We start from the raw sequence: 63,583 nt of genomic DNA, 5'->3' as shown, positions 1-63,583 counted from the left end.
AAATGCCAGTCTGGATGGTTCTGGATAACATTAAAAGGGTGGTTCACCTTTACATTTACTTCTAGCGTTTTATAAAATGGTCAGTTCTAAGAAACTTTTCAATTGGTCTTCATTATTTAATTCTTATAGTTTTTTAATTATTTGCCTTTTTCTGTGGACTCTTTCCAGCTTTCAAATGGGGGCTAAAACAGCAATTCGCCAGGTTTTAGATGGCAAATCGGAAGGAAGTCGAATTTTTAAAGAGACAGTACATGATAAATTTCGATATTCAAATTTTTGAATTATTTTCAAATTCAAATCAAATTTGGACTATACCCTAGTCGAAGTACACAAAAAATAGCTCGAAATTCAAATTTTCACTTAGACCCGTGATAAATCTGCCCCGTACTGTCTCTTGTAAAATTCCACTTCGACCATTCGCCATCTAAAACCTGCCGAATTGCTGTTTTAGCCTATGGGGGACCTCCTAGAACCCATTTGGAGTCAATTGGTGAAATTTGAAAAATCTAAGGTTTTTTTGAATTCGAATTCGATCGAATGCGCTATTACTTCGATTCGTATGATTCAAATTCGGCTGAATACGGACCTATTCGATCGAAAACGGACCTATTCAGCCAAAAAACTTCGACGTAATTTTGGTTGGTCTTTTTGAATTCGAATTTCGAAGTTTTTCAAATCTGACCCTTGATAAATATGCCCCCTGGTGACAGTGGTAACCAGCAGTGCTGCAGATGGATTCCCAGTATTAAAGATGGAACAACAAAACACCGGCGTCTAACAAATGTTAAAGGATCTGTTTTACTGGACTGAGAATGGGCTGGAGGCAGGACAATCATTGCCCATCAACCTTCAAGTTATTCCGTCCTCTCTCGATTGTCCCACGGGGAGTCAAGTCATTTGATGACATTATTGTGCAATGGCGGAACAACAAAATCATCCTATTACATGAGCCCAAGGGACATCCGGTAGTGTGTGATCAAAGAAAGGGCAAACTGCCGCCTGACCTCTGCTGGCAGTTGTAATTCAACATGAATATGAGAGGTGAGACAGACAGGGCGGCAAATACTCCCTGGCTATTCGAAACATCTAAAATCCCCATGACATACAGCTGATACATACATTATTAGTTCCCCTCCGTTGCATGCAGCATGGCTTCTTAAAATCCGGTGCAGCGATTAAAGGGGTTGTTCACCTTTAACTTAGTATGTTATAGAGTGACCGATTATTAGCAAATTTTCAAATGGTCTTCATTATTTATAGTTTTCTGAAATTTCCAGCTTTAAAACGGAGGTCACTTTTTTATTACTCATCTTTTTATTCAGGCCTCACTATACAAATTCCAGTCTCTTATTCATATCAATACATGGGTCCGGTCACTAGGGTAATTTGGACCCTAGCAACCAGATTGCTGAAATAGCAAACTGGAGAGCTTCTGAATAAAAAGCTAAATAACTCAAAAAATAAAATAAAATACATGAATATATATGAAAATACGCCTTTTTCCAAATTTTTCCATGAAGCAAAATGGGACAGATTTGCCCATCACCAGGTGGGTAACTACAGAGGGGGGCCCAGGAGGTATAGGGGTCCCTAATACATATACAATTTCAATAACTATTGGTAAAACAGGTCGACCTCTAGACATTTTGGTGGCCAACAGATTTTTGCCCCAAAATTGTCTGAAATTGAGTAAAGTCACCGGAAAATGCAAGAATGGGACGGGAGACTCGGGTACAGAGGCCAAAATCGGATAACTCCCGACTTCTACACAAGTCAGTCCCATTGCATGCTGGGTATTGTAGTGAGGGGCCCTGTACAACAAAATTCTCGGAGCCCCCTGGGCCTCGCCCATGTCGGTCCCCAATCCTGCCCCAGACCCCACTGTAAGGCCCAAAGGCCTCAGAGGTAGTGAGGACCAAGGGAGGAGATAACAAATGTCCAAGTTCGCGGTACAGATAAGGATGAGACGAAAGAATGGTCAAACAGGCAACAAGATCAGTCCAGGCAGAAGAGGTTCAAGGTCGAGGAATTCAGGCAAAGGTCGGTACACGGATAACAAGGATTTCACAAGATCACACCCAGGAGTAGCAAGCTAAAACCTATAATTGGGCACAGGTGAATTCCCAGAGCTCCTTAATATAGTCCCAGGTTTGGCGCCAATTTGGACGCATCGGCGTCATAACGTGTGCGCGGACGCGCTGGCGTCAGCTACCGACGCGCTGACGTGTGCGACTGACGCCGGCGCCAATTATTGACGCCGACGTCCATTCCGTCGCCGGCGACCAATCAGAGTGCGGGAAGAGGTCGTCATCATCCGGCTGCGTCCGTGAGGAACCAGGAAGCCGCCATCTTGGCCACCATTTTGAAAACCGATTTCGGACTCCATTACAGTACCCCCCTCCCTAGGGGGGGCCTCAGGACCACCTGGGTTAGAAGGAAACTGCCGATGGAATTTTCGGACCAGGAGAGGAGCATGGACATCCGAACTTCTTACCCAGGAGCACTCCTCAGGGCCGAACCCCTTCCACTCAATGAGGTATTGTAGGGTACCCCTCGAAACCCGGGAGTCCAGGATTCTTTTCACCTCAAATTCCTGATGACCGTCCACCATGACAGGAGCTGAGGAGGAAGAAGAAGAAGAAGTACCTGCAGGTTTGAGCAAGGAGACATGGAAGGCGTTCGGAATCCGCATTTCCGGGGGGAGTTGTAAACGGACCGCCACCGGATTGATGATCTCAGAGATGGAGAAGGGACCAATAAACTTGGGACCAAGTTTAGGAGAGGGGACTTTGAGACGAATGTTCCGTGTAGACAGCCAAACCTTGTCACCGGGTGCATACGGAGGGGAAGGAATTCTTCTCTGATCGGCGAATTTCTTCTGGACCAAGGAACTTTTCTCCAGATTGACGACAGTGGCGTGCCAGATGGCCGACATGTGGGCAGCTTGGTCATTGGCGGCAGGGACATTGGTGAGTAATAAGTCCTGAGGAAAAGCCAAAGGATTAAGACCATACATACAGAAAAACGGAGATTTTCCAGAAGAAACATGTAAGGCATTTTTATGTGCGAATTCAGCCCACGGAAGCAGATCAGCCCAATCGTCCTGGCACAAAGATACATGGCATCGGAGGAATTGTTCAAGGGCCTGATTAACCCTCTCTGCCGCTCCATTAGACTGTGGGTGGTAAGAAGAGGAAAACTGAAGGGAAACACCAAGGGCTTTACACAGGGACCTCCAAAACTTGGAAGCGAATTGCGATCCACGGTCAGAGACAATTTCGGCAGGGAAACCGTGGAGGCGAAAAATGTGTTTAATAAACAGTGAGGAAAGTTCAGGAGCAGAGGGGAGTTTCCGAAGAGGAGTAAAATGTGCCACTTTGCTGAATCTATCAATTACCACCCAAATAACTGTGTAACCAGAGGAATTAGGGAGATCCACAATGAAGTCCATAGATAGATGAGTCCATGGGGCGGGAAGGAATAGGTAGTGGTAGGAGTAACCCCTTAGGAGGGGAATGTCCAGACTTGGATACAGCACACACAGAGCAAGAAGAAACAAAGTCTTTGACATCTTTTCTTAGAGAAGGCCACCATACAAGACGAGACAGGAGTTCAGTGGTCTTTCTGATTCCCGGATGACCGGCCTGCTTGGAGCTGTGGGACTGAACCAAAATGGAAGTTCCGGAGGGACAAAGGCAACACCAACAGGAGTTCCAACAGGAGCAGAAGATTGAACAGACAATAATTGAGAGGCCAAAGAGGGAAATAGAGCAGCGATGATCTTTGTAGGAGGCACAACGGATTCCGGTTCTGCAGAATTGAGATCTTCGAGAAGAAAGCTTCTGGAAAGAGCGTCCGCCTTCTTGTTCCTAGCACCAGGCCGAAAGGTTAAAATGAAATTAAAGCGAGAGAAGAATAGTGCCCACCTAGCTTGACGAGGATTGAGGCGTTTGAGTGTCTGAATATACTCTAGATTTTTATGGTCTGTATAGATGGTCACAGGAACAGAAGAACCTTCCAGCAAATGTCTCCATTCTTCTAAAGCAAGCTTGACGGCCAGTAACTCACGATTTCCCACATCATAATTTTGTTCAGAAGAGGTGAATTTTTTCGAAAAGAAGGCACAGGGATGTAGTTTTCCATCAGAAGACGCTCTTTGAGACAAAATTGCTCCAGCACCGACGTCTGAAGCATCCACTTCAATGAAGAATGGTTGGAGAGGTTCTGGGTGTCTGAGAATGGGAGCGGAAGAAAAAGAAGTTTTAAGAGTCTTGAATGCCTCCAAAGCTAAAGGTGGCCAATGCTGAGGCTTACCCCCTTTTCGGATGAGGGAAAGAATGGGCGCAACCTTGGATGAAAACCCCTTAATGAATTGTCTATAATAGTTGGCGAAGCCAATGAATCTTTGGATAGCTTTAACACTGGTGGGGAAAGGCCAGTCCTGGATAGCGGAAATTTTAGCAGGATCCATTCTGAAGCCTTGTTGAGAAATGATGTAACCAAGGAAGGAGATGGACGAAACCTCAAAGGAACACTTCTCCAACTTGGCGAATAAATTATTTCTCCGTAGACGGGAAAGGACTTCTTGGACTTGAAGACGGTGCTCAGCAAGGTTCTTGGAAAAAATAAGAATATCGTCCAAGTACACCACCACGTATTGGCCCAATTATAATGTAAGGCCCAAAGGCCTCAGAGGTAGTGAGGACCAAGGGAGGAGATAACAAATGTCCAAGTTCGCGGTACAGATAAGGATGAGACGAAAGAATGGTCAAACAGGCAACAAGATCAGTCCAGGCAGAAGAGGTTCAAGGTCGAGGAATTCAGGCAAAGGTCGGTACACGGATAACAAAGATTTCACAAGATCACACCCAGGAGTAGCAAGCTAAAACCTATAATTGGGCACAGGTGAATTCCCAGAGCTCCTTAATATAGTCCCAGGTTTGGCCCCAATTTGGACGCATCGGCGTCATAACATGTGCGCGGACGCGCTGGCGTCAGCGACCGACGCGCTGACGTCAGCGACCGACGCGCTGACGTGTGCGACTGACGCCGGCGCCAATTATTGACGCCGAAGTCCATTCCGTCGCAGGCCACCAATCAGAGTGCGCGAAGAGGTCGTCATCATCCGGCTGCGTCCGTGAGGAACCAGGAAGCCGCCATCTTGGACGCCATCTTGGCCACCATTTTGAAAACCGATTTCAGACTCCATTACACCCACCCACTCCACAGCACAGTTAAAAGACCACACAGACATCAGCGCTAAAAAAGGTAACCCCCCCCACACACAAGTTATAAAAAGCTATTGGGGACCAGGGCCCCCTTATAAGTTAAAAAAAAAATTGGCGCCAGGGCCCCCCATACAAGTTTTTTTAAAAAAGCAAAAAACAAGTTAAAAAAAATCGGGGCCCCAAAGAATATTTTTTTAAAAATAGGGATGCACCGAATCCAGGATTCGGTCTTTTTCAGAAGGATTCGGATTTGGCCGAATCCTTCTGCCTGGCTGAACCGAATCCGAATTTGCATATGCAAATTAGGGGTGGGGAGGGAAATCACGTGACTTTTTGTCACAATACAAGGAAGTTTAAAATGTGTTCCCCTTCCCACCCCTAATTTGCATATGCAAATTAGGATTCGGTTTGGTATTCAGCCGAATCCTTCGCGAAGGATTCGGGGGTTCAGCCGAATCCAAAAATAGTGGATTTGGTGCATCCCTGTTAAAAAAAACATTGGTGGCAGGGGCCTATAGAATATTAAAATAATACATTGGTGGCCAGGGGATTAAAAAAAATATTCAATTTCGGTTGTTTTTGGGTCTTTTCGCCGCTTCGGGACTTCGTCTGTTCGACTTTTTAAGCACTTCCGTATTTCGGCTTTTTCGGGACCTCGGAAGGAGGCGGCACAGCTTCGGCGCTGTCAATTTTTCGAAAATTTTAGCACTGACGGGCCCCCCTTCAGGCCCGGGACACTTGTACCCTCCTGACGGCGGCCCTGATTGTAGTCTTACATTAAACGTGGCAGTTGGCAAATTGTTAAACAAAAACTACATTACCCAAAATGCATTGTGAGACGCAGGCTTGGCACATTAGGGCAAGAAAAAACTTTGGCTGGTTAAGTAAAAACCCGCCAAAGGTCCAAAATGTATCCCACATCCGTCCCTTGGCTAGTTTGTAGTTACAAAACCTGGGCTTTAAAATAGTAGCCCAATTCGGCTGGAAAACCAACAACCTGGCAACCCTGCTTTAATACATTTTAGGCCTAACCTGTAATGAATACAGCCAATTTGGGATTGACGCATTGAGCTGAGGTTGGAGCCTCAACCCTTTTAAAACCGTCCACATTCTAAATGACAAGCCGGCAATTGATTTAGCTGCATGTGAAACGGCTGCTCAGAAGTTTGTGCCCTCTGCTAAATAGATCTAAATGAACTGTTCATTAGCCATTCACAATGTGGATTTATTAAGTGTCCGGGTCTAAAGGGGGTGACTATACATCAAGGTGTCAGGCTCTGCTCTAGAAATGGATTATACAGAAAACAGAGTTCTATGGAGTTCTTAAAACCCCCTTGGAGCTTGCAATCTAATTGATATCCACTGATCATTTTCAAGTCTTCTATAATACACATCAGGGATGGGAAATGTAGAATCTCCCAGAGCTGGTTTCAGTTTCGCTAAGGATGCTGGGAGTTGATGCTCACATCATAGGGATCTGACTCCCCGTGAATAAATGACTTTCATACATGATAACTCAATATGCCTCAAACCATATTACTGTGATTTAACAGGTTAATCCCTCCCGAAGCATAAATGATCCTGAGCTGCTATTTATCTCTATTACCAATACTCGGGACTGCGTCTGCTTCTGGGTAGTGTAATTGACCCCTGGGGCATTCTCATATAGATGAGTTTTGGGAATGACTTGTAAAATGTGATTTAAATCACATTATCGTCAATGAGAAACAATGGCACTCGGGATGAATGTCTGGGCTGGGAGAAAAGACTAAAGACTGAGTACAAAGGGGACAGGAATGGGTGGAGAAAAAGGTTTTGCCTAAATCTCCTTTAACCAATTAGAAAGTGGTCCCCGGGGGGGTAGTATTGCCTCATGCTTGTTCTGTTAAAGGGGTTGTTCCCCTTTAAATTAACTCTTAGTATGATGTAGAGAATGATAATCTGAGACAATTTGCAATTGGTTTTCATTTTTTATAGGGATGCACTGAATCCACTATTTGGGATTCGGCCGAATCCTTTGTGAAAGATTTGGCCGAATACCGAACCAAATCCGACTTTGCATATGCAAATGAGGAGCAGGAAAAGGACCAATTGTGAACATTTTTTTCACTTCCTTGTTTTGTGATTAAAAGTCATGTGATTTCCCTCCCCGCCACTAATTTACATATGCAAATTAGGATTCCTGCTGGAAAAAGGGCGAATCCTGGCCGAACCGAATCCTCGATTTGGTGCATCCGTTTTTATTATTTGTGGTTTCTGACTTATTTATGCAGCAGCTCTGCAATTTAGCAATCTTGTTGCTAGGATCAAAATTACCCCAGCAACCATGCCCTCATTAAAATAAGAGACTGAAATATAAATAAGAGAGGCCTGAACAGAAAGATGAATAATACAAAGTAGTAATAACAATAAATGTGTAGTCTTACAGAGCATTTGTTTTTTAGATGGGGTCAGTGACCCCCGTTGGAAAGCTGGAACAAATAATGAAGACCAACGGAAAAGCTGCTTAGGATTGGGCATTCTATAACATACTCAAAGTTAACTTAAAGGTGAACCACCCCTTTAACTTATTTTGTTTAGCAGCTCTCCAGTTTGGGATTTCAGCAATTTGGTTGCTAGGGTGCAATTTAGCATAGCAACCAGCAAACAGCTTGTATTTCTTTTAAAAGTACATTGTGATAGAAAATAACAATACACAATAAAACTGTAGGCTCACAGGACAATACTTTTTTGGTCGATGATAAAGTGGCGGCAGAACTGGGAGACATAAAATTGTGGGTTTTTTTTTGCTGTAACAAACACAATTTTCCTTTAAAATAGTGATGAATTTGTCAGATGATTTTCTGGTGTAATTAAACAGTAACATTCTACACCAATTTAAGGAGGACCCACTTTTGTGACTCTCTCTCTCCCTTTCTATCCCACTGTCAAGTAAAGCTGGCCATACACCTTAAAGTGATACTGACACTTAAAAAACTACTCTTCAAACTACTAAAGAGCATTAAAAGTTACTTATAGATAGGGATGCACCGAATCCAGTTTTTGGTTTGGGATTCGGCTTTTTTCAGCAGGATTCGGCCGAATCCTTCTGCCTGGCCGAATCCTAATTTGCATATGTAAATTAGGAGTGGCGAGAGAACTCACGTGACTTTTTGTCTCAAAACAAGGAAGTAAAAAAGGTTTTCCCCGTCCCACCCATAACTTGCATATGCAAATTAGGGTTTGGATTCGGTTCGGTATTCGGCTGAATCTTTCGCAAAGGGTTTCGGGGGTTTGGCCAAATCCAAAAAAGTGGATTTGGTGCATCCCTACTTATAGGTCATGTTGATTGCTTTTCACAGAGAGGGCTGGTTTGTAAGTAATTCTTTTTGGAATTCCATTTGAAGGAACAGAAACAGCAAAAATAAAAAGTATCAGACCTTATACATCATTTCTATCTTATAGACAGGGTCGGACTGGCCTGCAGGGCACTGGAAAAAAACCCAGTGGGCCCCGGTCTAGTTGGGCCCCAGCACAGTTCAGTGGAGCACAGTAATACAGTGATAATTGTTAGTGGCAGTAATCAGAGGTGCTAGTGGCAGAGGGAATCATGGGGGCGGCAGAGTTCTGGGCTCTTATCTGCGAGTACGAGGTGGTGAGCCTTTATTTGGGGCCATGGGGTGGTGGACCCTTAACTGAGGGGACAGTGTGGTGGACCCTTAGTTGGAGGGATGGGGTGGTGGGCCCTTAGTGGGGGGGGGCAGTATGCCCTTAGCTGGGTGAATGGGGAAGTGGGCCCTTAGCTGGGTGGGGAGGTGGGCCCTTAGTGGGAGGGCAGTGGGCCCTTAGCTGGGTGGGGAGGTGGGCCCTTAGTGGGAGGGCAGTGGGCCCTTAGCTGGGTGGATGGGGTGGTGGCCCTTAGCTGGGTGAATGGGGAAGTGGGCCCTTAGTTGGAGGGCAGTGGGTCCTTAGCTGGATGGATGGGGAGGTGGGCCCTTAGCTGGGTGGATAAGGAAGTGGGCCATTAGCTGGGTGGGGAAGTGGGCCCTTACTTGGAGGGCAGTGGGCCCTTAGCTGGATGGGTGGGCCCTTAGCTGGGTGGATAAGGAAGTGGGCCATTAGCTGGGTGGGTGGGGAAGTGGACCCTTAGTTGGATGGATGGGGAGGTGGGCCCTTAGCTGGGTGGATAAGGAAGTGGGCCCTTAGCTGGATGGCTGGGGTGGTGGGCCCTTAGCTGGATGGCTGGGGTGGTGGGCCCTTAGCTGGGTGGGTGGGGTGGTGGGCCCTTAGCTGGGGGCATATGGTGGTGGCATTTAGCTGAGGGGACGGGCAGTTGGCCTTTAGCTCAGGTTTTCCAGTGGGCCCAGTCTCTCCCAGTCACACACACTGACCAGGCCTGGACTGACAATCTGTGGGTTGTGGCAAATGCCATTGGGGCTACTGTAAAATGCCATAGACTGTCAGTATTTAATGGGCTGGTGGGGCCAGTTCAGGCCTATTTTAATTCTCAGTCCAGGCCTGACACACACACTGGTGACAGAACTTACATACCAATATTTTTAACATAAACTAAAGGCAACAGATGAGAATCACCAGCAACTGTGTCAGACGTTTCTCTGTTTTCATTCTTATTAGTCACAAGTGACCGGTTCCCCGCTCATATTGTTAGGTGAGAAGTCACATGACCGCCGCGAGCATGCGCACACCGCCTTCTGGCTTATTGTTTGCGGGCGGTGACGTCACGGAGGGTTCGCGTACTTCCCAGCAGTAGGCAGAGAGTCGGGCCGTATCTGTGAGGTAAGTTCTGGGAAGGCGTCGTTGCGGCTTCTATCTCTCGTCAACCCCAGAGCCAAAACAGCGAGCGAGGCTTTGGCGCAAAGGTCTATAAATGAGAGCCTAGCATTAAAAAAAAACAGAGAAACTAAAGTAATGGGCATGCGCGCGGTTTAAGGCTGCCAGTTCCATACTGCGCATGCGTCGGGCTGAGGCGATTTCCACATGCGCTCGCCTTTCTTTCTGACGCATGCGCCTTAGCGCTCTGCAGGGCTCCTCTTCTGCCAGATAGTGAGCACTCCTTACCCCTCTCATGGTGCCACATAGTGAGCTGCCCTTCCATGGCGGCATCTGAGGGCTATTAGAGGGGACGCACAAAACTCAGGTACCGCGCGTCTGGGGGAGCCAGGGGGTGAGAGGGGCCCTTGGGATCCTGAGGGGGAGGAGTTCTAACCAGGAAACTGACAGCTGGAATGTCTACTTCCTGTTACTGCAGGGGGCGGAGGTGTTTAGAACTGATACATTAGACTCACAATAATAATAATAATAATAATAATAATGTGTATCTGTGACAGGATAATGTGTAATAATGTGTATCTTGTACTCGCTGACAGGAACCATATTTGTCACTTGCCTTTAGCTTCTACATCTCTCTCTCTATATATATATTTATATCTGACTGATCTCACTGACACTGAGACATTATTATTATTATTATTATTATTATTAGTTACTATTGTATCTTCTCCTGCCCATGAGACACAATGTATAACACTGCTAATATGTCACTGTTCTTTAGCTTCTATCTCTCTCTCTCTCTATATAGATCTACCTGATCTCTGACACATCATCATTATTATTATTATTATGAATTCTCAGTTACTATTGTATCTTCTCCTGCCCATGAGATACAATGTATAACACTATTACTATACATATTTCTCTCTCTCTCGCGCTCTCTCTCTCTCTCTCTCTCTCTCTCTCTCTATTCTTGGGACACAGTTCTTTATTATTATTATTATTATTATTATTATTATTGTTATTACGCTTAGTTACTATTGTATCTTCTCCTGATCATGAGATACAATGTATAACACTGCTAATATGTCACTGTTCTTTAGCTTCTTTACATCTCTCTCTCTCTCTCTCTCTCTCTCTCTCTCTCTATATATATATAGATCTACCTGATCTCACTGACACATCATTATGATAATATTATTATTAACTCTCCGTTACTATTGTATCTTCTCCTGCCCATGAGATACATGAGATACAATGTATAACACTATTACTATACATATTTCTCTCTCTCTCTCTCTCTCTCTCTCTCTCTCTCTCTCTCTCTCTCTCTCTCTCTCTCTCTCTCTCTCTCTATTCTTGGGACACAGTTCTTTATTATTATTATTATTATTATTATGCTTAGTTACTATTGTATCTTCTGATCATGAGATACAATGTATAACACTGCTAATATGTCACTGTTCTTTAGCTTCTTTACATCTCTCTCTCTCTCTCTCTCTCTCTCTCTCTCTCTCTCGCTCTCTCTTTCTATATATATATATATATATATATATATATATAGATCTACCTGATCTCTGACACATCATTATTATAATATTATTATTAACTCTCTGTTACTATTGTATCTTCTCCTGCCCATGAGATACAATGTATAACACTGTTTCTATACATATTTCTCTCTCTCTCTCTCTCTCTCTCTCTCTCTCTCTCTCTCTCTCTCTCTCTCTCTCTCTCTCTCTCTCTCTCTCTCTCTCTCTCTCTCTCTCTCTCTCTCTCCCTACCTGATCTCACTGACACATCATCATCATTATTATTATTATGAACTCTCAGTTACTATTGTATCTTCTCCTGCCGATGAGACACAATGTATAATGCTGCTGCTATACATAAATATACATATATATATATATAATTTCACACACACAATCTGTCACTGATATTCCCCATTCTTGGGACACAGTTATTTATTTTTATTATTATCAGGGTTATTTACTCAGAACAGTCTCAGGCTTCAGATAACGTTATGGGTTAGTGCTGGGGGGCTGCCGGGAGGTTTATGCATTTAAACATTATTTTTCTATAGTTGAATAGATGGAGGGAATCGGTGGTGTAACTAGATATTACTGGGCCCCACAGCAAATCATTTTTTCAGGCCCCCAAAATATTTAGTAGTTGACTTATTTTAATTAATATTTATTGAAATGCATTAGGGACATAAACATGGTGTGCTCCTTAAAGGTTACCACCTAAGTTATTAAGTGTACTTTAAACCTATATTTATATTTTCTATGCAGGCACGGATACTACCGGACTTCTGATTGGGGATTGCAGTATGTCTTAACTCATCTCCGTCCTGTGAGGCTGAAGAAAAAAAAAAAAGTTCAGACGCAGGTGTCATTCTCTAACTGCTTCCATCATCGCTGCTCGGATACCCTAGTGACAGGTGAGACAGAAGTGACACAATATGACTTGTGGTTCCGTATTTTTTTGGGCTTTATTTGTAATGAACATAAATGAGCGCGTGATATTCTATCAGGGCTGGAAATAGGGTGGGCAGAAGCAGCAGGTGCATAGTAGTAATGTACGAGTCAGGAAAAACTCAACCCAACTGTAGGACCCACACTTAACTGGTATCTGCATCTTCTCGCTCTGCATGTTACTTCTATGCATGCCTTTGCTTCCATGACAGGGAATCTTCAGATGCAAAGGAGGCGTGTACTTTCCCACTCTGACCCGCTCCCAACCCTAACATGCTATGGACACCCAAATTTCAACCCGCACATCATTAGAGCATAGGGCACAACAGAGGTGAGGTGGGGTGATGCTAACATTTTCTGCCTAAGCCTAGTCTATCTGAGTTGAAGCTGCCTGACTGTTGATGTGCAATAGTAATGAGCATGAAGCACCATTCCACAGTGTAAAACTCCCACCTGCACATCCCTGCACCAGTCCCCGCTCATCAGTTCACTCTTGGGCGCCACTTATAGAAAATCATGATCCCCTGTTGTACTATAGAATAATATTGGATGTCACCAAGGGCATTAGTCAACATATAAAAGCTTGAGGCTGCAGAGTTGGTCATATAAATGACTTCTAATATCTTCGTATATAGTAGGAGGTGCATTATTTGTTATAATATACAAGTTTCCTAGAGTCACATGACACATACACAGCTCTTGTGTATTGCCGATAACTTAGCATAAGGTTTATTTGAGTTGTAATGTGAACGTTGATGACAGTAGTGATTGTAGTCTTCGTAGAACAGCATTACAGTGTTTTTGCACAGATTACACTTATAAACCGAAGGTATATGACAGCAGACCCTGCCGTGTTATAACAGAGAAACTATTGCTATTGCTCATTTTGTTCACAGAGCTTTATTGGTCCTTTAAATGTCAGTTTTTGCTCGGAAATGCTTCCCGGTGATTTGTTTCCATAGCAACAAATCTCCATGTGCGATATGAGCTTTAGTTGCCCTTTAAGATGTGCTGACATATTTATTGGTGACAGTTTTCCCAAGATGCAGACTTGCTTGTTAAAGGAGATTACTCCAATACAATAGGCTTTCTATAAAGTTTAGAAACCTTTTCCAGGCATTTTGTTACTGATCAGTTTCCTACGATAAGAACATGTGACATTCCCACATGTCTCTCTGTTTTTCTGGCTGTCTCTCTGTACCAGACTATTCCATTGGCTCCCTTGGGTGCCATCTATGTTTTGTAGTGTGTATGTGTTGTGTTGCCTCCTGAAGCAAGCACAAGGATTCATTTAATTACCTCTATGTAGAAAAAACACAATGGAAGCAGGATTGGAATAATGACATTTGCCTTATGTATCAAAAGCAAAGGCCCCATACAGTATTTCCTCATGATGAAAATGCACCAATACGTTTGCCCAATTTAATTCATTTAATTTATATTCTGCTCCGTTTGTTTTTGAGCCACCGATTTTAATAATGATTTTTTTTTCCAGGAGAAGGTCCCTTGGGTTCCTTTCTCCATTCCTTAGGAGTTATCAAGCTGGCGATGTCGCGAGTACCCAGTCCCCCTCCCCCGGCTGAGATGTCCAGTGGCCCCGTGGCAGAAAGCTGGTGCTATACTCAGGTGAGTGACTTGATGGCTGGTCTCTTGGGAGACCTAACTACTAATCAGTGTGTTATGTGGAAGCTCAGCCCTTTAAAGAAGGAGGAAAGCTACCAAAGCAGTTATTGCCAATAGATAAGCCACAATAGTGCAAGCTATAAAACTATATTTATTCTGCAGAATGCTTTACCATACCTGAGTAAAAAGCTCTAGAAGCTTTATCTGTTTGTTTAGCATAGCAGCTGCCATATTAGCTTGTTGTGACATCACTTCCTGGCTGAGTCTTTCTGCTCACTCATAGCTCTGGGCTCAGATTACAGCAGGGAGGGGGGGAGCAAACTGAGCATGCTCAAGCCCTAGCCGTGGAGGTTTAAGCTGAAAACAGGAAGTCTGATACAGAAGCCCATGAGTACACAATAGAAGGAAAGAAATGTGCTGTTTCTTTTGACAGAGGACTCAGAGCAGCATTACTTTGAGGGTTTACTGGTGTATTTATATAGACCTTTCTGATAAAGCTTACTTCATTTTAACCTTTCCTTCTCCTTTAAATGTGTTTATCTTCTGACCTCCTCAGATTAAAGTTGTCAAGTTTTCCTACATGTGGACCATCAACAATTTTAGCTTTTGCCGAGAGGAGATGGGGGAGGTGATCAAGAGCTCAACCTTCTCATCAGGCGCCAATGACAAACTTAAATGGTAAGTGGGTGGAGTGAAAATTGCCTTTCCTCTTCATTTGTGTTGTTTGGTTTCTCACATAACAGGATAACAGGAACCCTTGGGTTTTATTCCAGACCTTGACCAGGTTCATTTTTGTCGCTTAGAAGTGCAGGTTGCAAAGCTGTATGTGATAGGAACTCCATGTCTGAAATTCATTGTGACAAGGGGTATATTTAGAAGCAAAAGAAAGTTAAACTGATATTCGCTGCAGAACTGAGCGATTCGTATGTTTCCCCTGTATATGCAGGTGCTTGCGGGTTAATCCCAAGGGACTGGATGAGGAGAGTAAAGACTATCTATCCCTTTACCTATTGTTGGTCAGTTGTCCAAAGAGTGAGGTGCGCGCCAAGTTTAAATTCTCCATTCTGAATGCCAAGGGAGAGGAGACCAAGGCAATGGGTAGGTTTTAGGGCCTTCTGCCCCGTCTCTTTGCTCTGCTTCTGTTTCCTGTTCGGCTTTCACACCTGCTGGTTTCTTCTTCCACAGAGAGTCAGCGGGCCTACCGGTTTGTTCAGGGCAAGGACTGGGGCTTCAAGAAATTTATCCGCAGGGACTTTTTACTCGACGAGGCCAATGGCCTTCTTCCAGATGACAAACTTACACTCTTCTGCGAGGTATATATGTCTGGTAACCTGCTTCTGGAATTTACCACTTAATGCCGAAACTCCCTAGTCGAATTTGACCGTTTTGACCAAAAATTGGAATTTCTAATTTTCAATTTGACCCTTGATAAATCCGTTCCAATGTAATTATTCCACCGCACACCTGTAGTTCACTTAACCTGCAATGGTGGTGCTGGTCCTCTGTAGTAACTGCACACGTTTATAAACAGATCCGCACACACACAATGTCATGCAGTCGGGGGGATTGACCCCTTTTATTTGTGCCACCAGAAAATCAACCCTCCCTTCATCAGGATCCTGATGAAGGGAGGGTCTCAAACCCCCCCCCCCCGAAACGTTGATTTTCTGGTGGCACAATAAAAGGGGTCAATCCACTGACTCCTTGATAAATCTGCCCCATTGCTAAGGGCCAAGCCTAGTTAACCAGCACCTTCAGTGCAGTGTAATTGAAATATAGGTGTGCGGTACATTAAGGAGTGTGTCAGGCACATGATAACACAGTAAAAAAAACACAGTCCACTGCCAACAATATAAAATAAATTAAAAATTTTTTACTAAAAGACAAAAGTAAGAGGTATATATGTTTTTATTGCAGTCTGCAGTACCGTTTCCCCCCAATAGACCTCTCTTCGCTCACTGATATCACTCACCCTGCTGTTCTGTTTTGTACCCTAGGTTAGTGTGGTGCAGGATTCTGTCAACATTTCTGGCCAGAACACAATGAACATGGTCAAAGTCCCAGAATGCCGCCTTGCGGATGAACTCGGAGGACTGTGGGAGAATTCTCGTTTCACGGACTGCTGTCTCTGTGTGGCTGGCCAAGAATTCCAGGCACACAAAGCCATCCTGGCAGGTATGTGGTTTATTTTAAAGGGTTGTTCACCTTTAAATTATCTGTTATTATGATAGAGAGAGAGAGAGAGTGATATTCTGAGACAATTTGCAATCAGTTTTAATTTTTTATTATTTGTGGTTTTTGAGTTATTTAGCTTTTTATTCAGCAGCTCTCCAGTTTGCAGTTGCTAGGATCCAAATTCCCTTAGCAACCATGCATCGATTTGAATAAGAGACTGGACTATGGATAGGAGAGGCTTGAATAGAAATATGAATAATAAAAAGTAGCAATAACAATACGTTTGTAGCCTTACAGAGCATTTGTTTTTAGATGGGGTCAGTGACCCCCCTCCCTTTGACAGCTGGAAAGAAAGGCAAGTAATTAAAAAACTGTAAACATTAAATAAAGAAGACCAATTGAAAAGTTGCTTAGAATTGGCCAGTCTATAAGATAAGTTAAAAGTTAACAGAAATATCAACCACCCCTTTAAATGCAATCCGTGTTGCACATAATCACAAGTTGTGGTTTCATTATCCCGGTTGAAGTACCACTTCTGATTGGTTGATGTGTCTTACACAGCCAGGGCAAATTTTGCTTGTCTTTGGCTATAACTCTTCTTATGGTTATTTTTCTGGTACATTTATTACAAGCAAGTGCACCTCTTTCTGACCCAATTTCTGAGATCAATATCATTTTACACGTCCATTTGAGCGAATTGGTGATTTTTGGTTTTCTGTTTGTTTAGCGCGGTCTCCTGTGTTTAGCGCCATGTTTGAGCATGAAATGGAAGAGAGCAAAAAGGTATGTTTGTTTTGCTTTTTCGTGGGATCCATCAACAAATACAGGTCCAAGATCATAGTCTCGCCTCTAATCCAAGTGTCCAGCTTCAGAGTCCTGCATGGTGGCTGTCACTATAATAGAGGTTGAGGTTTGACTGGGATTTTAATACACTCATTGCACTCTAGGTAATGAATGTAATACAGGTATGGGATCCGTTATCCTGAAACCTATTATCCAGAAAGCTCAGAATTACAGAAAGGCCTTCTCCCATAGACTCCATTATAATCAAATAATCCTACTTTTAAAAAATGATTTCCTTTTTCTGTGTAATAATAAAACAGTCGCTTGTACTTGATCCCAACTAAAATATAATTAATCCTTATTAGGGATGCGCCGAATCCAGGATTTGGTTCGGGATTCAGCCTTTTTCAGCAGTATTCAGATTCAGCCGAATCTTTCTGCCGGGCCGAACTGAATCTGAATCCTAATTTGCATATGCAATTTATGGGCGTGGAGGGAAATCACGTGACTTTTTGTCACAAAACAAGGTAAACAAACAAAGTAAAAAATGTTTTCCCCTTCCCACTCCTAATTTGCATACGCAGATTCAGTACGGTCCGGCTTCGTTCGGATTCGGTTCAGTATTCGTCCGAATCTTTTGCGAAGGATCCGGGGTTCATTCGAATCCAAAATAGTGGATTTGGTGCATCCCTTATTGGAGGCAAAACCAGCCTATTGGTTTATTTCATGTTTATGTGATTTTCTAGTAGACTTAAAGTACGAAGATCCAAATTATGGAAATATAATTTATCTGGAAAACCCCAGGTCCCGAGCATTCTGGATAACAGGTCCATTCTGGATTCATCGTATACCACACCTATCAACCAAAGGAAGGATAGAAGAAAAGCAAAATATATTAGTTTATCCTCCAACAGATTTACTGTGTTCACTTTACTAATATTCCTATATAATTCAGTCTTTGGTTATTTTCCCACCCCTAGAGTATAGTTAACACATTATAAGCATATAATATATAATACAAATAGAACACTTTGTCTGCAAAGTGTATCATCGTCAGAAGAGTAACAGGTTTTATGATTTCAGAACCGCGTGGAGATAAAAGACGTGGAACCGGACGTGTTTAAAGAAATGATGTGTTTCATCTACACGGGGAAAGCCTCCAACCTTGACAAAATGGCCGATGATTTATTGGCTGCAGCAGACAAGGTAAGAGCTTTGCAGACTGGGGATGTGAAGTGAATGTTGACGGGGCATTTTTATGCGAGCTCCTATAAAACCATTAGGTGTGTGTATGTAATGCATTCTCATTTTTTCTTTTTTTTTTTTTTTATCTGACAATTTTTTTTTATAGTTTTCAGCAATACAATCATTATATTGGTATATAATCGTTTCAACTATTGCAGGTATACTCATTAAGTTAACCAAAATAATAGACACCCAATTAAACCAACAAAAAAAAAAACACAAAACAAACAAACGAAAAAAAATGTAATCTAATTTTAAAATGACAGTGATTGGTGGCTTCATCTAGGGATACGCCCAATTGTTATTTGCACAAATTTATATGGGATTTCTGCAAATATTCTTTGTTCAGGGACCTGAGACTGTATAAACACAGTTCAGTTTGCCAGATCTAAAGCTTTAAAAAAAAAAACAATCCGAGGATTTGTCTTACACAGGGGTCCCCAACCTTTTTTGGCCCTGGAGCCAAAGAAGAGGCAATTTTTTTTTTTGTTTAACTGTCCGTAGGCCGGTTCTGGCGGTTAGGGACCCCTGCTTATCTACAAAAACTTCAAAAACTTTCATGAGGAATCCAGTGTAGTAAAAAAAACTGTAGCACATTGGAATTTGTAAGTATAATCTTTAGATATTTGTTGCACCGTTACAAGCATTTGGGTTGATGAACTTTAGAAAGAGGGTCTGGAACAGGCTGTCATGTGACTGTAATCTAATCACGGGGCACGACAGAGCTGAGACTTGGCTCCCTTTCTGCAGAGGGAAGGATAATGGTGAGAGGCCCAAGGAAACACGATATTAAAATATTCCCAGAAGGTGCAAATGAAAAGAAAAACACAGGAAGAGAAAAGAGAGGGAGGAAGGAAACCTTATACTAAACTGGAACTCCCAGGAGCTAAGAATCCCTGGCAGTGGTACTATAGCCAGAAATGATAAATTGGTTGCCCCAGTGTAGAGGAAGACTGGACGGCAAGATAAACGTGCAGCAGAAGGGACAAATTGCCTGAATAAACTGAAATGCCTGGAAATCGAGTGGTATAGAATTTTAGTAACAATGCCATAGTAACAAGTGAAAGGGAAAGGAGAGATGAAACAGATAAATTCAATGGTACAAACACAACTTGGTAATCTTAGAAGAGACCTGTGTCTTACAGTGCTAAATGCATCTTTTATTCCTGCAGTATGCGCTGGAGCGTCTCAAAGTGATGTGCGAGGAAGCGCTGTGCAGTAACCTGTCCGTGGAAAATGCGGCAGAAATTCTCATTTTGGCCGACTTACACAGCGCAGATCAACTGAAAACGCAGGCTGTGGACTTCATCAATTAGTGAGTATGGGACGGGGGGAACAATGTGATGCTTAAGGGAACGAAAATAGAAATGAGGGGTGAATAACCACTACCATTAAACCCTAAAAATGAATAGGACTAAAAACTGCATATTTTATATAGTGAACTTATTGCACGAGGCTAAAGTTTGAGCTTGTCAATAGCAGCAATGATCCAGGACTTCAAACTTGTCACAGGGGGTCACCATCTTGGAAAGTGTCTGTGACCCTCACATGCTCAGTGGGCTCTGATTGGCTGTTGAGAAGCTAAGCTTAGGGCTCGTCACTAATTATCCAGCAGAAAATGACCTTCCCTGGCTGTAATATAAGCTGATGCTACAGGTTTGCTGATTATTCAATTCTGATGCTAATTGCACTGGTTTCTGTGCTGCCATGTAGTAATAATGTGTATTAATTACTAATCAGCCTTATATTGTGACATTTCTATTCTATGTGTACTGTATATTGTGAGTGGCTCCCTAAGCTCAGTAAGTGACAGCAGCACAGAGCATGTGCAGTGAATCAGCAGAAAAGAAGATGGGGAGCTACTGGGGCATCTTTGGAGACACAGATCTTTACTGCTAAAGGGCTGTGATTGCCTTGGGCTGGTACATAGGCACAAAACATCATGTACAACATTTCTACCTACTTCTTTTGTTCGGCTTTAGTTGTCCTTTAAGAAGGGGTTGGATGGTGTTTAGCAAGTGAAGGAATACAGGGTTATGGGAGATAGCTCATAGTACAAGTTGATCCAAGGACTGGTCCCAAATGGGGCAAATTGGAGAGGCTTCAATCAAAAGGGTTTTTCGCCTTCCTCTGAATGAGCTAGCAGTTAGGCAGGATATATATAAACCTAAAAGGTTGAACTTGATGGATTTGTGTCTTTTTTTTCAACCTAACTTACGACGTGACTATTACTTTCTCACAGACACCTCAATGTGTTGTTTATTGTCTCCTTTTCAATCTCTTTCCTCAGCCACGCCTCTGATGTGATGGAAACGTCTGGATGGAAGTCTATGGTGGTGTCTCACCCACACCTGGTCGCAGAAGCATATCGCTCTCTAGCATCCGCCCAGTGCCCCTTCCTGGGCCCCCCACGCAAACGCCTGAAGCAATCATAAAGCTCTTCATCAGACATCCCAACGTTTCTCCTGGAGACACTCGACTTTCCCTCAAAGCATGAGAGACATTGGTGGGGCAGTCTGATTGGAGGTTCCCCCACGTTGTGTGATTGGCCTCCCCACTCCCCGTGCCTCGTTGGCTGGACTGAGCCTCCTCTCTCCCTTATTTCCGAGTGAGGAGCAGGGGCCATGGTGGAATAAAATGCTCTATTTTATGGATGGCCGTTTAAGACTGGGACTTTCCTGTTATTTATAGGGACAGAGAGCAGCTTTAAGTAGCCGCTTGCTTTTTTTCCTGTCTCGTAGGACATTGGAGCAGAGAAATTTAAGGGCTGAGCATTTTCCGCAGCTCTCCTTCTTGCACCCAGAGTTGGAGGCGGGCTAAACATATGCCATTTACTCTGGGATGTTTTACTTTCTTTGCTATGCTTTCCTCATTCCTTTCCTCTCCCATAGCTTTTATTTTACATTTTTTAAATGCCTCCTTCAAAGTTTGGTTTTTAATCCTTCCACATTCTTTTTCTTCCATCTCGCCTTTTAGTTCTTACAGAAATCCCTCTCCAGCTTCCAGGTCCTTCATCGATGCTTCAGAGCCGTTTCAATTTATTTTGATTTTTCCAGAATATAATAATTCCTATTTTGTATTGTGCGGTACAATCCTTTAAGCGTCTTTAACGATTCCCACCGAGAGATGTCAAAGCTTGTTCTTCTGGGTCAGAAACATTCCTGGCCTGACCACGTCAGCTCTAATACCCACCATGCATTCTGGCAAGACCCCGTCCAATGATTACGGTTGCAAGATAACTGAATTCTCTGTTTTATAACTGCACTTTGAGATATCAATCAAAAAAAACAGGAGCCTGCAGAGTTTACAAGTCAAGGAGGAGGAAAGCCAATAGATTAGTCACAATAGTGCAAGCTATAATACTATATTTATATTTTACCATACCTGAGTAAACAGCTCTAGAAACTGTCTCTGTTTGTTCAGGATAGAAGCTGCCATATTAGCTTAGTGTGACATCACTTCCTGCCTGAGTCTCTCCCTGCTCACTCATAGCTCTGGGCTCAGATTACAGCAGCGAGGGGAGGAGGTGAATAGGAGCAAACTGAGCATGCTCAAGCCCTAGCCCTGGAGGTTTAAGCTGAGGACTCAGAGCAGCATTACTTTGAGGGTTAACTGGTGTGTGTGTGTGTTACCTGCGCAAACATAGGACTGTGTCCCCCTCATTAAAACAGATCACTGATTAAAAAAAATCTCATCTCTGCAGCATTCTGGGAAGCTTAAATATTAGGGATGCACCGAATCCACTATTTTGGATTCGGCTGAACCCCCGAATCCTTTGTGAAAGATTCGTCCGAATTATGTATCCTAATTTACATATGCAAATTAGGGGTGGGTAAGGGGAAAACATTTTTTACTTCCTTGTTTTGTGACAAAAAGTCACGCAATTTCCCTCCCGCCCCTAATTTGCATATGCAGATTTGGATTTGGTATGGCCGGGCAGAAGAATTCGGCCGAATCCTGCTGAAAAAGGCCGAATCCCGAACTGAATCCTGGATTCGGTGCATCTCTACTAAATATTGCAAATATTACTTAAATGTGGCAAGCTCACCTATAGTTTTCCTTTGTACAGGTATGGGATCCGTTATCCAGAAAGCTCCGAATTACAGAATGGCCGTCTCCCATGGACATTTTTTTAAAAACAATGTCCTTTTTCAGGGTAATAATAAAACAGTCGCTTGTACTTGATCCCAACTAAGATATAATTAATCCTTATTGGAAGCAAAACCAGCCTATTGAGTTTACTTAATGTTTATATGATTTTCTAGTAGTCTTAAGGTTTGAAGAGCCAAGTTACAAAAAGATCCATTATCCGATAAACCCCAGGTCCTGAGCATTCTGGATAACAGGTCCCTTACCTGTACTATTTAAAAGCGTAGTTCACCTTTAAATTCACTTTCGAATATGATCCAGACTGTGATATAGTGAAATGATTTAGCGTTTTGTCCAGCAGCTCAATAGAGTAGAATGTCAGCCTTGATCTTGTTGCCAGGGTCCAATTTACCCTAGCAACCAGGCAGCTTGAATGTGTGGTCAACTCAAAAGCTCTTTCCGGTGGGAGGTTGTTTACTGTATTTAGTGAGACGGGCATTGAGCAAATGCATTTTGGGGTTTGGCAGATATGGAGCTGCTGTTGTCAGCAAAATAAGGGGCGGGCAGATGGCCGACCTCCAATGAGAAGTCTTGGTTATTGATCCTCTGGCTTATATTGTTTCGATTGGTTAAATCATGCCCCGCCCCCTCCTATAATAAGAGAAACGTTCCACCTACTCACAACGAGTAATTAACTCTAGTTTTGTTTTACTGAATCCCTTTCCTGAAGTATGAGTGCATGCTGTGCGGTTCATCTTCACTATTCATAGGGACCCCATTATGACAAGTCTCTCTTACGTTATATATGAAATGGCGTTGATAATTGGAGCCCATAATTAGAGATCTGTAACCATAAAGCAAAGTGGCAGCCACCCCGTTTCCTGCTGTAAATAAGGATGTGACGGGAATGCAGCGCTGCACTGCTGCAAATTCATGACATCATTTTTTTTTATGTTTTTCCCTGCAGCAGCAGCTTTATCCATGAAAGGCATATTGTTCACTTTATAATCAACTGTCAATATTAATGCCGATAATGGTATCCAACGCCGATTACACCTTTGTTTATTATTTTTTTTCCAGTTATTTAAAAGGTCAGTGACTTTAAAAGTGACAATTAATTTCGGCTGACGATATTTATTTTTATCCTGTTCATGTAAAAAAAAAAAAATCTATTTCTTTTGAAACAAAAGTCCTGTTTATTTGTATTGCAGCTGCTGAATGAAGGGGTGATCCCCTAATTACTAGCAAATAAGCCCCACCCAGTGTTGTTGCCTTAGATTATACATATTCACAATGGGTCCCCAAAAAATACAATAATTAAACTTTCTAGAAATGTTCAGAATTCTATGTAAATACTTTAAAGGCATTTTCATGTCCTGGTAGTACAGTTCCTTTAAGGGCAGTTCACCTTTAAATTATTTTTTTTAGTATGATGAATGTTTGAGACAATTTTCAGTTTTATTGTTTTACATGTTTTTTGCAGTGTTTTGTTCAACAGCTATCCAGTTGCTATGGTCTGATTTACCCTAGCAACCTGAATAGGAGAGGGCCTGAACAGAAAGAGAAGTAGAAGAAAGCGCCAATAACAACTGTAGACTCTCAGAGCAATAGTGTTTTTTAGTTGCCGGGTCGGTGACCCCCCCCCCCATTTGAAAGCTGGAAAGGGGAAATAATATGTTTCTATTAAAAGAGAGCGTGAAGAAAGTCAGATGCTGATGAGGATAATGAAGAGTAACTTGATTATTTCAGTCCTATGAAGCTTCTATTGAATTTTCATTTTTAGGATCGTTCCTCCTTCAACAAATGCTCAAAGTGAGCAAGGGTGTTTTAGCTTCGGCAGTGTCACTTTAATTATCTGGAGACTGTACCAACTGCTCGGCAGGCAGGGGTGGATAGACAGCGTCTGATCATTCGGCGCTTTATTACTCGTCTACAGATTTCCCGCTCCTTGTATTTGATATGCCTTGCCTTTAGGGTTGCCACCTTTTCTGGAAAAAACTACCGGCCTTCCTATATATTTATCTTTTTTCCCTACTAATAACATTGGAATAAACCATAATTTTTACCTGCCAGGCCAGTAAAATGGGCAACCCTACTTGCCTTAAAGGGGAACTATCCTGTTTGCTTTTTATGAGCAGTGGTAAGAAGACACCAGTCAACCTACGTGGTTGTCGGACAAGCACCATGCCAAGACTGCCGTTAAAGGGGAGATCTGGTCCCCAATTTTTGTTTTGACCCCCCGCCGCAACCCGGACTCCCCCGATCATGTGTGAATTAAACCTACCTTCAGCACATTGAGGGAGGGAGATCAGCGGGGTTCAGGACTGGGCCCACTGGGTTTTTTCCCGGTGTCCCGCCGGCCCAGTCGGACCCTGTGTTTAGGAGAAGTCTTAGCTGAATAATGCGCGGCAGGGCAAGGAATTCTGGGAGGTGCTGAGGAGTCGGGACTGGAAATGATTCTTATTGGCTGTGTTGCTGGGAGTTCTGATGCACAGTAAATAGTGAGGAATTCGAGACCCGCACTTTGTCATAACAATGTCCCCACATCTCACACATTGATGCTGTTGGAGTGTGAGCTCCATCTGTTCTGCACGAGAGCCGACTTGGAGCTGTCTGTGCTTCTCTTCTCATTGGCTGCCACTTCAGATACTCGTCTGCTCCAGTCGGGAGAGAGCCATAGCCATGGACTATAAGAAATACAGGGAATGTTATCTGTGATCCGTACATCCAACACATTATGTTTTGAACTATCCATCCAGGTAGAACTGGGCCTCTGACATGCTCTTCTCAGAGAAGGGGCCTGACTTATGAACCTTCTGCTTCTTATAAAACAATTCCCCAGATCCGTGATACCTAAAGTGAAGTTGGATCAGGAACCGGAGGGACCTACAGTGCAAGTAAATTCTTCCCTGTCATCGGCAGACTGGAGGTGACCTTTAAGTTGGCCATACATAGGGAGATCCTCACAACAAATGGGTAGATCTCTCCTCCGATATGCCCATTATTGGGATGATCCGATCATGTGCCCTAGGGCCCAATGATCGGATCACAACAAGAAGAATACAGGTGGTCAGATTAAAGAACCGATGCTGTTCTTGATCAGACGGGATTTTAAAACCCACCCAATCAACATCTTGCCGACTTTAGGAGGGCCCCATACACTGCCCAATAGACTGTTGTCAGCTTATAGCTTTACCTTATGGTTGCTATGGGTTACTAGAACATACTTTGACCTATTATTGCATTAACCCCAGTGCCACCCACTTCTGGAGGGAGCATTTCCGTTGCTATGGAGAAACAATGTGGCCTAGGTGTCTTTCTTGGCTATGACCAGTGCACAAGATGACATAAAGGCAGTGGCCAAAAAAAGGCTAAACATTAGTGATGTGTGGGCCGGCCCGATACCTGCTGGACCTGCAGCTAAAGTTTGGGCCGACCTTGCACTCCTCTTCGCGCGTGGTTGGCGGGTGCTGGTTGAGCTCTTCTCCTGCTCCCTACCACCTTCAAATGCTGGCTTCCATTTTCCGGGTTTTTTAGCTGTACGACTGCTCGCCCCGCCCCCTTTGTGACTTCATCGTTCCAGAAAAGGAACCTGGAATTCAGATGCGGTAGTGGGCTGAGGGAGGGTGGGTTAGGGTAGGGTGCTGCCCGTAAATCACTGCTAAAAGTGTAGCGTGCAGAACATTCCTTTGTTCCACTAGTTGGGTCAACAGCCCGAATTATCAGAACTTCAGGTGAAGAGGAGCTGCACCCACCCACCTTGGACCCATTGGCATCCCAAGTAAATCTGAGGGTTCCAGCACCTTCAGCCCCCCAACCCCAGCAGTTGAGAACCCAATAAGCATTTATAACTGCACATGCCTGGGAGCTGCCATATTACCTTTATCACTCGATGGTGGTCAAATTGTCAGGAGAGAATGGAAGAATGCTTGCAAGGCTTTCCCACGTGTAGCTTTTCATTTTAGCGACTGTTTTACTCTTATAACACAACAGGAGGGCTATGGGAAGTGATAATGAAACGACCTTTGAAGCTACTTCTGTCTTTACTGGTATGAAATAAAGCTAAATCATTGGCAAACTGCTGAGTGAGAGATTTTTATATAGTCCCCACCATGGTGCTGACATATCACCGCCCTACCTCAGTTGTGTGAGTTGAACAGTGCAGACACTTTCGGAATATACAGATTCGGAGCCGGCTTTTAAGTATTCAGAGTGGTGGCGGCTGTGCTTGAGCCGGGCATAAATTGTGTCGCTCGCTACATTGCCGGAGGGTTTTAACTTCCCGTCTCAGAATCAAGGTAAGGCTATAATTCTCTAGTAATAAAAATCTGATTAGGGGGAACAGATTGCGGCTTCCTATCCCAGAATTAGAATTTAAAGGGATATGAGATGTATATTTGCACCTTTTTTAAAGCAGGTACTTTGTTTCTGTTTCCCAGGTTAATGGTCGCAAAGAGCAGCCTTCCTGTTGTTCCCTAGATCCTTGGGCCTTGATTGGACCGGCCATTGGGTTCCTGTAGGGCAGTGATCCCCAACTTGTGACTCGCCAGTACCACGCTGCTCACCTTTGATGAGGTTCGATGTTGCTCCTAGTGGCCTCAAAGCAGGTCCTCATTTTTGTTTTTTTGACCTGGAGGCAAGTTATGGAGGCACATGGACCAGGTGTACTGCCAAAAAGACCCACCAGGGCTACAAATGGCTATTATGTTGCTCACCAAAACCATTCAACCCAACGGGCAGATGTATAAAAGAGATAGGAACTGGATGTGGTTAGGGTAAGGCCGGGACATAGAATCAATGCATTTAGCTCATTTATATATATATATATATATATATATATATATATATATATATATATATATATATATATATATATATATATATATACACACACAAATGGGCCATTAAATAGAATCCATAGTCTGTTTATAAGAACAAATGATTCCATTCATATTCCATTAAACAGACAGTAACATATGAAGGCAAAGCCGACTGCTCACACAGCATTCTTCTCTCTTCCAGATAGGAACTGCTATATTGCTTTCCTCTCAATGCTTCCCTAGGGGGTTCCTTTCCAATATGCCCCATATTCTCCCCAGACCGGCAACCCATACCAACCAATTAGACGTTTGCTTACACTAGACTTTCAGCAAGGCCGGTGCTCCTACTCCTATTATCTGTAATTTATATAACGCTGACGTATTCCACGGTGCTCCACATCAGAAACCGCTGACTGGTTGCTATTCCTTCCAAAGGTCCCTATGTTCATAGTCAAAAAGGTGGGGCCAGGTTTGGAGATGTGACCCATTTGTATAGATGTGGTCTGAATAGATTCAAGGACGTGGTTTGAGGAAACTTGATAGAACTCATTCAATGGCCATGATTAGAGGACACTGCCTCAATAGTAATTTAGCAGAGCCAATACATTGGGCAGCTCCCTCTTTTATAAAAGGAATGATCCAAAAGGGAATGCTTTGTGCTTTTCCCTTAGACTTTTATTGCAAAAGGAAGGGGATGTTATACTAAATATCCTTGCTTAGTAAAACTAGGATACTTACATAAAGTTTTATATTTCTAGACGTTCTAAAGTGAGGGTCCCCAACCACCAGTGTCGGACTGGCCCACCGGGATACCAGGAAAACTCCCGGTGGGCCAAGGTGTCAGTGGACCCTCCTAATTTTAAACATGTGGCTTATTTCATGGCCATCCTCCACCAGGGCCCTGGTCTAAAGGTGTTTGGGTGGGCCACTGGTCTAAGGGTTTTTGGAGGGCCCCTGGTGTCCCAGTCTGACACTGCCAACCACATTCAGATGCTAAAAGAGTTGAGGAGCAACACAAGCATGAAAAATGCTCCTGGGTGGTGCAAAATAAGGCTGTGAGTTGCTATTTTGTAGCAAACAGAACCTACAAGAGGTTCTGTTGGGCAGTGCACTTGTTTTCAATGCCACCAAAACGTGCCTTCACAGCAGAAATTCAAAAATAATAACCTGCTTTGAGGCCACTGGGAGCGACAACCAAGGGGTTAATGAGAAATATGTTGCCCGTAAGTCACTGGTTGGGGATCACTGTTCTAAAGCAAAGCTGGTCATACACCCCCCTCAGTATTATCTGCTGACTGCTCTCCAGGCAGAGATGGAAGCTCATTGGCCCAAGTATAAGGACAACCAATGGCTCCCTTGACCAATATCCGGTCAGAAATCAGCCAGATATCCAAAGACCCCTCTTATCATCTGCCAAATTTGTTTCAAGTGAAGTTAAGATCTTCTTGCTCAGTGACCCCACCCAACTGAGGAATCTTCTGGTGTGAAGATTTTTAATGTATTGTTGTAGTCTTTCTTCTAGCGCTAGGGTTGTAGTTGTCCTTATAGCTGAAACGTGTACAAAGGCATTTACAAAGATGTGTATCTAATTCACAAATTCATATAAAGATAAGGATACGGTGCAAGCAGGTCTTTGGTCAGTTTGGCCACTCATGCACTGGTTCCAGTAAAAAGATTCAATCATTTGTCCCCAAGGAGACTAAAGACTGGACCATGCCTATGCAAAATAATTTTAGGGCCCCTATACCTCCTGAACACCCCTTCAGTCTCAGGATCTGCGTCCCCTATAGTTTGTGGAGTAATGTTTTTCCTGGAAAGCAACGACCGACTAATAAAGGTGTAATGAGTTTGGTTGTCCCTCGAGAAACCATAACTGTCAATATTGTGTCAATAAATCATCAGGGACCAAAGGACCTCTGACCCTTCTTCGAGACTGAGCTAGAATCACATGGCCTTTGTATATTCCAAAATATGCCATAAGCAATAACATATCCCTCTTTAATCAGGCGTTGTTGCCCTTTAAACTTACATTGTTCCGTTGTCATGAGGATTCTTTTGTAAGGACACCATGGCTGCTGATTAACGACCTGAGCGGTGTAACTACTGTACGTACTGAGCCAGCCTGACCCGATACAGCTGCGTAAGCTTCTGTCCAGCAGTAATTACTCGCCTTTAATTAGATTCCCTTCGATCTTTCCTGGGACACCTATTAGACTGTGCTGCAAATGCCGTGAACTTGTTTACTCTTAATGACATTTCAGCTCCATTTAATCACCTTGGATTTTAATTGCGTGGCCCACCACCGGCACTTTTGTACTGCTAATATCTGTGTAGTTACACTTAACTCTCATTGGCTTTGGGGGGAGGGCGGATTACCCCCAATGTACATGTTTTATTGAATTTGTTTGTACCCTGTGTTATGGCAAACTCTGACTGACCACATCGTTTTAGGTGTGGGGAGGACAGTTTGAGAACAAAATCTAGTTGTTGCACGAGAGGCCAGTTCCAAATTAATGGCAACATGGAATAACACTGTAGATGGGAAGCAGTGAAGATTAAAGAATGTGGGAAGAACATCAATTTTAAAGCTCATAGAGGAATGTAGCATGTGATTCTGGCCAGAAATGAAATGTCTCTACTAGGGCAGGAGAAGAAAGGTGTGCCAAGCGATGGAGTTTGTGGCATGTTGGAGGTGGAAGATGAGTAAGTGAAGACTTGTGTGGGTTGATACAAATAATGTAGACTGGTAAGTGAAGAGTTGTGTGTCCAGAGGCCAATGGTGAAGATTTGTAGATGAAGAAGTGGTGTATCTTGATAGAAGAAGGGCAGATTGGAAGGTGTCTCGGAACATGGTGTCTACAGTAGAAAGGGAAGAGTCTTGTGTCACGATACATGGACTGAAGATAAGTAAGGATGGACCTTTAGCTGGGGATGTGCATGGGAGAGAAAGACGGAGCAGAACAAGTGAAGATGAACTGATATACTAGGAAGGAAAGTGGGTTTAACCAAATTAGGCCAAACAGTGATGAGATAAAGAAGAGCAAGACCTTGACGGGACATCTGAATACAACAAGGAACATTATCCAATACAGACGGCTGGAAATCAGAGGGAATGGGTAGGAGGGAGGGCTAGAGGACAGGAATGATGGCTGGTGGACAGAGGGGGGTGTAGGTGTAAGGGCTGGAGCAGAGAGAGAAGGTGATTAGGAGGGAGAGAAAGATGGATGGTGTGTTGTGGCAGAACAGCTGCTGTTGGGATCAGTACAGAAAGATGCTGAGCAGGGGACGTGTGGACTGGTAATTAGTGATTAATACGCACAGCTACCGGGATCACACACACTGTTCTCTCTTTCTTTATATTTAGTTGCACAGAACAAGCGAGACAGAGACAGAAAGAAAGGGGGGGGGGAAAGAAAAGGATTGGGGTTTCCAGTGGGTTCTGAGAAAGAAGAAAGAAAGAAGGCTTGCTTTTTCCTTTGCAAATTCTGCTCCCATAGCTGTAAGGAAATGATGAATTCAAAGTATTGTGTGATATACACGGAAGGCCTTTCATTATACAGATAAATCACGATACTGGATTACTGATAAGAGATAATGTACCCATATTCCAAACACATCACCTTGTGAACCTAAATAAGAATGTTTGTATGCCAAGGTGGGACTTCACTTTTGTATGAATGGAGGAGGGGAAGGCCTGTTGGGTTTCTGTGATTGAGGAGAGTCATGTGGTGCTGGAAGGTTAAGAGAGAAAAACCCACCACTTCCAGTAAATTGAGAAGAGGAGCATCAGGTACAAGGGGAGTAGGGTGCTTTCCAACAAGGAGAGTAAGCAGTTAGTAGACTGGTAGTCCCTAATCAGTAGGAATGAGAGAGAAGGCATAGGCCTAGTGCAAATGTGTTTACATCTGTCTGGAAGGGGCTGGTGAGATAGGACTGGATGCCTTCTAGAAATAACTACCCAGTGGGTGGCAGTGGGAGGGCCCAAAATGGCTTGTTTGGGTGGATGAACTAGTTCCTCTTGAGCAAGGGACTGTTTGTCAACTTAGTAGCGTGTGTGTTATATATGGAAAAGCACTAAGAAAACACCTGTAATGGACTTGTTTGAAGGACACAGGTCAATATCTTAAAAGCATGAAAGAACTAGGGATATTGTCTACAGACAACTATATAGACAAACCTCAGTCTGCATCCAGGTATGTTTCCAAACTTATATATGTGAACAAACTCCATTTTGCCTTTCCGTAGAACTTTCCAAGATCCCATTCTAAGTATTCTGTGGACTTTGGGTAATAACGTGGACACAACTTGCCCAAGTCAAAGTAAGAAAAAAAGTATCAAAAACTTGCTTTCATTGTCACAAACCATTGACTGGTTACAGGCCATGAATCCAGTATGGATATGCTGGGACTCATTTACTAACACCAGGCATATTTGGGTGCAATAGACCATAGGAACCAACCAGCAAACAGATTTAATTGGTCTACTATAGGTACAGCATTGAAAGACGGTTACTGAAGCCTCCAAGCTACCTATATATACACAGTCAGACCCAACTCAACGCATTTCGGACAAGAACTTGCACACGGCAGATGAGTTGTTTATTGGTTGCAGCAAGTGTACACAGATCATGTTCATCTAGCACAGAACCGTTGAAATTATAGGACAAACACCCAAACCTTACACATTGGTTGTACTAAAGTAAATTATTTCTGATGGGGAACTCCTATTAATAAATAGATATATATATAAAAAAAGAATTTCAATAGTTGTCTCATTTCAGAAAATAATGGGTCATGCCCAGTCAATGGTATATTGTAATGGGTGGAAGCAGAGGTTGAGGGTTAGAGTTAATGTGGGTACATGTTTGTCCCAGGACTAGTTGGCAGGTATTTGGAATGGGACTACAACATGGGCACTGCCACCCATGGAGCTACTCTAAAGGGGTACATATTAGGTACAACAATTTACAGGAGCCACAGAGTATTCCATTTTTCTTAAAGGGGGGTCGAGAACATCACACCTTATGGAAACGCCATCGTTGAAGTGTCAGTCCCAGAGGAGCAGTTCGACCCAATGACCTAAATAATTCCTTATACTGTGCCCACAAATGTAACCACTTTGGGTCAACGTTCTAAAAGGTAATCTTTCTGCTTTTGGCATTGACCTTAATTTATTTGCCGTGTGGGGGCTACGACCTTGGTCCTGTAACAGATAAACATTCTCAACAGCCTGTAAATTGAAAGCCACCGCAAGATCACACCGGATATTCACCAGCTTGCTATGTGGGCTATTCCATAGACACGGTGTACGTTCCTGGTGTAAAGTCCCTTAGAATGACAGTTCTACTCTGTGTCCACATTCTCCACAAGTACAAAGACACCACAATAGACCAGACCAAAGGCACGGGAAGTCCATAAAAAGTTCCAAAGTTGGCTCCATTTTGGCATTCCTGCTGGTATCACCATCCAACATCGTCGTCTTTTCTTCAGCCGGAAGGTGAGTAAGGGGAGCTGTTATGATAGTTGTAGTCAGGACAGACCTTCTGCACCAGCCTGTAATCAGTGGTGTAAAAGGAGACATAAACACAAACAATCTTGAAAGGTTGAGAGCAGGTCCAGGAGACCCGACTGTGCGTTTGCTGCTGATGACAAGTTTTTGACGGGTCATGGGGACAAAGACCTGTTTTAATGGCCTTATCCACCTTTTCAAACTCAACCCTGCAGTTGAAGATCTTGGATTCCTTCGCTTCTACATACATCTGCTGCTCCAGGTCAAAGTCAAGAATTTTGGAGGGTGGAACAAGGCTGACAGACACATTCCCCTGCCCGGTGGAGTTGTGTCGGAAGTACACACTAAAAGACCCATTTCCATGGTCGACCACTTTCCCAGTAATAAGAAGGTTGAGTTTCACCGTCTTGATATTAGAGTAGAAGTCACCCCAACCAAAGACTTTTTTCGTTCGTCCGGTCGACCTAAGAACCGATTGGCGTCTACTCCTGGAGGGTACCAGGGGTTCTTGATTTTGACCCAACTCTGAAAGACTGCTGAGAACATTCCAGAACTCAGGGGAGCTTGACAGAAGTTGGAGAACAGTGGAATTTTGGTTGTTTGAGAAGCGAGATCGAGAAGAAGAAGGAGGTTTCCTCCTGGGTATTCTGGTTCTTGGGTGGGGTTTAGACTCTGGCTGGTCTTCATCATCGGGGTCACTGGAGGAATCTTCTTGGCCACAGATAACCTGCAGGACAGATATGATGTAAAGTGTAATTATTGGATGGATTGGCATTTATTTGTTTAGAAATGAGAACCTGAATGTATCATTTCAACGTTCATTTCTACCTCTTGCTCCTTTCTCTCCCTTTTTTTCTCTCTTATTTTCCTAAAATCGGTTTTCATTTATTAGCAGTCCTCTCACCTGAGAGCCCCAGCAGTGACAGATGCTGTGACTGATCATTAGTGGTACTGAGTACCAATCAGCATGACAAGTTTAATGAAAGCTAAATGAGATTCAGGCATATGCCCTTCGCTGCCCCGGGTCAAAGAACCGAATGTTGTTTAACACTAATGTTTATTACAATTAAATAATGGAAACGCAGACCCACAATAACCCAACATAAGTGCACAATACACAGTCATAAACCCCAGATACCCAGCGATAACACAATTAATGTGCAATGACACAAGACAATAACAATCAATATCACACAGTCCTGATAACCAGATACACAACATGAATACAAAGTTCACACTGAACACAAAACGGTGTCAAACTGATACCCAACTGGAATACAGAATGTAGAAAGACATAGGCAGTGTAACAAGCCTACACAATGCTCACACAATTAAGCAATTTTGGAAGAAGCGCAGATGGATAAACATCAGCCTACTGTGAATAAACAAATCCATGGATATCCATAATTATTATACAATGCACATCCGATTACAAAATGCTTTATGTGTTACTTTGCAGATAAGAACCTCGTGATGAGTCCGACTACCATTGGCTTTAGTGAGGCCGGAGTTTGAAGTTTGACTGTGTGAGGGTCTATTATTTTATTTTTTGTTACTATTACCAGCTAATGGAATTATACACCAGCGATGTCCAATCTGCAGTCTTTTGGCATTTATTAAACTGCAAGTACCTGCATGTTGTGTATTGTATTGTGTAACGGCTAAGGTGCAGGAGACTCTTCTTTTCTATTGTACATGTTATACCCAAACCCAAAAACCATTATGCCCAATGCTACTATAGGCACCATCTCTCCCTACTATACCTGCTATCCCACAGTCACACTTCCTTCCCAGAGACTATTATCCACTGTTACTATAGGCACCATCTATCCCTACTATACCTGCTATCCCACAGTCACACTCCCTTCCCAGAGACTATTATCCCACTGTTACTATAGGCACCATCTCTCCCTACTATACCTGCTATCCCACAGTCACACTCCCTTCCCAGAGACTATTATCCACTGTTACTATAGACACCATCTCTCCCTACTATACCTGCTATCCCACAGTCACACTTCCTTCCCAGAGACTATTATCCACTGTTACTATAGGCACCATCTATCCCTACTATACCTGCTATCCCACAGTCACACTCCCTTCCCAGAGACTATAACCCCACTGTTACTATAGGCACCATCTCTCCCTACTATACCTGCTATCCCACAGTCAACTCTTACCAATGCACATCTACATCTTTGTGTACTTTGATGAAGAACCATCGTTTCCCACTATACCTTGGCTATAGCAGCCGGATTCCCGAGACTATTATCCACTGTTACTATTAGACACCTTCTTCTCTACTATACCTGCTTATCTTCACAGTCCACACTTCCCTTCCAGAGACTATTATCACGTTTACTTATAGAACTAGCATACCTCATCTACTATGATTGCTGCTATACGGCAAGGTCAAACCTTCTCCGTTACCCAAGAACTATTATCCCAATGTACTATAGGCACCATCTCTCCCTACTATACCTGCTATCCACAGTCACACTTCCTTCCCAGAGACTATTATCCACTGTTACTATAGGCACCATCTTCCCTACTATACCTGCTATCCCACAGTCACACTCCCTTCCAGAGACTATTATCCCACTGTTACTATAGGCACCATCTCTCCTACTATACCTGCTATCCTCACAGTCACACTCCCTTCCCAGAGACTATTATCCACTGTTACTATAGACACCATCTCTCCCTACTATACCTGCTATCCCACAGTCACACTCCCTTCCAGAGACTATTATCACTGTTATATAGGCACCATCTTCCCTACTATACCTGCTATCCCACAGTCACACTCCCTTCCCAGAGACTATTATCCACTGTTACTATAGGCAATCTTCCTACTATACCTGCTACCCACAGTCACACTCCCTTCCCAGAGACTATTATCCACTGTTACTATAGGCACCATCTCTCCCTACTATACCTGCTATCCCACAGTCACACTCCCTTCCCAGAGACTATTATCCACTGTTACTATAGACACCATCTCTCCCTACTATACCTGCTATCCACAGTCACACTCCTTCCCAGAGACTATTACCACTGTTACTATAGCCACTCTCCCTACTAACTGCTATCCCAAGTCACACTCCCTTCCAGAGACTATATCCACTGTTACTATAGCACCATCTCTCCTACTATACCTGCTATCCCACAGTCACACTCCCTTCCAGAGACTATTATCCACTTTTCTATAGGCACCATCTCTCCCTACTATACCTGTATCCACAGTCACACTCCCTTCCAGAGACTATTATCCACTGTTACTATAGGCACCATCTCTCCCTACTATACTGTTATCCACAGTCACACTCCCTTCCCAGAGACTATTATCCCACTGTTACTATAGCACCATCTTCCCTACTATACTGCTATCCACAGTCACACTCCCTCCAGAGACTATATCCACTGTTACTATAGCACATCTCTCCCTACTATACCTGCTATCCCACAGTCAACTCCCTTCCGAGACTATTATCCACTGTTACTATAGCACCATCTCTCCCTACTATACCTGCTATCCCACAGTCACACTCCCTTCCAGAGACTATTATCCACTGTTACTATAGCACCATCTCTCCCTACTATACCTGCTATCCCACAGTCACACTCCCTTCCAGAGACTATTACCCAAAACTGTTACTATGACTACAACTGTGGGGTTTTCCAGGGGCTTATCCTATTAGCATCTTCGATTCCTGCTATCCCAAGCCCACACTCCCTTCCCAGAGGACTATTATCACTGTTTATGGGCCCAACTTCTCCCCAAATTAAAACCCTGCTTTTCCCACAGCCCACTCCCTTAAAAAGAAAACTTTTTTATCCACTGTTTACTATGGCACCCATTTTTTAAACTTTTACCTGCTTTTAACCACAGTCAAATCCTCCCAGGACTATTATCCACTGTTACTATAAAAACACCATTTTCTCCCTCCCTATACCTGTATTTCCCAAACAGTCACACCCCCTTTCCCCAGAGATTTTAATTATCCACTGTTATTTAAAATTTATCACAATTCCCTCTCCCTAAACTGCTTTTCCCCACTTTTCAACACTCCCTTTTTCCCAGAGACTTTTTTATCCACTGTTACAAATAGGACACATTTCTCAATACTTTCACAATTCTTTTCCCTTTTTCCCAAAAAATCCTACAAACACCTCCCTTCCCCTAAATATTTTCTGGTTTTTCCCACGTTAACTCTTTCACCCTTATTTCATTACTTATAGGGATTCTTTAAATTTTCTCGGTTAAATCCAAAAAAGAGAATAATATTCACGTAAGGGAAATTTTAATTAATTTTAATTTAAATGTTATTCTCCAGGGGTTTTATTCCTGGAAAAAAAGCCCCTCCCTATATTTAATTTTAAAAGTTAACCTTCAAGGTAAATCCAAATCTTACAACGCCCAAAAAAATTCCCTAAAACCTTGGGCCATTTAAAATACCCTTGCTATTTCATTTACTAGAAACATTTCTAAAATACCAACCAGGAATCAAGACCCCACAAAAGGGCCCCAAAAAAACCAAAAAAATTTCACAGTAAAACCGGACTATTTTTCCCTGCAAGCCCCCTTTTTTTCCTTTTTTCGGGACCACATTAATTCTTCCAGCCCTTTTCCACCGGACTAAAGACAACAACCTACTACGGAAAAACAGGTTCCTTTTTTAAAAAGACCAATATAAAATGGGTTTCATAGGACTCTTTTAAAATTTTTGAAAAGGGGGGTTCATCCAGGATTCCCTTCTAAACAAATTTCCCCCCATTTTATTTTTACAAGTTCTCTCAGAACCTTTCCCCCCACTTTTAAAGGCCCCCAAAACCCCTTTTAATCCCTGCTTCAAAACAAATTTTTTTCAAAAGACATTAAAAAATGGGGGGGTAGCAAATTCTCCACAAACCTTTTCAAAAAACAAAATTTTTTTTTTGATTTCAATTTTTAAACACATGGGGGGGAACATATTGTCAATTTCCCAGCTGCCCCTGGTCATGTGACTTGTGCCTGCACTTTAGGAGAGGAAATGCTTTCTGGCAGGCTGCTGTTTTTTCCTTCTCAATGTAACTGAATGTGTCTCAGTGGGACCTGGATTTTACTATTGAGTGTTGTTCTTAGATCTACCAGGCAGCTGTTATCTTGTGTTAGGGAGCTGCTATCTGGTTACCTTCCCATTGTTCTGTTGTTTGGCTGCTGGGGGGGGGGAGGGGGATGATATCACTCCAACTTGCAGTACAGCAGTAAAGAGTGACTGAAGTTTAACAGAGCACAAGTCACATGACTTGGGGCAGCTGGGAAATTGACAATATGTCTAGTCCCATGAATATAAAAAAAATCTGTTTGCTCTTTTGAGAAATGGATTTAAGTGCAGAATTTTGCTGGAGCAGCACTATTAACTGATTCATAATTTTTTTCCCATGACAGTATCCCTTTAAGATCGTAGACTAATCAGAACTAAGTGATGACTGGTTGCTATGGGTAACTGTACTCGTGCAATTAGCACCTAATTGAATGAATCAGTCTCCTCTCCTTACATACCCTCCTGTGCTGGAAGGTGGATCTGTCCCAATAATCAATCATTTACTGCCTGGAGTGGTGGGAGCGTTCCATTACTCACAGGGGTGCTCACTTATTTTCCCTGGTCCAGCCCCTAATCCGGCTCAGTTATTCTTTGTCTGAGACAAAATACTCCCCCCCCCCCGGAAGCCTCGACAAAAAGCTTTAAAAGAAAAAGTAAGTTGTAAGAAGCGAATACAAAAAGGCGCTTTCCCTTTGATCCATTCACTTCTACTGGGCCCAGGCTGCCTGCTGGTTCTTTGCAAAGCTGCTGTTTCTACTTAGTCTTTCTACATCGTGTACAAGATTTATTATATAGAGAATAAAGTGACCCCTCTAGTTAATTAAAAGGATATTAGAAGACACTGAGGAGTTCCATGACCATATAAAAGCACAAGGTCAAATATACAGGTCATGGAACTCCGAGGTAGAGTCCTGCAGCGGGATGGGTACCCGCGAGTTACCCGCAAAAAAAAAAACGGGCACCCTGCAGAATGAGGGGAGGATTTTCAGGTGCGGGTATACCTGCAGGTAGCGGGTCTCATCTAATTTTTTTATCTTATGTTAAATTGTCTATATTTTACTCCTTTTAAAATTTTACAAAACATGTTTCTGTCCCACCCACTTTTGACGATGTCACTTCCAGTTTCCAGCAACATCACTTCCTGTTTGATGGTAGTCGGCGGGTTGCAGATAAGGCAGTTGTGGGTCTGGGTCGGGTAGCGGATCAAAGTGGGTAAATATGCAGGTCGCGGTTCGGGTCGCAGCTTGCTGGTCGGGTCTTAGAGATTGGTTCCACACAGGACTCTACTTTGAGGTGACTTCTAATATCCTTATATTGTGTAACAGGAGGTACTGTATTTATTATAATACACAAGTTTTAGTGAGTCATGTGACAGAATTGACATTACTAAACTCCGATTATGACCGATGACATCACTAAGCACCGTTTATAAGGATATCATTTACATTTATATAATAAAGTACCCCCACTTGTAAATAATAAGGATATTATAAGTTACTGAAGGCCGAGTGATTTTATACAGTTCATGGAACTCCGAGGTAATTTCAAATATCCTCATATTTTGCAACTGGGGGTACTTTATTTATTATAATACACAAGTTTCAGTGAGTCATGTGACAGAAATGACATCAGAACTCACCGTTTATAACTGATGACATCAGAACTCAACGTTTATAACTGATGACATCAGAACTCACCGTTTATATGGATATCATTTACAGGATATTCATGGCTTTTGCGTATTACCCCTGTAAAGAATAACCTACGCCAATCGGTTCCGCTCACTACGGAAAAAGTATCATAAAAAAATATTTAAACAAATATTTGAAATTCTAAAATGTTTCCTGGACGTTGCAACTCTTTTTGCCTTTACACTGATTTTTGCTGGGATTCAGTCTCACAAATCACAGAGAAAATCGAAATACTCAGAACAAAGGAGGATCAGGCTGGATTTAAGCAGCGGTCAGTGGGCCAATTATTTGTAGCGTCTGACCCCAAACCTTCTGTTTGTCTGCTAATAAATGGGACCATAACCCCTGGTTCATATCGGTGGCCCTCGGCTTTGTTCCTTAATTGAATGAAAGAGAAAAGCTCTGTTTAAAGAGACAGAAACTCACATGTGGTTCCTCTGGACACATTTTCGGGGCCTAAGATGTTTCTGCCGTCAGACTTGGATTTAAGGGAAGGGCACCCAGGCCTGGGTATAGGGTGGGATGCAGTGTCGGACTGGCCCATTGGGATACCAGGAAAACTCCCGGTGGGCCCTGGTTTTTGTGGGCCTCTTGCTTCTAATCATTTGGCCTATTTCATGGCCATTCCCTATTTCTATGAGAACAAAGAGGCTAAATAGATGGAATAATGGATTATAGTATATAAAGAAAAGAGACTGAGTAAAAAAAGGAAGAATAATAGTACTGAGAGTGGGCCCCTGGTTTAAGGTTTTTGGGTGGGCCCCTGGTGTCCCAGTCCGACACTGATGGCATGTTATTATGGGCATCGGATTGTAACCTGCCCATTTGGGGGGTGTCTGGTTCACTATTACTAGGGACGCACCGATCCAGGATTTGGTTTAGGATTCGGCCTTTTTACAGCATGATTCGGCCAAATCCTTATACTCGGCCGAACCGAATCTGAATTTGCATATGTAAATTAGGGGCGATTAAGTGTGGGGAGGGTAATCGCGTGACTTTTTGTCACAAAACAAGGAAGTAAAAAATTGTTCCCCTTTACCACCCCTAATTTGCATATGCAAATAAGGATTCGGATTCAGTTCGGTATTTGGTCGAATCTTTCGCGAAGGATTCGGGGGTTCGGCCGAATCCAAAATAGTGGATTTGGTGCATCCCTAACTTTTACCTATACAAGATTCACAGTGGACCTCCAATCCTGCTACCCTGCCCCTGACATCACCTCCTCCACCCCTAGGCTTGCCACCTTTTCTAGAATTCTACCAGCAGGGGCCAGCATTGGACTTGGTGGCCCTGGGCCTACTGGGCTGCTGCATTGGGGACCCCCGCCGCAACCCCCCTCCGGCACCCAGTGTCTGCCTTCTTCTTCTAGCAGGCACGAGGGGGGGATGAGGGAGTAAGTTTGGAAGCTGCAGTCTGCTTTGTGCAGGGAGCAGGTCTAGGCTAGTGGGGCCCACGTAGGGTCGCCACCTGGCTGCTATTTTACTGGCCTGTCCGGTAAAAATGATGGCTGATCCAAATGTTATTAATAGGGAATACACATAAATATATAGGAAGGCCGGTATTTTTTTCCAGAAAAGGTGGCAACCCTAGGCCCACGAGGGACGGAGACCACCAGGTTTTTTCCAGGTGTCCCCCCAGCCCAGTCCGATGCTGGCAGGGACTCACTTTGCAGAATAAGCCATATATATATATATCTAAACTGCCATATGCTTCAGGGTAGCACCATTTTTCCTTATAACCTTCCGCAGCCCTCCTGTCGTGTTATAATCCCCACTCAAGAATCAGGCTGGTAAAAACCCTATCCAACCCCAAGACTGCAGAACCCCTTTCCCATCCACAAAACTGATGAATGGAATATTCATTACTTACAAATGCCCGTACTACCAGTAGACTCAAGCCACACCTACCCCTCGTGGTTGTTGAATGGGGAATATAACACAACAAGAGGGCTGTGGGAGGTGATAAGGAAGTCGCTACCCTGAAGCATATGGCAATTTAGGCTTATCTTGCAAAGTGAGTCACGGCAATAATATTTAATTCTACATATAGATACAGTATATATTGGGAGGACACCAAATGGCCACAAATGACTATTTTTTTGCAGCAGGAAAAAACGAGAATAACTACATAAACATTCTCCATTTGGAAATAAAATACTGGAAACAACTGCGGCCTACGCAATGCGACGCCCCAAGACCCTTCAGTCCACCGACCCCCCCGCCGGATCTCATTTATTTACATTTATTTACATTTATTTACATTTATATGCAGGTGCCAAGGTCATTAAAGTCAAGGATGGGAGAGGAACATGAAGACGATGTTTTCCAGGGATAAGGATAAGACACAGATAACGAGACAACCTCTGGCAACTAATTGGCGTCAGGTACAGTGAGAGAAGCATAATGATCCGGGCACAAATATAATCAAATATTAATACACACAACAACCAACACAATAAACAGTATATTTACAGACAATAATAGGCATGAGTAATGCGCTTCCCTAATTTGTATATATTTATTCAGAATTCATTATATAGACCCGTATTCAGCACCCAGACACCCATGTACCCAGGAGCTGATTATTAGCCACCGACATTCTCAGCACAATAAACACAATAATCACAACACAAATGAGAGGAGCAGCAGCTGGATGGGACCATAAATCCACCAATAAAATCAGACACACAAGCTGCCCTGCAAATACGTCTCTCCTGAAACCCAGTGGCACCAGGGGCCTGTTCTTATTTTATTCTACTTGCCTCTTTCTTCTGCCTCTTTCCAACTGAGGGCAGGGGTAGAATTGGGCACGTAGGGGGAGGGGAGGATTGAGCGGGTAGGGGGAGGATTGAGCAGGTAGGGGAGGAGAGGATTGGGCAGGTAGGGGAGGGGATGATTGGGCAGGTTGGGGAGGGGAAGGATTGGGCAGGTAGGGCAGGGGCAGAATTGGGCAGGTAGGGGGAGGGGAGGATTAAGCAGGTAGGGGAGGGGAGGATTGGGCAGGTAGGGCAGGGGTAGAATTGGGCAGGTAGGGGGAGGGAGGATTGAGCGGGTAGGGGAGGATTGAGCAGGTAGGGGAGGAGAGGATTGGGCAGGTAGGGGAGGGGATGATTGGGCAGGTTGGGGAGGGGAAGGATTGGGCAGGTAGGGCAGGGGCAGAATTGGGCAGGTAGGGGGAGGGGAGGATTGAGCAGGTAGGGGAGGAGAGGATTGGGCAGGTAGGGGAGGGGAGGATTGGGCAGGTAGGGGCAGGGGGAGGATTGGGCAGGTAGGGGAGGAGAGGATTGGGCAGGTAGGGGAGGGGGAGGATTGGGCAGGTAGGGGCAGGGGGAGGATTGGGCAGGTAGGGGGAGGGAGGATTGAGCAGGTAGGGGAGGAGAGGATTGGGCAGGTAGGGGTGGGGGAGGATTGGGCAGGTAGGGCAGGGGTAGAATTGGGCAGGTAGGGGAGGAGAGGATTGGGCAGGTAGGGGAGGAGAGGATTGGGCAGGTAGGGAGGGGAGGATTGGGCAGGTAGGGCAGGGGTAGAATTGGGCAGGTAGGGGGGAGGGGAGGATTGAGCAGGTAGGGGAGGAGAGGATTGGGCAGGTAGGGGAGGGGGAGATTGGGCAGGTAGGGGCAGGGGGGAGGATTGGGCAGGTAGGGGGAGGGGAGGATTGAGCAGGTAGGGGAGGAGAGGATTGGGCAGGTAGGGGAGGAGGAGGATTGGGCAGGTAGGGGAGGGGAAGGATTGGGCAGGTAGGGGAGGGGTAAATTGGGGCAGGGTAGGGGCAGGGGGAGGATTGGGCAGGTAAGGGAGGGGGAGAATTGGGCAGGTAGCGGAGGGGAGGATTGGGCAGGTAGGGGAGGGGAAGAATTGGACAGGTAGGGGCAGGGCCTAGTGAATGATGGATAAAATGGTTGTGGGGATTGGGGAAAAGGGCACCTCTAGGGGTTACCTGTCCGACTGCAGGACTCTAGTATGACCCTAACCTTAAGGTTGTCTCCAATAGGATCATCCAAATAACAACATGACACAGTGTTCTGCCCAGATCTCCATCAGATTGGTGCTGAGTACTTTGCCGGCAATTTCTTGCTCTGGATTAAACAGCCGCCTAATCTGTTTCTGATAATACCGAGCCTTTCCTCTTCTCTCCTCTATTAGATTAAACCCTGACATTACATGAGCGACTCCTGATAACCCCCCCCATCCGCTCTCCCCTTTCATAAATGCCAAAAACCTCATCTCACAGTCATTACTACTGACCAAGCTTCGTACTATGGCTTTCTACTACCCGGCTGCTACGATTAGTGGAGCCCTAGCAACCGTGCAAGAGTTTAAACTGCAAAATAAAGTGCAGAAAAAAAATCTATGTGTTTGTGTTGCTATAATTATGTCGTTACATCACTCAGCTCATTAATATAAATGTTAACCCTTTACACGTGTCACTCTGGGGAGCTTTGCCGCTAAATAGAATTGACCCGTTATACAGATTATCATCAAGAGACTGCGTTCCCATGAGAGATCTGAGCTGTTTATATTTTATATATATATGTTAACCCTTTATGTGTGTGTTATAAGCTTTGGCCTTGGTTCTCTTGATTCCATAAGAAAAACAATTCCAAGGGGTTAACATATATATATATATATATATATATTTTTTTTTTTTTTATTTTTTTTTTATTTGAGTTTTATTTGAGTTTTATTTGAGTAAAGGGTTGAACTTGATGAATGTGTTTATTTTTTTCAATCTCAGCTACACTATATATATATCTCTATCTATCTACTGTATCTATATAGGGATTTAAGGCTATTCTGGGACGCTGTCAGTGAATAACATCCAAATTCATAGTAATCCAAGGGGAACCCTGGGAAACACCAGCCTCTTGTCGCTTTCTGCCTTTTGGCTGAGAAATGGGGGCAGCGCTGATATTTATATATATATAATATTTAGGACGTGCACCTGTTTCTGTGATACAGACATAAATCTTTATGCCTTGAGCCTTGATTTGAATATGATAGTCTAAAGGCCACCCTCCCAGAAATTCTCTATATCCAATATGTACGATCCCCATCCACACACACATATATACCTATATACACACACACACATACACATATATACCTATATACACATACATTACATACATACATATATATACCTATACACACACACACATATAGACAGATATTCCTTTCCATGCTACTATATATACTGAGTTGGAACAGCAACAGGTAGAAAAACTGCCACCGAGATATTTAACTCTCCGGCACACGAGAGCCAATCCCCAAATCTATTGCCTGTGCCCATAAACCTTATTTACTGGGCATCGTATCCGCCACAGAGACGGCGACATAGAGACTGATAAACCCAATCACATCATAAATAATGAGGTTAATTCAAGTGATGGATGGGGAGAGAGAGGGGGGGAGAGACACAACACATAATAGAGATGGATACATTAACATTATACAGAAATGACAGATACAAACAGACAGATAGAGAAATAAATAGAGAAATAAATAGAGAAATAAATAGAGAAATAAATAGAGAAATAAATAGAGAAATAAATAGAGAAATAAATAGAGAAATAAATAGACAGATGATAGATATTAATAGGACTTGGATTAAGGATAAAATAAGTGGATTAACCTGAGGCAGAAGATGATACAGAAGATCCGCAGGTAAGTGGATGATGAGATTTGGGCTGGGGGGCATATGAATGGGGGGGCGTGTGATACAGGAGAGATTGAGGTGACACTACAAGGAGCAGCGTTACATGGAGGTGCCAGACGGGGGGCACAGGCATGGGTGGGGGGGGGTTGTTGGCAGTGGGAGGGGGACTAGTGAGAGGGGCACCGTGGGGGTGAGAAGTGGGTGAGATTGGGGCAGAGAGGGGGGTATGAGTGAGATGGATATAGGGACACTCACCAGGTAGATGCTCCCCTGGACCAGGAAGATGAAGCAGCAGTGAGTGAGTTGCATGTTGTTCAGTCTCCACTCACCTTCCTTCTACATCCATGTGTCTCCCCAGCTCCCCACACTCTCACTGCTCAATCCTGATCCTCTGTCTCCCCCCTCTGTCACCTTCCCCACCTCAGCCCTGTACCCCCACTCCCCCCAATATCTTCCCTAGATCAGCCCTGTACCCCCCCCAATACCCAACTCTTCTCCCCCTCACTGTATTCCAACACTGCCCCCTCTTACCCCACTCATCTCTCTCCTCACACTCACTTCTCCTCTCACTCTTCTTCCCTTTTACTCCTCCTCCCAGGTATTCATCCCATGTAACCCCCAAATTTCTCTTTGCCCTCCCCAGACTCTAACTCCTGCCCCCCTTATTCCTCTTTCTCTGCAGCTTCTCTTCCTCGCCGGAGACTCTCCCTCCCAATTTACTTGTTCTCTGTCTTTCTCTCTAAATCCACTGCTTCTCTACCTGCTGCCCAATCCTTCTCCCTATGAGCCTCGCACACCTTTCTCCCCTTCCCCGGCTCTCATTGGTTCTCCCCCGATCACTGTCTCCCACCCTCCTCGTTTGGCTTCTGTCTGCTTCTCTCCTGTGCTGGTCTGACACCCCCACCTACACACTGTCCCTCCTTTCTCTCTTTCCTTATGTCTCTTTCTCTCTCTGACCTTCCCTCCCTCTCTCTCCTCCCCTCACACTCTCTCCTACTGTCGCTCCTCTAGGATTCTCTCTTCCGTGTCTGTTTGTCTCACATTCTGCCATTCTCTACTCCGGATCCCCTTTCCACTCTCTGCTTCTCCCCTGCTTTATATTCAGCCTCATTTACTTTCATTAACTTGATTCCCTGCACTTCCACTATTTCCACTCTGCTTCTCACATTGCTTTATATTCTCCCCTCTACTTGGATTTCCCTTGTCAACTTCTCCCATTCCCTGACATTCTCCTTCTCCCCTCCACCTTTATTCACCCGCCCTACTTCTCCCATATTTCACCTACTCCCAAGCACGTACATCACTTCCCTTCTTTTATAACCGCTTCTTCCATTACCAGATATTCTGCTTACCCTTTATATTCACTCACCCCCTTCTGATTTACTCCCCCCCCATTTTCCTTCTCCCATTCCCTCATATTCCCTTTCTTACCCTCACTGAGACTTCTCCATCCTTCTCACATGGGCTCATGTTCTCTCTTATTCACTCAAACTCAAACACTCTATTCACATATATTCTCCCTCTCTTCTCCTCTTTCCTTTTTGTTCTCTGCACTTATATTTATCTGACCCATTAACTTACAGACCTCACGTCTTCTCCTTTTCACTTGAATTCACCTTCTTACATTTCTTATATTCTCCATCTTCCATAGATTTATATTCTCTCTCCCATTCACTTAGATTCCTCTCTCCCCATGAACTTGGATTTTCTTCCTTTTCATCACTTATATCTTCCCTCTCCCATTCACTGTGTTTTCTCTCTCCTTCTCTGATCCTCCCTTTCTGCCTCTTCTGTAGTTTCATATTCTCCTTCTTTCAGTTACACATTTCAATTTCTTTTTCAAATGTTCTCTTTTCCCATTCTCTTCTGTACTGTCTCTCTCTCTCTTGTCCACATTCCTCTATGTTAGGATTTCTCCCATCCCCATTATCCTTCTTACATTTCCCATTGCATTCTCTCCCTTTCCTATATTCTTTCTCTTCCTTTCTCCCCTACTCCTCAACCCCTCCGATTCTCCATGCCATTAGCACTTTCTTTCTCCCTGTTCCCCAGTGGTATTTGCCTTTCTGACATATTTATATTCATATTCTCCCTTTCCAAATTCCCTTCTCTCATCCCTTTCTTCTTCTTTCCTACTTTCTCACTTTCACATTCTTCTTTGTGCCTTTCTTACACACATTCCCTGCTACACATAAACTTGCATTTATATTTATACCCCTCCCTTATAGATTCATCCTTTCTTCTTCTCTCTTCTCCTTTTCAACTAAACCATCAATATTTCTTTCCTTGCCTTTAATATTCTCTCCCCGAATCTTGTTCTTTTATTCTCCTGTTCTCCCCATGTCTCCCCTGTCCCTGTGAGAAGCAGTGGGTCAATAAGCAGGTCACATTCATGGCTTTTCCAATTAAACTGACATGTCGACTGACATCTTCATTCAATGGTTATTAGTGTCAGAGAATAAAGGGACAAATTTATGTCTTACCCAGAGGGGGTTTTATTGACCAATAGGATGAGTTAAAGGGAGATTTACATGGCAGAATATGAGGGTTATAATAAGGTTACATAGAATATTAAGAGTTATACGGGGGGGTGTATAAAGTGCAAAGGTGCAATTAAAGGAGCAATTATATAGATTAATAGAGGACTGATAAAGGGAAGGGGGTTACATGGACCAGTAGTTACATGGAGCAATAGAAGGAGTTATAGGGAGGGTTATATGGAGCAATAGGAGGAGTTATAGGGAGGGTTATATGGAGCAATAGGAGGAGTTATAGGGAGGGTTATATGGAGCAATAGGAGGAGTTATAGGGAGGGTTATATGGAGCAATAGGAGGAGTTATAGGGAGGGTTATATGGAGCAATAGGAGGAGTTATAGGGAGGGTTATATGGAGCAATAGGAGGAGTTATAGGGAGGGTTATATGGAGCAATAGGAGGAGTTATAGGGAGGGTTATATGGAGCAATAGGAGGAGTTATAGGGAGGGGTATATGGAGCAATAGGAGGAGTTATAGGGAGGGTTACATGGAGCAATAGGAGGCGTTATAGGGAGGGTTATATGGAGCAATAGGAGGAGTTATAGGGAGGGTTATATGGAGCAATAGGAGGAGTTATAGGGAGGGTTATATGGAGCAATAGGAGGAGTTATAGGGAGGGTTATATGGAGCAATAGGAGGAGTTATAGGGAGGGGTATATGGAGCAATAGGAGGAGTTATAGGGAGGTTTATATGGAGCAATAGGAGGAGTTATAGGGAGGGTTATATGGAGCAATAGGAGGAGTTATAGGGAGGGTTATATGGAGCAATAGGAGGAGTTATAGGGAGGGTTATATGGAGCACTAGGAGGAGTTATAGGGGGGGTTATATGGAGCAATAGGAGGAGTTATAGGGGGTTATATGGAGCAATAGGAGGAGTTATAGGGAGGGGTATATGGAGCACTAGGAGGAGTTATAGGGGGGGGTTATATGGAGCAATAGGAGGAGTTATAGGGAGGGTTATATGGAGCAATAGGAGGAGTTATAGGGAGGGTTATATGGAGCAATAGGAGGAGTTATAGGGAGGGTTATATGGAGCAATAGGAGGAGTTATAGGGAGGAGTATATGGAGCAATAGGAGGAGTTATAGGGAGGGTTATATGGAGCAATAGGAGGAGTTATAGGGAGGGTTATATGGAGCAATAGGAGGAGTTATAGGGAGGGTTATATGGAGCACTAGGAGGAGTTATAGGGGGGGTTATATGGAGCAATAGGAGGAGTTATAGGGGGTTATATGGAGCAATAGGAGGAGTTATAGGGAGGGGTATATGGAGCACTAGGAGGAGTTATAGGGGGGGGTTATATGGAGCAATAGGAGGAGTTATAGGGAGGGGTATATGGAGCAATAGGAGGAGTTATAGGGAGGGTTATATGGAGCAATAGGAGGAGTTATAGGGAGGGGTATATGGAGCAATAGGAGGAGTTATAGGGGGGGTTATATGGAGCAATAGGAGGAGTTATAGGGGGTTATATGGAGCAATAGGAGGAGTTATAGGGAGGGTTATATGGAGCAATAGGAGGAGTTATAGGGAGGGTTATATGGAGCAATAGGAGGAGTTATAGGGAGGGTTATATGGAGCAATAGGAGGAGTTATAGGGAGGGTTATATGGAGCAATAGGAGGAGTTATAGGGAGGGTTATATGGAGACGTAGGAGGAGTTATAGGGAGGGTTATATGGAGCAATAGGAGGAGTTATAGGGGGTTATATGGAGCAATAGGAGGAGTTATAGGGAGGGGTATATGGAGCAATAGGAGGAGTTATAGGGAGGGTTATATGGAGCAATAGGAGGAGTTATAGGGAGGGTTATATGGAGCAATAGGAGGAGTTATAGGGAGGGTTATATGGAGCAATAGGAGGAGTTATAGGGAGGGGTATATGGAGCAATAGGAGGAGTTATAGGGAGGGTTATATGGAGCAATAGGAGGAGTTATAGGGAGGGTTATATGGAGCAATAGGAGGAGTTATAGGGAGGGTTATATGGAGCCGTAGGAGGAGTTATATTATGGGTTACATGGAGTAGTGGGAGGAGTTGAAGGGAGAATCTGGCTAAGGATTGTGGGAGTTATAGTGAATCACAGGAGTTCCTTGAGTCTTAGATATTAGGATGATATAATATTTACACACACTTTGCATTTCAAGCTCATTTATCTGGGAGAGGTTGTGGCAGTTGCTGGGCGTCCCACAGTAACATCAGTAAAGCAGCCGACGCAGGAATATTAGTCACATGATGAAATCACCCCCTTAATGGACAACTTTGCTTTCTGGCCCCAGAGGAGCACACGGCTTTGTTTCCTAAAATTGCATCATTGGCCAATACACGGGGGGCACAGGTGACATAAACAGACGCTCCGCTGGGGCTCAACACAAACATGATTTTAACTCTTCCCCCAATAATTATCATATTTCCTCTTGTGATCAGGGCTTGGGTTTCGTTAGGAAGGGTATAAAATCATAATGATATAATAATATTGTGTTTAAATATATAGAAACATTTCTACCCCAACAAAGGCAAAATGGGGGTCACTGACCCTATCTAAAAAAAACAAATGCTCAGGTAAGGCTACAAATGTATTGTTATTGATACTTTTTATTACTCATCTTTCTATTCAGGCCTCTCCTATTCATAATCCAGTCTCTTATTCAAATCAGTGCATGGTTGCTAGGGGAATTTAGATCCTAGCAACCAGATGAGTGACATTAAAAACTGGAGAGCTGCTGAATAAAAAGCTCAAAAACCAAAAATAATAAAAAATGAAAACCAATTGCAAATTGTCTCAGACTATCCCTCTCTCTATCATACTAACAGTTAATTTAAAGGGGAACAACCCCTTTAATAAGTAATTAAAGGGAACAACCCCTTTAATAAGTAATTAAAGGGATCCTGTCATCGGAAAACATGTTTTTTTCAAAACACATCAGTTAATAGTGCTACTCCAGCAGAATTCTGCACTGAAATCCATTTCTCAAAAGAGCAAACAGATTTTTTTATATTCAATTTTGAAATCTGACATGGGGCTAGACATATTGTCAATTTCCCAGCTGCCCCCAGTCATGTGACTTGTGCCTGCACTAGGAGAGAAATGCTTTCTGGCAGGCTGCTGTTTTTCCTTCTCAATGTAACTGAATGTGTCTCAGTGGGACCTGGATTTTACTATTGAGTGCTGTTCTTAGATCTACCAGGCAGCTGTTATCTTGTGTTAGGGAGCTGCTATCTGGTTACCTTCCCATTGTTCTTTTGTTTGGCTGCTGGGGAGAAAAGGGAGGGGGTGATATCACTCCAACTTGCAGTACAGCAGTAAAGAGTGATTGAAGTTTATCAGAGCACATGTCACATGACTTGGGGCAGCTGGGAAATTGACAATATGTCTAGCCCCATGTCAGATTTCAAAATTGAATATAAAAAAATCTGTTTTCTCTTTTGAGAAATGGATTTCAGTGCAGAATTCTGCTGGAGCAGCACTATTAACTTTTTTCCCATGACAGTATCCCTTTAAATTTGCATGGGACCCCCATAAAACAGACCCTGGGGGATGTGATTAGCAATGCAGCAGCAAGCAAGATAAAAGTATTCAGGTCCCATAGAGGAGAATGAATAACCTATGATGTCACTAATCGATTGCGATCAATGGTGTAGAAATTGCATCACACTCAAGGCCTGAACTTGGATACAGGAGACCTCTTATGCTCAGGATGGCAGGGAGAAGTCGGAAAATAGAGGCAGCAAACAAGAAAAACCTATTACTAAGAATTCCAGGGCATTTTACAATTCATTTACTCTTTTTTTTTTTTTATTTTAGAGAAAATTGCCAATATGTCCAGAGAATTTGCCATTCCCAGTTCCCAGACGTTGAATGACAATATATTGCCACCTGGTGGCTGCTGTTATAATAGCGCTCTTTCCTGCACTACAGAAGATTTTGTTTTTTGTTTTTTTTGCTGTAAAATGGGATAAAGTCAGGGAATTTCTGTTCTTTATTATGGCTGGTATATTTTCTGACAGTTAGGGTTTTTTTTTTCCTTGCTGCCCACTCGCCCCAGCTGCTTGACAAGGTTTTTATTGCCCCTTTAAATTGTTATTGGGGAGGGGGAAAAAAAAAGACATAATGTCCCCCGCCGAGGCTGAACGTGAGTCAGGCCCCCCGTGTGAGTCTATGGAAAGAAGTGACCAGAGCTCTCATTGCTGTGATCTTCAGTCCTAATGATGTTTGGATGCTGATGCTAACATGTGGTTGCCTAGCAACAAGGGGAGAATGGAGGGGCTTAGGAAGTCCGGCGAGAGGCCTGGGGGATATCTGGGAGACAGGCTGAGTGTGATGAGACGTGGGACTGGTACAGAGACGGTGGAAACGTAATGGGTAACTGGGGGGGAGTAAAGGAGTAAAGTGCAGTTTGACATGGGCATCAATGGAGCAGAATTGCCTAAATCCCAATCCCAGGGACCGGCTGCACTTCTGCCTTACGTCTAAGCAGCAAAGCCCACCCCGAGACCCTCCAACAAACTGTATCCAAACACATCTTCCTACATCCAAATGAGAAGATCATTAAATCTCACTCCATCATATTGGATTCTGCATGTTACTGTAAAGCAGCATGGAAACCAGTGCAGTCTGCAGCATTGAATAGCCTCGGAACATACGGATCTATATATATATATATATACATACATATATACTCATTAGTGTTAAACAATTGGTATTCTATGTAAATCCCTTCTGCAACGGCTGAACCCTGTACCAGAAGGGATATAATAAAAGGGATATAATAACAGGGATATAATAAAAGGGATATAATAAAAAGGTCACAGTCCAGCACAATAATGACAGAGCGATGGCCAGATAAATATCCCTATTGCCTGTGTTTCAGGAAGATGCAATTTCAGGATTATTGGAGTGTGAGTCAGTGGAATTAGCATGCGGAGAGTATCTTTGGCTGACTCATAAAATACACATGAAACCCGTGAATATCTGAATGTGCTGGAAACAAATATTACTGAAAACGTTCACATTGTATATGTCTGACGTTTATTATACTGGAGAGCACAGACCTCATATTAACTTCTTGTATGGTCTGGAGAAGGGAGTGTGACTGTGGGATAGCAGGTATAGTAGGGAGAGATGGTGCCTATAGTAACAGTGGATAATAGTCTCTGGGAAGGGAGTGTGACTGTGGGATAGCAGGTATAGTAGGGAGTGATGGTGCCTATAGTAACAGTGGGATAATAGTCTCTGGGAAGGGAGTGTGACTGTGGGATAGCAGGTATAGTAGGGAGAGATGGTGTCTATAGTAACAGTGGGATAATAGTCTCTGGGAAGGGAGTGTGACTGTGGGATAGCAGGTATAGTAGGGAGAGATGGTGCCTATAGTAACAGTGGATAATAGTCTCTGGGAAGGGAGTGTGACTGTGGGATAGCAGGTATAGTAGGGAGAGATGGTGTCTATAGTAACAGTGGATAATAGTCTCTGGGAAGGGAGTGTGACTGTGGCATAGCAGGTATAGTAGGGAGAGATGGTGTCTATAGTAACAGTGGATAATAGTCTCTGGGAAGGGAGTGTGACTGTGGGATAGCAGGTATAGTAGGGAGAGATGGTGCCTATAGTAACAGTGGATAATAGTCTCTGGGAAGGGAGTGTGACTGTTGGATAGCAGGTATAGTAGGGAGAGATGGTGCCTATAGTAACAGTGGGATAATAGTCTCTGGGAAGGGAGTGTGACTGTGGGATAACAGGTATAGTAGGGAGAGATGGTGCTTATAGTAACAGTGGATAATAGTCTCTGGGAAGGGAGTGTGACTGTGGGATAGCAGGTATAGTAGGGAGAGATGGTGCCTATAGTAACAGTGGATAATAGTCTCTGGGAAGGGAGTGTGACTGTGGGATAACAGGTATAGTAGGGAGAGATGGTGTCTATAGTAACAGTGGGATAATAGTCTCTGGGAAGGGAGTGTGACTGTGGGATAGCAGGTATAGTAGGGAGAGATGGTGTCTATAGTAACAGTGGGATAATAGTCTCTGGGAAGGGAGTGTGACTGTGGGATAGCAGGTATAGTAGGGAGAGATGGTGCCTATAGTAACAGTGGATAATAGTCTCTGGGAAGGGAGTGTGACTGTGGGATAGCAGGTATAGTAGGGAGAGATGGTGCCTATAGTAACAGTGGATAATAGTCTCTGGGAAGGGAGTGTGACTGTGGGATAACAGGTATAGTAGGGAGAGATGGTGTCTATAGTAACAGTGGGATAATAGTCTCTGGGAAGGGAGTGTGACTGTGGGATAGCAGGTATAGTAGAGAGAGATGGTGCCTATAGTAACAGTGGATAATAGTCTCTGGGAAGGGAGTGTGACTGTGGGATAACAGGTATAGTAGGGAGAGATGGTGTCTATAGTAACAGTGGGATAATAGTCTCTGGGAAGGGAGTGTGACTGTGGGATAGCAGGTATAGTAGGGAGAGATGGTGTCTATAGTAACAGTGGGATAATAGTCTCTGGGAAGGGAGTGTGACTGTGGGATAGCAGGTATAGTAGGGAGAGATGGTGTCTATAGTAACAGTGGGATAATAGTCTCTGGGAAGGGAGTGTGACTGTGGGATAGCAGGTATAGTAGGGAGAGATGGTGTCTATAGTAACAGTGGATAATAGTCTCTGGGAAGGGAGTGTGACTGTGGGATAGCAGGTATAGTAGGGAGAGATGGTGCCTATAGTAACAGTGGATAATAGTCTCTGGGAAGGGAGTGTGACTGTGGGATAACAGGTATAGTAGGGAGAGATGGTGCCTATAGTAACAGTGGATAATAGTCTCTGGGAAGGGAGTGTGACTGTGGGATAGCAGGTATAGTAGGGAGAGATGGTGCCTATAGTAACAGTGGATAATAGTCTCTGGGAAGGGAGTGTGACTGTGGGATAACAGGTATAGTAGGGAGAGATGGTGTCTATAGTAACAGTGGGATAATAGTCTCTGGGAAGGGAGTGTGACTGTGGGATAGCAGGTATAGTAGGGAGAGATGGTGTCTATAGTAACAGTGGGATAATAGTCTCTGGGAAGGGAGTGTGACTGTGGGATAGCAGGTATAGTAGGGAGAGATGGTGTCTATAGTAAACAGTGGGATAATAGTCTCTGGGAAGGGAGTGTGACTGTGGGATAGCAGGTATAGTAGGGAGAGATGGTGTCTATAGTAACAGTGGATAATAGTCTCTGGGAAGGGAGTGTGACTGTGGGATAGCAGGTATAGTAGGGAGAGATGGTGCCTATAGTAACAGTGGATAATAGTCTCTGGGAAGGGAGTGTGACTGTGGGATAACAGGTATAGTAGGGAGAGATGGTGTCTATAGTAACAGTGGATAATAGTCTCTGGGAAGGGAGTGTGACTGTGGGATAGCAGGTATAGTAGGGAGAGATGGTGCCTATAGTAACAGTGGGATAACAGTCTCTGGGAAGGGAGTGTGACTGTGGGATAGCAGGTATAGTAGGGAGAGATGGTGTCTATAGTAACAGTGGATAATAGTCTCTGGGAAGGGAGTGTGACTGTGGGATAGCAGGTATAGTAGGGAGAGATGGTGCCTATAGTAACAGTGGATAATAGTCTCTGGGAAGGGAGTGTGACTGTGGGATAACAGGTATAGTAGGGAGAGATGGTGTCTATAGTAACAGTGGATAATAGTCTCTGGGAAGGGAGTGTGACTGTGGGATAGCAGGTATAGTAGGGAGAGATGGTGCCTATAGTAACAGTGGATAATAGTCTCTGGGAAGGGAGTGTGACTGTGGGATAGCAGGTATAGTAGGGAGAGATGGTGTCTATAGTAACAGTGGATAATAGTCTCTGGGAAGGGAGTGTGGCTGTGGGATAACAGGTATAGTAGGGAGAGATGGTGTCTATAGTAACAGTGGATAATAGTCTCTGGGAAGGGAGTGTGACTGTGGGATAACAGGTATAGTAGGGAGAGATGGTGTCTATAGTAACAGTGGATAATAGTCTCTGCAGGTCCGGGCAGGTCTGGTATCCCCAGAGAGCTGAGCAGAGGGAAACACCGAGTTAACTCCATCCACTCACACTCCCTTCTACTGCTGCCCTTACTACAAGCTCATTGGCTGTCAGCAAAGCTCTCTGAAGACTCATCTCTGGGGGGATTCTGGGAGTTGTAGTTCCAAAAACACCCTCACACCCAGCTATTTCCAGTTCACCATAGGGGCCTTTAATCTATTCTGTGCAGCGCTCCAATAAAAGCAGATTTATTACCCGAGTAAAGCCGTTATTAAATGCAAAGCAACAGTTCCCAAGCGGAGGCCTCGGAAATCTCCGCCGTTCTTTATGCCTCTCTGCATGGGAAATAAATCTTGAGGGGTTTTATTGACATGTTGAAGCCAATGGTCTGCGTGTGAATATTTCTCCGTATTTACATACACAGGCTGATCATAAAGAACACGCGGAACATGTATGTCAGCTACACGGACACATTAATCCCTGCTGGGCCACAGGAAGCACAAGGGTTAAAAAAGGGTTAATCGTTTTAAATAAATAAAGAGAAATAAGTCACTTTCGTAATTTGAATGCTCTATTCTTAGCAGCTTTTCAATTGGTCTTCATTTCTTATAGTTTTACCAGCACCGAAATGGGGGTCACTGACCCCAGTGGCCAAAAAAACAAAACGAATGCTCCGTGAGCCTACAATTTTAATGTTATTGCTACTTTTTATTCCTTACCTTTTTTTTTCTGTCCCCCTTCTATTCATATTCTATCGTCTCATTCAAGCTGCTGGGTAGTTGCTCGGGATCTATTGGACCCTAGCAACCCAGATAGATGAAATTCTGAACTGGAGGGCTTCCCAATAAAATTAAAATAAAAAAAACAGTGTCTACATTATACTAAAAGTTAAAGGTGAACTATCCCTTTAAATGGTTACATTGCCTTCCTTCTTCTCACAGTACGTCAGTTTGGTTATACTTTATGGTTCATATCTGAATGACCAAATAAGGAAGACCTTAGACCACACCCACATATGCCCAGACACGCCCTCAATCTGTCCAATCCCCGTCTGCTTTCGCACAGAATTTACCTGTTGCCCGTTTGGCAGTTTTCCATCCAAATTGGGCTACTAACTTAAAGACCAGGCTGGTTTTGAAAGTACAAACTAGCCAAGGGACGAATTTGGGTTACTCTTTGGGCGGGTTTGTACTTTGGAAACCAGCCAAAGTGTTTTTCTTGCCCTAATGTGCCAATAGGGTTGCCACCTTTTCTGGAAAAAAATACCGGCCTTCCTATATATTTATCTTTATTCCCTATTAATAACATTGGGATCACTGACCTTCCTATATATTTATCTTTATTCCCTATTAATAACATTGGGATCACTGACCTTCCTATATATTTATCTTTATTCCCTATTAATAACATTGGGATCACTGGCCTTCCTATATATTTATCTTTATTCCCTATTAATAACATTGGGATCACTGGCCTTCCTATATATTTATCTTTATTCCCTATTAATAACATTGGGATCACTGACCTTCCTATATATTTATCTTTATTCCCTATTAATAACATTGGGATCACTGGCCTTCCTATATATTTATCTTTATTCCCTATTAATAACATTGGGATCACTGACCTTCCTATATATTTATCTTTATTCCCTATTAATAACATTGAGATCACTGACCTTCCTATATATTTATCTTTATTCCCTATTAATAACATTGGGATCACTGACCTTCCTATATATTTATCTTTATTCCCTATTAATAACATTGGGATCACTGACCTTCCTATATATTTATCTTTATTCCCTATTAATAACATTGGGATCACTGGCCTTCCTATATATTTATCTTTATTCCCTATTAATAACATTGGGATCACTGACCTTCCTATATATTTATCTTTATTCCCTATTAATAACATTGGGATCACTGGCCTTCCTATATATTTATCTTTATTCCCTATTAATAACATTGGGATCACTGACCTTCCTATATATTTATCTTTATTCCCTATTAATAACATTGAGATCACTGACCTTCCTATATATTTATCTTTATTCCCTATTAATAACATTGGGATCACTGACCTTCCTATATATTTATCTTTATTCCCTATTAATAACATTGGGATCACTGACCTTCCTATATATTTATCTTTATTCCCTATTAATAACATTGGGATCACTGACCTTCCTATATATTTATCTTTATTCCCTATTAATAACATTGGGATCACTGACCTTCCTATATATTTATCTTTATTCCCTAGGTGGCAGCCCCATGTGCCAAGCCTGTGTCTCCCAATGCATGTTGGGTAATGTAGTTTTTATTTTACAGTTTGCCGACTGCCGAGTTTCATGTAAGCCTACAGTGCCCAGCATGCAATGGGACTGACTTGTGTAGAAGAGGGCGGTGTCGGACTGGGCCAGTGGGACTCTGGGAAAAAACCCGGTGGGCCCCAGGCTCTTGATCAGATCAGCTTCTCAGTGGTGCGATCCCTCTTTGTTGGGGGTCGCGGTAAAATCAAAATTGCGCGCACTAACGTGGAGCTGCATGCATACACACGTACCTGGCGCCGGAGCGGCCGGAGGGGGGCCAGAGGGGGGCCCTGGCCAGTAGTCCTGGAGTGCCCCAAGCCCCCCAGTCCGACCCTGGAAGAGGGGCAGTTATCAGATTTTGGGCTCTGTACCCCAGTCTCCCGTCCCATTCTTGCATTTTCCGGTGACTTTCCTCAATTTCAGACAATTTTGTGGCAAAAAATCTAGAGGTTGAGCTGTTTTACCAATATTTATTGAAATTGTATGTGTATTAGGGACCCCTATACCTCCGGGGCCCCCCTCTGTAGTTACGCCCCGGGTGACAAGCAAATCTGTCTCTTTTTGCTTCATGGAAAAATATGTGAACATTTTTTTTCACTGCACATATTGTGCTATTTTTGGGGCTACTTTTGAAGCACCATTAGCCTCAGATGCCTTTGCACCCCTTAGTTCTCTTGCACTTATATATATAAATGAGCCCTTAGACCCTGTGGAATTGCTGCGGATGATCGTCCTTATTATATAAAAATGTGGGCACCTAATTATCAGGCACCTAATTATCAGGCACCCTAATTATCAGGCACCCTAATTATCAGGCACCCAGACATAATAATAAGAGTAAGAAATCTGCTTCTTGTTGGTGAGATTTTCCGGGGCCCCTGATTGCCGTCGCATTGGGAGAAAGCAGGTGAAATAAATTTGCGAATTCCCAGCCATAAATATGCGCATTTTGTCTACACCTGCTTCTAATGAGTCTGCCAGGCCTATAGGTGCAGTCGTTACCGCGCATGCTAATTGCCTTCTTAATGATTTGCCTTGGCAACTTCTCCCGGCACGTTCACAAATCAGACACATCCGACGCTGATGCCTTTACCCTTTAGGGCTGACTGTGTTGTCACATCACCAATTTCATTTAAATGTCTCAAAAAAAACCCTCGCGTTTGTCTCCCTTTATGAGAGCGCGGTTTTGCCGAGAAAAGCAAATGTTTATGGATCTGAGACTGTCTATTTTTGTGCAAGGCAGCGGGAAAGCAGCAGGAACCTGGTGATGGAGGAGTAATAAAGACTGCGCCGTCAGAAGAGCTTGAAATGTGTTTGTTGAGTTGGGGGAGAGAAGAAAACTAAGCAAGGCAGAGAAAACCAAACACCGTTAAATGATTTTATTTTCATTAAAATAAATATCTGACCAACAGGGAAGGGACACGGGCTAACATGTATGTAACAACATTGCAATCACTTGGCACCTTGTGTTCCTAGCGCAGTTAATGCCTGGGTGCTGGGTGCTGGGTGCTTAAACAACATAAAGATACACAGAGCCGGGAGCAGCTGCAAATGCTTCTAATGTCCAAGGTCAGAGCTTGTTGGGCTCCACAAGGGGCTCTGGGAAGGCCAAAAATGTCACCTTGATGCACAATAAGCAACCGATGGAAATGAAACCAGTCCCTCTCTCAGCTATTAGCTCCCTTTATATAAACCATGGAACTTGCTGCAACATGCGGGGATGTCATTGTCTAAAACCTCTTCCCCCTGCCCAGAAAGCTCTTGTTGGGGTCTACAACTTCCAGACTAGGACATATATAATATATATCTCTATATAGACACATGGTCTCTGGTGGTGGAATGGGATGTCAGGGTGGGAAAGGAAGACTTTGGGCTGGAATTGGAGAAAAGAATATATGGATGAACACAATGCAAGATATAGTGGGAATGAGAGGCTGAAAGACAAAATAATCTAATAAGCATGAAGGAGCTGGTTGTGAAGAACAGCAGAAGAGTTAAGGAGGAGTATAGGGAAGAATGTATTGGAATTATAAGGGGAGACTGAAGAGAGAAGATATGAGGCTGAAAGGTCAGGGATAGAAGACATAATAATATATAGTGGGACAGAGAATAGTGTAGCGTGTAAGGGCTTCCAGGCATGAGGTTGCTAATAGCAAGCATAAAAGAATTTGGTGAGCAGGAGAAGAACATTATTATGAGGCAGAGAGAAGAGAGGAGAATGGATGGAGAAAAAGAAAGGGAAGACGGAGAAGACTGACCACAGACGCATTGCAATGGGAGAGTGAAATGTGGGGAAATGTAGAGCAGGAAAGATGAAAAGGTGGGGGAGAAGTCAAACAATAACATAAATCCAGGGAGATGATAGGAAAATGGATATGAGAAAAAAGAGATGAGGAGGGTGAGATAGAAAGTAGGACAGAAGAGAGGGCAGAACTGAGAGAAAAGAGATAATATTTTGGTGATTTACTAAGCTATTTCACTAAGCTGATTTTCTAACCTACAGTATCAAAACGTTCTGCAAATCATTTGCTAATGGTAACTAAATCCTGTTAGTAACTGAGTCACAATAACCAAAATATTATTCTCATCCTTCTTTGTCTTTCCTCCAAGTTCCACCTTCGCTTCTTTCATCTTCCATGTTGTATCTTTCCATCTCATTATTTCCATGCCTCTCCATGTTCTTTTTAATCTTATCTTCTACTGAGTCCACCCTTTCTGTATAGTTACATCCTTCTTCTCCTTGTTAGATCTGTTCCTCTCCTTACACAAACCCCACTTCTCTCTCTTCTTGCACCTTCTCACTGGATAATGTCTCTTCCAAGGGAAGGCAAACCAGATATGCTTGATAAGGGTGAAAATATTGCTCCACACACTTCCCATAATCGAGCATTCTGTATTCATACTGGAATCAGTTAGGGCTCCACTGATTCTCTACACTCCTTGACACCTACCAGCCCCAGGGGATCTTCTTCCCCTGTAACATCAGCTCTATTCTAAGTGGCAGGTCTTCCATCATCTCATTTCTCATATGTGCTTTGGCCTCCCCCTGCAAATCTCTTAACATAACATTCAAGGAACCTGTTGACACACCATGGAAACTCAAAGGAAAAGGACCAATTCTGCCCAATAACCTTAGGTGTCCAGACCTTTACATTGTATTCAATTGGCCTTCTAGTCCTCCTGTATTCTGCAGGCCATGTTTTAAGTTCCTTTTTGTTTTTGAACCCATTCTAAGGTGCTGTGTTCCTTGCTGGCACTATATATATATATATATGGTGACCTTGTATTTTCTTGTTTTATTAGTATGCCCACAAGCCCTGTCTTTCAAGTATCTATTGTACCAACCACTGTAAGCTCTTCAGGATTCAATGTTCACACAACTCCTTAACCCTGAAACCCAACCCATAGTCTCCTCTGGGAAGGAGATGTTAACAGTTAACCCATCCATAGCCATTGAGTTTCCTTATTGTTCACGGTCGCTCAATCAAGACGTGGCATTCCATGCTGAGATGGTGCCGTAACAAGGTTCTTTATAACATACTGTGTCTGCCGCTACTCATAAATGGGCTATTTTCTGTTTCATGCCACAGAGCAGCTGAAGAAGATACAAAAGTGATCTTGAAAAGCTTTCATACTCCGACAGAGGCACAAGCCAATCGCTACCCAAGAGCAGCTCTCAAGGTCACAAACTGACTCACGTTGCTGCGTGGATGAAGTAAACTGAGATGTGCATTAGGTTTATAGCAAGACACCGCGTTTCGAGGGATCACATGACACCAGGAGCTGGAATTAAACCAAGGTGGTGGGGTCATGATTCTGACCTTTTGTGACTGCCTGCTGTAGTCCTAATGCACAAGTAGAGCCACCAATAATGTGAGAACCCCCAAAATACAGGGAGAATTTGGAACTGGAATCATAAAATAATGCCGTGTTTCTAGATTGACTACAGGGGTTGAGGGACAAGGTGCAAGTGCCATGTTTGCTGCCCACAATGCCACCATGGGAATTGCAACACTTTGGAGTCCTGGAATGGGGCACAAACTGGTTTAATTTTTCTCTGTATTCAGCCACTGCCAATGAACCCCTCATTTATACACGAGGGATGGCACATGTCCTTCCTTATGCTCAAGGCAAGAGTTTAGTACAGGTTCTCCTGGTGTCGGTGAGTATGTGGCTAAAGGTGCAAGTCCTTAGTGTATGGGCCGCTATTTGCACCCTTAGTTCTCCTGGTACCCAATGGGCAAAAAAAGCTGCAACTTTACACCAAATGTTGCCATATATGGTAACCCACAGCAACCAAAAAGCAGTTAGCTTATTGGTTATCTATCCAGGGCCGGCCTATGCCAGTGGGAAACCGGGGAAAAGCCCAGTTAACCCTGGCCTTCATGGGCGCCACTGAACCAGACCTGTTCCTGCTGAATCCCTGGGTGCTGTCGCCTCCTCCAGCCTTTATTACAAAAAGAGAGACCAATGGGGTATGGGCGCCCCAAAAGTGGCAGTGCCAGATGGCCCCACACTACCCAGTTGCCAACCAATGGGCACCTTGGCTTTTGAAGTTTTTGGAAGAGCTTGTGAGAATTCTGGGAGTTGTAGTCATGATTGTAACTGGTTTAACATCTTCCGTTCCATACTGTTCGCAGTACCGGGGATAGGAAACGCCTTTGCTTCCTCATAGTGGTTCTTTATTACCTTAATGCCAATTCATAAAGCAGGAAAGTTAATAGAGGGTCCGATTTCAAACAGCTTCCATGTGTTGGTTCTTCTGTGCTAATTCCGAGACGCCTTTCAGCAGCAGAAAATCAGCCTGGCTGCGTGTGATTGTTTGGGAATTCTAAAGCCACACAAAGCCGCTCCACACAAGGCCGCAGGAGACCTTAGATACCTTTGTGATACAAGGCCACAGCATCCAATCGCAAACAAACACACAGACACAAAGCCGCTTGAAAGTTTTTTTCTTGAAATCCTTGCCGATGACAGATAAAACACAAGATAATATAATTTATATAATGCGATACTTTAACAGTTTCTAAACTCAGAGCAAGGTTATCAAATAAAATGAATGGTCTCAGCACTATTCTCTGGAAGGCCAAGCAACATGGTTAAAGGAAGCTCCAAAACAAAATCTGTCTCCCTTATATATCTGTTGTCTCATGAGTTATGAAATGTGTAGGTCGCTTTATGTGTTTTGGGAAGGGTGGAGTAAGGGGGCAAATATGCTACCTCCCAAGCTTCCTGATCCTATGAAGCAGGTCCCCTTAAAGACATAAGGATGAGAGCTTAGGGTGTTCTTTTAAAAGGACCTTCTTAGTAACAGATAAAGTGGTAGGAAACAATGTGTAGGGGCTTGATAAGTAACCACCCATTTGGAACATAGTCCCAAATGTGCAGGGGAGATCCCTGGGGTGAGGAAAAATCTCACTGAAAGTCTTGGAGATAGGACCTTATTAAGATTAACTAGAAAAGGGCTCAAGAGAAGGGCTACACTTAGGAGTGTGAGTAATTGAGGATTATTGAGTGAGTAGTTTCAGCTGAAGCTCTAACATTGAGTATAGTGGGTTATTATGCTTGGTGTGGGTTGCAATAGTGTAGGGACTCAAGAGTG

At 43.5% G+C, this 63,583-nt stretch overlaps 2 protein-coding genes across 4 annotated transcripts; one reads left to right on the top strand and one right to left on the bottom strand.

Annotated features, from left to right (window-relative positions):
* Nucleotides 1-9,883: 9,883 nt before the first annotated feature.
* Nucleotides 9,884-21,383, top strand: spop.L (speckle type POZ protein L homeolog). Of its 3 annotated transcripts, XM_018234062.2 has the most exons (12): nt 9,884-10,004; nt 12,296-12,444; nt 12,691-12,809; nt 13,974-14,104; nt 14,658-14,779; nt 15,048-15,199; nt 15,287-15,414; nt 16,099-16,276; nt 17,004-17,059; nt 18,143-18,265; nt 19,477-19,619; nt 20,595-21,383. In XM_018234062.2, exons 4-12 carry the CDS (start codon nt 14,027-14,029, stop codon nt 20,737-20,739), a joined length of 1,125 nt encoding a protein of 374 aa, XP_018089551.1. In that variant the 5' UTR covers nt 9,884-10,004; nt 12,296-12,444; nt 12,691-12,809; nt 13,974-14,026; the 3' UTR covers nt 20,740-21,383. The 3 variants fall into 3 exon arrangements, with proteins under 3 accessions (XP_018089551.1, XP_041431990.1, XP_018089550.1); XM_041576056.1 differs by lacking the exon at nt 12,691-12,809; XM_018234061.2 differs by lacking the exons at nt 9,884-10,004; nt 12,691-12,809 and adding an exon at nt 10,233-10,365.
* A 10,392-nt stretch (nt 21,384-31,775) lies between these two features.
* Nucleotides 31,776-45,576, bottom strand: nxph3.L (neurexophilin 3 L homeolog). Its single transcript, XM_018234801.2, has 2 exons — nt 45,410-45,576; nt 31,776-33,448 (listed from the first exon to the last, which is right to left on the bottom strand). Exons 1-2 carry the CDS (start codon nt 45,461-45,463, stop codon nt 32,699-32,701), a joined length of 804 nt encoding a protein of 267 aa, XP_018090290.1. The 5' UTR covers nt 45,464-45,576; the 3' UTR covers nt 31,776-32,698.
* Between the last annotated feature and the right edge of the window lie 18,007 nt (nt 45,577-63,583).

This window comes from Xenopus laevis, chromosome 9_10L, assembly GCF_017654675.1.
Source record: "Xenopus laevis strain J_2021 chromosome 9_10L, Xenopus_laevis_v10.1, whole genome shotgun sequence".
Taxonomy (NCBI): Eukaryota; Metazoa; Chordata; class Amphibia; order Anura; family Pipidae; genus Xenopus; species Xenopus laevis.
Note: the sequence above shows the minus strand (reverse complement) of the source record. Positions and strands in the feature narration are given on the sequence as shown.

Excerpts from the sequence above, each read along its gene's own strand:
- spop.L (XM_041576056.1), top strand. The coding sequence starts at position 14,027 with ATGTCGCGAGTACCCAGTCCCCCTCCCCCGGCTGAGATGTCCAGTGGC. Across the intron at positions 16,277-17,003 it reads ACACAAAGCCATCCTGGCAG|CGCGGTCTCCTGTGTTTAGC; the intron begins GTATGTGGTTTA and ends CTGTTTGTTTAG. Across the intron at positions 17,060-18,142 it reads AAATGGAAGAGAGCAAAAAG|AACCGCGTGGAGATAAAAGA; the intron begins GTATGTTTGTTT and ends TTATGATTTCAG.
- nxph3.L (XM_018234801.2), bottom strand. The coding sequence starts at position 45,463 with ATGCAACTCACTCACTGCTGCTTCATCTTCCTGGTCCAGGGGAGCATC. Across the intron at positions 33,449-45,409 it reads TCCAGGGGAGCATCTACCTG|GTTATCTGTGGCCAAGAAGA; the intron begins GTGAGTGTCCCT and ends TCTGTCCTGCAG.